This window comes from Lycium barbarum, chromosome 4 (genome assembly GCF_019175385.1).
Source record: "Lycium barbarum isolate Lr01 chromosome 4, ASM1917538v2, whole genome shotgun sequence".
Classification (NCBI taxonomy): Eukaryota; Viridiplantae; Streptophyta; class Magnoliopsida; order Solanales; family Solanaceae; genus Lycium; species Lycium barbarum.
The window spans coordinates 79,858,550-79,930,638 of record NC_083340.1 but is presented as its reverse complement, the minus strand read 5'-3'; the positions used below and the strand labels follow the sequence as shown (position 1 = coordinate 79,930,638).

General features: G+C 38.6%; 2 protein-coding genes across 5 annotated transcripts; one reads left to right on the top strand and one right to left on the bottom strand.

The window, feature by feature from the left end:
- Positions 1 to 28,511: 28,511 nt before the first annotated feature.
- On the top strand, positions 28,512 to 43,500 carry LOC132636102 (la-related protein 6B-like). The gene is made up of 10 exons (XM_060352805.1): positions 28,512 to 29,003; positions 40,218 to 40,299; positions 40,405 to 40,499; positions 40,652 to 40,723; positions 40,958 to 41,037; positions 41,138 to 41,237; positions 41,524 to 41,571; positions 41,782 to 41,850; positions 42,350 to 42,496; positions 42,679 to 43,500. Exons 1-10 carry the CDS (start codon positions 28,563 to 28,565, stop codon positions 43,015 to 43,017), a joined length of 1,473 nt encoding a protein of 490 aa, XP_060208788.1. The 5' UTR covers positions 28,512 to 28,562; the 3' UTR covers positions 43,018 to 43,500.
- Positions 43,501 to 46,154: 2,654 nt separating this feature from the next.
- LOC132636100 (probable uridine nucleosidase 2) lies at positions 46,155 to 68,650 on the bottom strand. Of its 4 annotated transcripts, XM_060352803.1 has the most exons (10): positions 67,678 to 67,721; positions 67,399 to 67,458; positions 62,593 to 66,991; positions 62,297 to 62,373; positions 61,626 to 61,811; positions 61,173 to 61,277; positions 60,981 to 61,077; positions 53,376 to 53,483; positions 53,152 to 53,302; positions 46,155 to 46,665 (listed from the first exon to the last, which is right to left on the bottom strand). In XM_060352803.1, the coding sequence occupies exons 4-10, from the start codon at positions 62,333 to 62,335 to the stop codon at positions 46,557 to 46,559; spliced, it is 795 nt and encodes a 264-aa protein (XP_060208786.1). In that variant the 5' UTR covers positions 62,336 to 62,373; positions 62,593 to 66,991; positions 67,399 to 67,458; positions 67,678 to 67,721; the 3' UTR covers positions 46,155 to 46,556. The 4 variants fall into 4 exon arrangements, with proteins under 4 accessions (XP_060208786.1, XP_060208783.1, XP_060208784.1 ...); XM_060352800.1 differs by lacking the exons at positions 62,297 to 62,373; positions 62,593 to 66,991 and adding an exon at positions 68,355 to 68,644 and having other exon boundaries at positions 67,678 to 67,793; XM_060352801.1 differs by lacking the exons at positions 62,297 to 62,373; positions 62,593 to 66,991 and adding an exon at positions 68,355 to 68,637 and having other exon boundaries at positions 53,152 to 53,287; positions 67,678 to 67,793.
- Between the last annotated feature and the right edge of the window lie 3,439 nt (positions 68,651 to 72,089).

Sequence of the window (72,089 nt, the reverse complement as noted above, 5' to 3'; positions counted from 1 at the left end):
TAAGCATATCAAAACCAGAAAGGTATGCTGGAGGTCATGGTGATTTACGATCGCAATTTACAGGCCGTATTTCAATTTACGGTCCGTATTCCAAGTCGTATTTAACCATTTGATCATTTGGCAGAAAGTTGAAGTTTTGTAAGTTGAAATACGACATGGCAGTTTACGGGCCGTATACCACTTTACGGTCCGTATTTCATTTTATGACCAACTGGCCAAAGTGCAAGTCTGCAACTTCCCACATTTTCAGAACCTATAGTTAGTCGTTATGAAGCATGACCTATCTCTTATTACAAATGCCCTTTGAAATCTTACTTAGGGTCGTCAAACGTCTTTCCCTCCTTATTAAAACATCGTATACGCTATGCCCTTTGTTAGCCTATCCACTGTACGTTCACGGGGAAATTTTCAAGGTGTAACATAATCAACTATTTAAATTATAGCCACTTTGAAGATAACTAATCATTTCTATTATAGCCGAATTTAAAAAAAGGATGACTTAACATATGACCATAATTGATACACAAGCAAATAATTTTATCTTTTCGATTATAGCCACAATTAAAGCGTAGAAATCAAATTGGTTATTTTCATAATAATCACAATTAACTCGTGCAATTAACAGAAAGATCAATTATAATCTTTTTGTTTTTGGAAACAATTGCGATTATAGCCCAATAAGTTATGAAATTGAGATGTAATTTATTATCTACTTAATTAATCAATTTTCTTGACTTAACAGAGGCAAATATTTATCAATTTGATATTTAATAGTTTAAAAAATTAGTTAAATAATTATTTTAAACCATTTCTGAATAATTTGACAAATACATTTGATATTTAATAAAAATATGCAAAATATTTAAAATGACAGACAGTATATATTTGAAACTATCTTGCCAAATGAAATGGCAAAATGTTAGCAGAATAATTTTGTAAAAATCATTTTAATTTATAAAATGCATATTTCACTCCGTTTGGGATTCAAGAACTCTGAGTAATTAAATAAAATTATTGGAGCGCAAAAATTATGTGTCAACGGCTATGGTGATGGCAACATAGATGAAGCTGCAACTAAAGGACAAAGTATTGCATTCATATGCAGGTCTATAATTACAGAAGCAGAAGGAATGAAGAGATATGATGCAAAGTAGACAAGATTCACTTACTACACAACAGCAGATATGAGATGCAAAGGTTACTTAAATAGGAATAAATCTTAGTTCTCTATATCAGAATGAGCAGCTGAGTAAACTCAAGTCACAACATGCACAAGTTCAAGTTTGAAGGACTCTTCTGTGGATTATGATTTCATAGCACCTGGTGAGAGCTTTGAGATTGCTTTGAGTGAAATCATACCAGAAACTTGGACAGTTTGCAGTTTGACTAGCTTTTATACTTTGGTTGTTTGTTTCATTTCACAGGCACTTTTGGCCTTATTTTGTTTTGTTTCTATGTACAAACTCTTTTTATTAATAAATTCATAACTAGTATCATGCTATTCAAGCAAAAAAATAAAAAGAAAAGAAAAGACGATGCTGCTTTGTGGTTGTAGTGGCTCACTCATGTACAAAATAAGGATCCACATAATAAAATGTTGGAATGTTCATTGGTTTCTTGTATCCTGTTGTTCTTACCTTATCCTTCACAAAATTGAAAAACAAGTAAAGCATATAGGTGATATAGAAATAATGTTATAGAAAAATATCCTCAAGCATTTCCAAATAAATTTTTGTTTTGCTAAAACACAAATGCGAGTATTGGTCTTACCCTGTCCCAAATGTTTTAGGAACAAATACAACTTCTACCTCCAGCTTTATCATAAGTCCAGTCCGCTCCAAGTGGACACAATTTCTTTTCAATTAAATTTCAATCGGATTTTAATGAAAGGTAGAGTTGCTTCATCTTCAAAAGTAGGAAGATTATAAAGTTTTCTAATCACATAAGGAGAGAAGTCTATGTTTTCCTTTGAACATTAGACAAGAAAGAGTTAAGATCCAAGTTTTGAAAAAAAATTCTTACCAAATCTAAATAACATGCTCCTTTAGGTTGAGAAAATAGATTCCATTTCTAGTATTAAATCACCCTTGCAATGTATGCTCAACAACCTCATCCTCTCTATTAAAGTAGATCCCTTTTTCATTAATGCTTTTAGTAATGTTGGACCAATCTTCAGCAGAAGAGGATGCCCTTTCTAATAGAACAATGAAAATTTACGACAAAAGAAATGTGAGTGAATTAAAGCGAACAAGCAGAGAAAGAAAGAGTGAAGAAAGTTGCCCGGAATATGGGATTTCTGTGGTGGGTATAGTGGGTTATATATATACAATATTGGATTCTATCTCTGCAATGGTAGGTAAAGAATTAGGGGGCTATATAAAATAAGAAGAATTTTAACTGTCTTTCATATGTGCAGTGGTAGCTTAAGAAGGTAGAGAGCTATGTAAAAGCTTTCCACCTTTATATAAATGTCTTTCGTTTCTGCAGTGATGGGACTTCTTTCACTCTTGTTATTTGATTTTTCTTTTTTTTTTTTCTTTTTTTTTTTTACTCAATCTTAATTTTTTTGGGGGGAAGGACAAAGTATGTCACAGATGGAACGCTTTTTAGGCTCACTATTTAAAGCTTCAAAAGATGAGATGATTTTTAATACACATATACTTTCTCCGTTTCAATTTATGTGAACTCATTTGACTGGACACGACATTTAACAAAGGGTGAAGACTTTTGAAACTTGTGATTCAAAATAAGTCTTGAATATTTGTGTGCATGTAAATCATTTTATAAAGTGAATTTGTTTCCAAATAAGGAAAGAGGTCATTCATTTTGGCACGGACTAAAAAGGAAATAAGTTCACATAAATTGAAACAGAGGGAGTAATATTTTACTTATATTCAAGTCTCACAAATCACAATGGCTTGAAAGGTTGAAAACCTTGGGGCTTTTATTTGATTTAATTTTAAGTTTGTTAGACAATTCATGTTTGATTTAAATTCTGATTTTTATTTAATTGTTTCAACTATGTCGACTACTTTCATGTTTAGGTCATTGAAAATATCCTCTCCCACCTTGGAGCAGTGAGAGATAAGATCATAGCGTCTATAATTGTCACGACCCGACTAGGGGCCACGACGGGTACCCGGGGCTAACCTGTTACACCTCAGAAATTTCTCCGTACTTGTATGATGAGTAGAATGATGAAAAGTTGAGTGAATGATGTTTTATTAAGTCGGGAATGGCTAATTAAGAATTTTTGAAAATAAGAAAGTCGTGGAAAAATTTTCAGCCAGTGGTCGTATATGGCACTATATGGCCCGTAAAGTGATTTACGGACCGTATAGTGCAATCGTCCTCCAGCCTGCCAAAAATCCCAACTTTCTGTAAATGTTGAATATGGTTAAATACGACCCAGTTTACGGCCCGTAAACTGGTTTACGGACCGTAAACCAGGTCGTAAACTACCATGTCCATCAGCCAAAACTTTCTGTCTTTGAAATGGTTAAATACGACTTGGAGGACGGCCCGTAAACTGGTTTACGGACCGTAAACCTCAGTCGTAAATTGCCATAATCCCCAGCCAAACTTTCTGTTTCTAGGATGATTAAAAACGACCATGGAGGACGGACCGTAAACCACAATACGGTCCGTAAACTGCAATTTACGACCACTGTTCATCCCGACAATTTTTCATTAAAGACCAGATTTTGAATTCTTAAAAGAGAACTTAAGCCTCAATTCACGTCATTTCCTTCCACACAACTCAAGAACATTCTAGAACTCTCCAAATATTTCCTCCACAAGAATTCAAGAGAATCAAAGGAGATATCAAGATTATCAACACCAAATTCATAAAAATAAGTGTAAGAACACATCAAAGGATCATCTAAGTCAAGAAATCCCACAAAGGGTGGAACTAGGGTTTTGGTTAATTGAAGTATTTCAACTTAAGGATTGTTCAACCATCATCCAAGGTAAGTTTCATGACTATTTCATGTTGTTTGAAGTATTGGAAAGCTTAGACACTTGAAAGGTAGAAGAACATAGAAATGGGTCATTATTGAGTGAATGGTGACATAAATGAATGATAGTGGAATTGAACTATGAATATTGAAGTGTCGTGAGTACAAATACGTTATAAATGATGTTTATATCATAAAACAAGCATTAAATGCATGAAAACGCAAAGACGAGTCATAAGGTTAAATATGGGGGAAATTGGAGGAAAATGGTGGATTTTGCTAAACGCACGTAAATGACGATTGTCGATTATGACATTGTGAATAATATTATGAATATCGGGAGTTGATATAGACCGTGAGAAAAGTAGTATGAACAAAGAAGACGCTGCCCAACTTCTCCTAGAATTTGCTACGCGTTCTTATAGTTAGTTTACTAATGTTGATACGAATTCTCTTATGAAGGTAACGACGTGATATCGATGGAGAACAAGTGAGCGATATCTTAGCTAAACGACCAAGGTATGTGAGGCTAGTCCTTCTTTCTAATGGCATGAATCTTTTAGCTTGAATCCCTATTCTTTCCATGAGTTCTTACATTCTAAGAAGTTAAAAGCTTATACCTATGAATGTCTATATGAGATAAGTTATACGATATGATGGCACTAGAATGATGATGATGTTATTCCTTGCCTACACTCACCTTATGTACTAGTCCTTCCAAGGTGAGGCGGAATGTCCATGATGGCTACATAATGTAATCGGGGGATTACGACCTTACGTCACCCCGATAGAGTAAAGTTGATCATGAGTCTTATATACGCATTATGATAAGTTAAGTATTTTATGATAAGCACATTACTATGAGCATTTACATTGAGCATGTCATGAGCATTTCACACCGGGCCTAGTTGGCCGGGGCAGACACCGCTTCGGCGGGCGGCGATACGGATACACCACTGTCACACCCCGACTTTACTAGGGTGTGATGGGCACCCGACCCCATGTTCGGAGCCGAGCGAACCCGCTGACTCTTAGTACATATGTAAACTCTCGAATCAATTAAAAATAAAATACATGGTAAGTTATCCAAAAAAAAATTCTTTTCTTTTCATAAGTAAAGTCTATCATCATATAGGACCCGTGACATGAAACATAATAACATATTGACGGTCGAAGCCGTCTACAAAGCTGACCCTCTGTACCCACGACTCAGTCTGCAAAGTCTCTAACATTGAACAAAACATCATGGCTCATATACTCTGACTCGGCAGCACTCCAGGACAAGTGGAGTCTACCAACTTCGCTGGAACATCTTCTATCAAACCGCACACCATCTGGGTGTACCTGCGCGGCATGAAACGCAGCCCCCGAAGAAGAGGGGTCAGTACGAGCAATGTACTGAGTATGTAAGGCAGGAATAGTAACATAGTAAGAAATGTGCGTATGAGTAATAACTGCATGGAAACATAGAACATGTCATAGGATAAAAGAGTAACATGTACATATGAGTGCCGCTGAGGGAGAATACCATGCATGCTTGTCTTTCCCTTTCAAAAACATTTCTTTTTCATAGACATAGAAAATAGAGCTTATTTCACATCGTATCATGTCATAGCATATCATAGTATATCATGTAATATCATAGCACCGAACAATGTCGGCTCGCCCACATTATGCCGAAATACATCGGCTCGCCCATATATCCCGCGTCCGGGATGATAAGCCAGCTGACCAGGTGGCAATGAAACATGTTTCCCTTCCCATCCCCATGTATCCCTTCCCCCCACCCCATATACATATTCATATTTCATATACATATGTCATATAAGCATGCAGGAGAGCCCAAAGAAAATCATGTAGTCATCGGAGTGACGTAAGGTCGGTGACCTCCGATTACGTTATGGAACAATCGTGATCGCTTTGTCTCACCTTGAAGGAACAAGTATTTTAAGGCGAGACTACCAACGGAGAATAGTGTTAAAAGAAACATAGAATGAAATCATGGATGTCATAGAAATCAATTCATCTGCTTTAGAACCTTTAGAGAATGGTATCCTAACCAAGGAATAGAATTAAAATCAAGAACTAATTTGATACTTTCATATCCATATTCATATTCATATTGGGTCCTTAGCTTAAGACTCTTAGTCATGGAATCATTCTTGTCATACTTATCATAGACGTATTCTCTTCCTTAGCATCATCGTTATCATGGTCATCATATACATATTTCCATTAGAATGGTACAGTACTTATCGTTTGATAATCGGAACAAGGATCAAAAGTTCCCTTTGGATTCTACTCCAAAATAGGTCAAACGGAGCAATAAGGAAAATCCGGGAACAATGGGCCCACCTCGGGCCGAATGAGGTAGCGTACACAATTTGCATATGTTACATGTCATGGCGTTACTTGTGAGGGTTTCAAGGTAGTCGGGTCCTATTTATGCAAGTTCTAGAGGTTTAGGAAGTTTTTCCAACATTTCACACAATTCCTACTTCAATTCTACTGAATGAAAAAGGGGAAACTTTAGGTACGGATTTCGGAGAATAGGGTTGTCCCCGAGGTTCATATCCAACCTAGTATGCCTACGACATGCCAAGAAAGAAAGGATAAGACCTTACATACCTCTTTCCGCTCCTTATGCTATTCCAAATTCACGTTGCAAATCCGCCAAAATCTACAAATTGGTCACGTTTACCAAGCATTGATTAGAGCATTTAGAAGTTGATTCTTTAGAGTAACACTTTGTCTGCCGAAATTTCGGCAGCATTTCCCCTGTAAATACACCATCCCCAACAATTCAACTTGGCAAATTTTAATCAACAATAATCCGGGAATTCAACCCGGCCAAACTATCAACACAATACCAACAAGTATTCTAGCAACACTTCAATTCAATTCGATTCAAATCAATTCATATGATATTCAAAACGTTTTAATCAACATACTACTTCGTCCAACACTTTCCAATTTAACAAGAACAATGGAAACTTACTTCCTTCTTTCAATTTAATCACCACAACCCAACTTACAACCTTCCAAACAAATGTCTTACTTTCAAGTTCATGCATTATGTTTATATCCTACACATTCTCACATATAAGAAACCATACCAATGTCACACTAACTTTCTCCATAATCCACAAACAACCACAACTTCACTAAAATCATCCAATTTTCATTATCAACATAACACCCACAACGAGAACAACCAAATACTAGATTAAATGATTAAATCATTATTCCTACACCTACACATACATGCACGGCCAAACACCACATATATGGCCACAACATACATCTCTATTTTCATGTTTTTCATTCACTTCTTGACATTACAACAACAAGCAACATTCTACACAAAATTAATTCAATCTTCACACAACATTACACACGGCCATCACCCTACACATTCGGCCACATCAAGAACTTCCATATTTTCATGGAATACATCCTTTTCTACATGCTACAATACTCACAACCATCCATAACACATATAAGGAATAAATTCTTACCTTCTTCCTTGATCTTTCACTTAGCTAAGACTTGTAGCTTGCTAGAATATGGATTTTTCTTGCTCCAAAGACCACTCCACCTTGCTAGGGGCCCTTCAATTGGTAGGAAATAATTTTTGAAGAAAATTTTTCCCAAGGTTGTTGTGGAAATTACTATGGCCGAATGGCCTATAGGCCTTTTCTCCTTCCTTTTTGTTCTTCCAAGTTCTTGAAGTTTCTAGGGAAATAATGAATATTAAGATGACTTAGTCATCTTTTATTCTTGGTCCATTAGACTTCTAAGTGGGCTAAGCCCACTCCAATTGGATGGCCCAAATGGCCCCTTTTCTCCCAAGCCCATATTTTTTGTGCACTTCATGAAAAATTATTTTTCCGCATTCCAAATTTGCCCTTCGTCTTCCCCCACATCTCCATGAGTCATATTGCAAATTTACCTTTTTGCCCCTAGTCTTTCTTAACATTTCCACTTGTACACCAAACAAGATCAAAATTATAGTCTTACTCTTAACCTCCCGCAATTGTCTTAAATTATCCGAATACGCAAAATGCGGGATATAACAACCACGACCTACGGGCGTGGGCTGCATGAGATGGTACCCCAGATGCGGGAGGCCTGGACGCGGGCTAATATTATTGATTATCACACCGTTCCGGCATGGACGGGCAGCTTGCATATGATGCATACATGTCATGATGATGAGTATGAGTAAGATAGCATGCATTACTTCATTTATGATTATCAGTCAGATCCAGATGTCTCATGTTGATGTTATCCTCATATTATTGATGTTTCCTTTCATTATGTATGCCTCTCATACTCGGTACAATATTCGTACTGACGTCCTTTCTTCGGACGTTGTGTTCATGCCCACAGGTAGACAGGGAGGAGAGCTTGGCCCAGGTCCTCAGTAGCTGTCAGCTGATAGATAGCACTCCATTGTTCGGAGGTGCTTATGGCTTTTCTTTTGATGTACATTCATATATGCATATTTTGGGCATGGCGGAGTCTTGTTCCGTCTATGTATTCATTATGTTAGTAGAAGCTCGTAGATACGCAGTGTGGATTAGATGGTCTCACAAGATGTTTTCATATGTATGTATATTATTTTGATGGCCAAGAGGAAAATGTATATAAAGTATTTATATTTGATTAAATATGATTTTCCTACAATTGGTATGTAAAATTGATAAAAGAGTATTAAATGAGCAAGATAAGTAGTAGAGTGAGCGGTGCTCGGTAACTAGCTCCGGGTACCCGTCGCGGCCCCTAGCTGGGTCGTGACAGAAGTGGTATCAGAGCAGTTCTCCCTAGGAAGTGTCTACGAGCCGTGTCTAGTAGAGTCTTGTTTATGGTGTGTTGCGCGCCACGCTAATAAACAAGAGGCTACAGGGCATTCAGGAAAATGACCATCTTTCTTCTCATGAGATCGTGCGATAGAGCCATGTCTAGGATTATATCATTCCTAAAAGTGCGTTATGGTTTCAGAAAAATGCCACCGAAAGGAAAAGCTACAGCTGCCTAGAAAGGCAAAGCTACGACAAAGAGGCAGGCGGAAAGAGAGCCTCCGGCAAATGTAGAGGAAAGTGAATCGCAAAGTGAGGTCGCGCCCAATGTAGAAGGGCAGGGAGGAGCCTCAGCTCCGATTCCTCCACCGGGTGCTTCGGGTCAACAAGTATCCGAGGCCATACATTTATTGACGCAGTTGGTTGTCACTCAGGCACAACAACAGAATGCGGGCCCAAGTGATCGTTCAGCTAGCACAAGAGCCCGTGATTTCCTTACTCTAAATCCTCCAGAATTTTTCGGGTCAAAGCCGGACGAGGACCCACAAGGTTTTATCGATGAGATGTTGCGGACGCTGAAACTTATGCATGCTTCTGAGACTGAATCTGTAGAGTTGGCCTCATATAGACTTCGCGACGTGGCGGTGCTATGGTATAAGAATTAGGTGATAACAAGAGGAGAGAATGCACCACCTCCCATGTGGCAAGAGTTTGCAGATGCCTTTATTCGTCACTATTTGCCACCTGAAGTCCGCCGAGCTAGAGCGGATAGGTTCTTGAATTTGAAACAGGGAAGCATGAGTGCCCATGAGTATAGTATGCAATTCAACTTATTGGCCCGGTATGCTCCGACTATGGTGGCTGACATGGGGGACCGAGTCTATAGATTTGTGAGTGGTTTAGGACCACACTTGTTTAGAGATTATCTGACAGCCTCTTTGCAAGACGGGATGGATATTTCCCGGATACAGGCCCATGCTCAAAATCTCGAGGAACGACAACGACAGCAGAGAAGTGATCGTGAGGGTGACAGAAGACAAGGTAAGAGGGCTAGATCTATGGGGGAGAACAGTGAGTACCGAGGGGGACCAAGACAGACGCATTCCTGGCACTCAGGTCAGTCAACGACCAGTGCACCTCCCAGATTCTCGGATAGGAGATTTTACCGTTCTTTTCAGTCATGCCAGGGGAAGAGTTCGAGGGCCTCAAATTCGCAGTCCAGGGGAGACTTTAGCCAGAGGAGACCTCCAGCACCGCGGTGTAGCCAGTGTGGCAAATTACATTCCGGACAGTGTCGTCAGGGTTCGGATGCTTGTTATGCTTGCGGGCAAGTCGGTCACATGATGAGAGATTTCCCCTTAGCGAGAGATAGAGCTGGGACTCAGCCCACAGGTTTAGCAGCGGGTTCTTCTTCAGCACGCCCGACAGCACAGACTCCTCAGACTACAGCAGGCAGAGGCAGAGGTAGAGGGGGAGCATCCACTTCAGGTGCTGTTCAGCCCCGTGTGTATGCTTTAGCTGGACGACAGGATCTTGAGTCTTCCCCAGATGTTGTCACAAGTACCCTGACTATATTTTCCCGTGATGTATATGCTCTGATTGATCCAGGTTCTACCTTCTCATATATTACTCCGTATATCGCTGATTGTATTGGGGTAAGACCTGAGCCAATTAAACCCTTCGAGGTATTCACTCCGGTTGGTGATCCTGTAATAGCGAGGCAAGTATATAAGGACTGTGTAGTCATTATATGTGATCGTCAGACAAGGGCTGATTTGATTGAACTTGAGATGATAGATTTTGACGTAATTATGGGTATGGACTGGTTGGCATCGTGCTATGCTAATGTTTGTTGCCGGACAAAAGTAGTTCGATTCCAATTTCCGGGAGAGCCCGTACTTGAGTGGAAGGGTAATACAGCTTCCCCAAAGGGTAGGTTTATTTCCTACCTTAAGGCGAGAAAGATGATAGCCAAGGGTTATATTTGTCATCTAGTTCGGGTTCATGACACGGAAGCGGAAGTGCCAACTTTCCAGTCTGTCCCGGTAGTGAATGAATTCCCAGATGTGTTTCCCGACGAGTTACCAAGCCTTCCTCCAGAAAGGGAGATTGATTTCTCCATTAATGTATTACCAGACACCGAGCCTATTTCTATTCCTCATTATCGAATGGCTCCAGCAGAACTGAAAGAGCTAAAGGCACAGCTAAAAGATTTGCTTGAGAAGGGGTTTATCAGGCCTAGTTCCTCGCCATGGGGAGCACCAGTCCTGTTCGTAAGGAAGAAAGATGGATCTCTACGAATGTGCATCGACTACAGGCAGTTGAACAAGGTGACAATAAAGAATAAATACCCTCTCCCCAGAATTGACGACTTGTTCGATCAATTGCAAAGTGCTAAGTGGTTTTCCAAGATAGACCTAAGATCGGGTTATCATCAAGTGAGGATCAGAGAAGAAGACATTCCCAAGACAGCCTTCAGAACGAGGTACGGCCATTATGAGTTCCGAGTGATGTCATTTGGGTTGACAAATGCCCCAGCAGTGTTTATGAATTTAATGAATAATGTGTTCAGGCCGTTCTTGGACCTTTTTGTAATAGTGTTTATCGACGATATCCTGGTATATTCTCGCACAGAATCAGAACATGAAGATCATCTAAGAATTGTTCTTGGCGTTCTTCGAGATCGGGAATTGTATGCAAAGTTTTCGAAGTGCGAGTTTTGGCTGAACTCAGTGGCATTTCTAGGCCATGTTATTTCAGATGATGGTATCCGAGTCGACACTCAGAAAATAGAAGATGTGAAGACTTGGCCAAGACCTACGACGCCTACAGAAGTTCGTAGTTTCCTTGGGTTAGCAGGATACTATAGAAGATTTGTAAAGGGCTTCTCATCTATTTCAGCCCCATTGACAAAGTTAACCCAGAAGTCAGCTAAATTCCAGTGGAGTGATGCCTGTGAGCGTAGCTTCCAAGAGTTGAAAAACAGGTTGACCTCAGCGCCAGTGCTAACACTTCCAGAAGGATCAGATGGCTATGTAGTATATTGTGACGCCTCCGGTGTGGGATTAGGATGTGTATTGATGCAGAATGGGAAAGTTATTGCATATGCTTCGAGGCAGTTGCGAAAACATGAACAGAATTATCCCACTCATGATCTTGAGCTAGTTACGGTCATTCATGCATTGAAAATGTGGAGACACTACTTATATGGTGTGCACGTGGACATCTATACGGATCACAAAAGCCTTCAATATATTTTCAAACAGAAGGAGTTGAACCTACGGCAAAGGCGATGGTTAGAATTACTGAAGGATTATGATGTGAACATTCTATATCATCCAGGGAAGGCGAATGTAGTAGCAGATGCACTTAGCCGCCGATCGATGGGTAGTTTATGCAGAGTTCCTTCGGAAAAGCGAGAAATGGTTCGTGAGGTCCATCGGGTAGCAAGTCTCGGCGTATGGCCAATTGATTCAGGAGATGCAAGTATTAGCATCAATGACCCCACAGTTTCATCATTGAATCTAGAAGTGAAGGAACGGCAATATGAAGATCCTCAGTTACGCCACTATCGAGATCTATCTCAGGAAAAGGAAAAGTCTCCATTCGAAGTTTCCATAGAAGGGGTTCTTAGATATCGAAGCCGGCTACGTGTACCGAATGTGGCAAACTTGCGCCAACGGATTTTAGAAGAAGCACATTATTCCCGGTATTCTATTCATCCAGGTGCAACCAAGATGTACCACGATCTCAAATTGATATATTGGTGGGATGGCATGAAGCGAGACATAGCAAAATTTGTAGCACAGTGTCCGAATTGCCAGCAAGTGAAAGCCGAGCATCAAAAGCCAGGAGGGTTATTGCAAGCAATGGAAATTCCTACGTGGAAATAGGAAGAAATTAACATGGATTTTGTGGTAGGATTACCCCGTACGCGAGGGAAGTATGATTCTATATGGGTGATCGTGGATAGACTCACGAAAGCAGCTCATTTTCTTCCCGTTAGAACCACATATTCAGCGGAAGATTATGCTAAATTGTATCTCAAGGAGATTGTACGACTTCACGGTATTCCTTTGGCCATTATCACAGACAGAGGGGCACAGTTCACAGCCAAGTTCTGGAAGTCCTTTCAAGAAGGTCTGGGTACTCAAGTTAAGCTCAGCACGGCGTTCCATCCGCAGACCGACGGACAAGCCGAGCGTACTATTCAGACCTTGGAAGATATGCTACAAGCATGTGTGCTGGACTTTGATGGCAGTTGGGATGAGCATTTGCCTCTTATTGAATTTGCCTATAATAACAGCTATCATTCCAGTATTCAAATGGCTCCATACGAGGCCTTATATGGAAGAAAATACAGATCTCCAATTGGATGGTTTGAAACCGGAGAAGTACAATTGATAGGCCCCGACTTGATCCAGCAAGCAGTTGAGAAGGTTAAAGTGATTCGAGACCGACTGTTAATAGCTCAAAGTCGCCAAAAGTCTTATGCAGATAATCGCCGACGAGACTTGGAATTTCAAGTGGGCGATTGAGTGTTCCTGAAGGTATCGACGATGAAGGGAGTGATGAGATTTGGCAAGAAGGGAAAGCTAAGTCCCAGATATATCGGACCCTACCAAATCATTCGCAAGGTGAGTCGAGTAGCCTACGAATTGGACTTGCCTTCAGAGCTCGAATCCGTGCATCCAGTATTCCATGTTTCGATGCTCCGCAAGTGTATTGGAGACCCAACAAGAATAGTTCTGATTGATGATGTGCAAGTAACAGAGAAGCTAACATACGAGGAAATGCCCATTGCCATTTTGGATAGACAAGTACGAAGGCTTCGGAATAAAGAGGTTGCTTCAGTCAAAGTTCTATGGCGAAACAATAATCGGGAAGAAATTGACTTGGGAAGCAGAGGATAAGATGAAATCTATGTACCCCCATTTGTTCCAATCCCCAGAAGAGACTCAAGATGAGACGTCGATGGTGTAAGGTATGTATGTTTTAGTTTTATGTTTTTGGTCGTGTGTGGCCATAAATGTGTTGATATAGTGATATAGCCCTGTAAGGCGGAGATATTGTGGGTTGTTGTAATGGAAAGGTAATATCCAAATTACAAAGGAAACTCTGGCAAAAAAAATTTCAGAATCCCCGAGTGTCGAACATTCGAGGACGAATGTTCCAAAAGGGGGGAAGAATGTTACACCTCGGAAATTTCTCCGTACTTATATGATGAGTGGAATGATGAAAAGATGAGTGAATGATGTTTTATTAAGTCGGGAATGGCTAATTAAGAATTTTTGGAAATAAGAAAGTCGCGGAAATTTTTTCAGCCAGTGGTCGTATATGGCACTATACGGCCCGTAAAGTGATTTACGGACCGTATAGTGCAATCGTCCTCCAGCCTGCCAAAAATCCCAACTTTCTGTAAATGTTGAATATGGTTAAATACGACCCAGTTTACGGCCCGTAAACAGGTTTACGGTAAACCAGGTCGTAAACTACCATGTCCATCAGCCAAAACTTTCTGTCTTTGAAATGGTTAAATACGACTTGGAGGACGGCCCGTAAACTGGTTTACGGACCGTAAACCTCAGTTGTAAATTGCCATAATCCCCAGCCAAACTTTCTGTTTCTGGGATGATTAAAAACGACCATGGAGGACGGACCGTAAACCACAATACGGTCCGTAAACTGCAATTTACGACCACTGTTCATCCCGACAATTTTTCATTAAAACCAGATTTTGAATTCTTAAAAGAAAACTTAAGCCTCAATTCACGTCATTTCCTTCCACACAACTCAAGAACATTCTAGAACTCTCCAAATATTTCCTCCATAAGAATTCAAGAGAATCAAAGGAGATATCAAGATTATCAACACCAAATTCATAAAAATAAGTGTAAGAACACATCAAAGGATCATCTAATTCAAGAAATCCCACAAAGGGTGGAACTAGGGTTTTGGTTAATTGAAGTATTTCAACTTAAGGATTGTTCAACCATCATCCAAGGTAAGTTTCATGACTATTCTATGTTGTTTGAAGTATTGGAAAGCTTAGACACTTGAAAGGTAGAAGAACATAGAAATGGGTCATTATTGAGTGAATAGTGACATAAATGAATGATAGTGGAATTGAACTATGAATATTGAAGTGTCGTGAGTACAAATACGTTATAAATGATGTTTATATCATAAAACAAGCATTAAATGCATGAAAACGCAAAGATGAGTCATAAGGTTAAATATGGGGGAAATTGGAGGAAAATGGTGGATTTTGCTAAACGCACGTAAATGGCGATTGTCGATTGATGTTTCCTTTCATTATGTATGCCTCTCATACTCGGAACAATATTCGTACTGACGTCCTTTCTTCAAACGTTGTGTTCATGCCCACAGGTAGACAGGGAGGAGAGCTTGGCCCAGGTCCTCAGTAGCTGTCAGCTGATAGATAGCACTCCATTGTTCGGAGGTGCTTATGGCTATTCTTTTGATGTACATTCATATATGCATATTTGGGTATGGCGGAGTCTTGTTCCGTCTATGTATTCATTATGTTAGTAGAGGCTCGTAGATACGCAGTGTGGGTTAGATGGTCTCACAAGATGTTTTCACATGTATGTATATTATTTTGATGGCCAAGAGGCAAATGTATATAAAGTATTTATATTTGATTAAATATGATTTTCCTACAATTGGTATGTAAAATTGATAAAAGAGTATTAAATGAGCAAGATAAGTAGTAGAGTGAGCGGTGCTCGGTAACTAGCTCCGGGTACCCGTCGCGGCCCCTAGCTGGGTCGTGACATAACCACCGAGCACCGCTCGTTCTAATACTCATCATACTCATCTAATGCTCTTTTATCAAATTTATACTCAAATCATAAGGAAATCATATTTCATTTGGGAACATAAATACTTTTATATACATTGGCCTTTCGGCTATCAAAACAATAACAACAAGCCTAGTATAATCCCACCATGTGGGGTCTGGGGAGGGTAGAGTGTACGCAGACGTAACCCCCACCTTGAAAGGTAGGGCGGCTATTTCCGAAAGACCCTCGGCTCAAGAGAGGAGAACAAGAGAGGAAAAACAAGACAAAAGGTCAGATAGGACCAAGCATATCGAAAACAATATGAAAACAAGCAATAATAAAAGCGAGAAAGTCATGGTAGAACAGTCCGGAAAGAAAGGAACATTAACTATTATAGATAAATAAGATGACCAAAGTACAACGGCCCAACAAATATAAGCAGAAATCAAATGGCAATAAACAAATGAGCGAAACTACAACTACTATGGTGAAAGGATAAGCCACTTAGCCTTCCAAATCTGAGTACTCCACAACCTCCTATATAAGGTCATATCCTCGGTGAGCTGAAACTGTGTCATATCCTGTCTAATCACCTCTCCCCAATACTTCTTCGGCCTCCCTTTGCCTCTCCTGAAACCGTCCATAGCCAACCTCTCACACCTCCGCACTGGGGCATCTGTGTCTCTCCTCTTCACATGCCCAAACCATCTCAGCCTCACTTCCCGCATCTTGTCCTCCACCGATGCTGTCACGACCCAGCTAGGGGCCGCGACGGGTACCCGGAGCTAGCCACCGAGCACCGCTTGATCTACTACTCATCTTACTCATTTACTGCCTTTTTATTAACTTTGTACACACATTGTAGAAAAATTATATTTTATATGAAAACATAAATGCTTTTTATACACTTGCCTCTCGGCCATCAAAATAATATATACATATAACAACATCTTGTGAGACCATCTAACCCACACTGCGTATCTACGAGCCTCTACTGACAGACTGAATACACATAGACGGAACAAGACTCCGTCGTGCCCAAAATATGCATATATACCAAAAGAATGAGCATAAGCACCTCCGGACAATGGAGTGCTCTCAATCAGCTGACAGCTACTATGGATCTGGATCTAGCTCACCTCCTTGTCTACCTGTGGGCATAAACACAGCGTCCAAAGAAAACGGACGTCAGTACGAATATTGTACTGAGTATGAGAGGCATACACAATGAAGAAAGACAACAATAACATAATGAGAATATCAGTACGAAACATCTGGATCTGAATGACAATCATAAGAGAAGTGATGCATGCTGTCTTACTCATACTCATCACCATATCATATATGCATAATATGTAAGCTGCCCGTCCATATCGAAACGGTGTGATAATCAATAACATAGCCCGCGTCCAGGCCTCCCGCGTCTGGGGTACCATCTCATGCCGCCCACTAGTGGTGTCTGCCCATGCCAAAAGGTCATGGTGTATCCGTATAGCTGCCCGCCTTAGCGGTGATTGCCCGGCCAACTAGGCCCGGTGTGATGAAATCATGACATGCTTATCATAAAATACTTATAATAATATGCTTATCAAAATATACTTGTCATCATACATGCATAAAGACTCTAGCACGACTGCATTCTATCGTGGTGACGTAAGGTCGTGAACCCTCGATTCCATTATGAACATACATAAGCATTCTGCCTCACCTTGAAGGAAATGATACATAAGGTGAGTGTGAGCAATAAGTAACATCATTAACAACATGGCATCATCATATCATATCTTTTTATCTTATATGGGCACTTATGGATGTAGGCTTTCAGCTTTCCGGAATATAGGAATTCATGAAGAGGAAAGGAATTCATGCTATAGGATTCATGCCATTATAAAGAAAGGACTAGCCTCACATACCTTGTCGCTTAGCTACACTATCAATCACTCGTCTTCCTTCGAGGTCACGTCGTTACCTTCACGAGAGAATTGTATTAAAATTAGTTAATCAACTTTAAAAACGCGTCGTTCTCTATAGAGAAAATTAGGCTGCATTTCCTTTGTTTCTACTACTTTTCCCCCGTTTTATTTCAACCCCCAAAAATTTACAACAACACTCATAATATTGCGAGCAACAGTCGTCATTTATATGTCTTAAGCAAAATCCACCATTTCTCTCCAATTTCCTTCTCATTTATGGTTATAGCTCGTTATCCCATTTCCTTGTATATAATACTTATTTCATGACCTAAACATCATTTACAACGTATTCATAATCATAGCATATCAACTTTCATGATTCCATTCAACCATCTTCCAATTGTGACACTATTCACTCATTCAAGACCCATTTTCTATGTTCTTCTATGTTTCAAGTGTCTCAGCTTCCCAATACTTTAAACAACATGGAATGGTCATGAAACTTACCTTGGTTGATGGTAGAACAAGCCTTAAGTTGAGTTTCTACCTTAGCACCAAAACCCTATCTCCTCTCCTTTGGTATTTATTGAAAGAGACAACTTCTACTTGAGTTTCATAAGCTTTGTTTCCTTGATTTGGTGTTGATGATCATTGATTTCCTTGATTCTCTTGAATTCCTATGGATGAAGTGTTTGGAGAGTTCTAGAGACTCCTTGAGTGGTGTAGATGAGAAAATGAAATAATATGAGCTCATGGTCCTTTTTTATCAACTCAAAAATCTGATTTTTAATGAACAGTCGTCGGGGTGAACAATGGTCGTAAACCACACTTTACGGGTCGTATACCAGTTTACGGACTGTATAGTGTGGTCGTATTTAAGCATATCAAAACAGAAAGGTTGGCTGAGGATCATGGCAGTTTACGATCGAGGTTTACGGTCCGTAAACCAGTTTACGGGCCGTATACCAAGTCGTATTTAACCATTTTAACATTGGACAGAAAGTTGAAATTTTTGAAAGGCTGGAGGACGATGGCAGTATACGGTCCGTAAATCACTTTACGGGCCGTATTCTGCTTTACGACCACTGGCTGAATTGAAATTCTACAACTTTCTAAATTCTAAAAATTCATAATTAGTCATTCCCTACTTAGTAAAACATCGCACACTCATACCCTTCATTGGTCTATTCATTGTAGGCTCACGGAAAATTTTCGAGGTGTAACAGATGCCACTCCCACCTTGTCTCGGATATCTTCATTCCTAATTCTATCCCTCCTAGTGTGCCCACACATCCACCGCAGCATTCGCATTTCCGCGACTTTCATCTTCTGAACGTGAAATTTCTTGACTGTCCAACACTCCGCCCCGTACAATAAAGTTGGTCTAACCACCACTTTGTAGAACTTGCCTTTAAGTTTTGGTGGCACTTTCTTATCACACAGCACTCCGGAGGCGAGCCTCCATTTCATCCACCCTGCACCAATACGATGTGAAACATCGTCGTCGATATCCCCATCTCCCTGTATAATAGACCCAAGATACTTGAAACTTCATTTCTTTTGAATGGCCTGGGTACCAAGCCTCACTTCCTCGGCAGCCTCACGCGGTAGGCCACCAAACCTGCACTCCAAGTATTCTGTCTTGGTCCTACTCAATTTAAATCCTTTAGACTCCAACGTCTGTCTCCAGCCCTCCAGCTTATCGTTAACTCTGTTGCGAGTCTCGTCAATCAGGACTATGTCATCCGCGAACAACATACACCAAGGCACTTCACCTTGTATTTGTCGCGTCAATTCATCCATCACCAGGGCGAATAGAAACGGGCTAAGAGCTGATCCCTGATGCAACCCCATCATAACAGGGAAGTGCTCCGAGTCTCCTCCTACCGTCCTTACCCTGGTCTTAGCTCCATCATACATGTCCTTTATCGCTCTAATGTACACCACAGGTACACCTTTAGCCTCCAAGCATCTCCATAGGACCTCTATTGGCACTTTGTCGTAGGCCTTTTCTAGGTCAATGAATACCATGTGCAAGTCCCTCTTCCGCTCCCTATACTTCTCCACCAATCTCCTTACAATATGAATGGATTCTGTAGTCGAGCGCCCCGGCATGAATCCAAACTGGTTCTCTGAAATAGACACACCTCTCATCACCCTCATTTCCACCACCCTTTCCCACACTTTCATAGTGTGACTTAGCAGCTTGATACCTCTATAGTTGTTGCAGCTTTGAATGTCTCCCTTGTTCTTGTACACGGGAATCATTGTACTCCACCTCCATTCTTCCGACATCTTCGCTGTCTTGAAAATGACATTAAATAACCCAGTCAGCCACTCTAAGCCTACCCTGCTTGCATTCTTCCCAAATTCCCCAGGAATCTCGTCAAGTCCGGTCGCTTTTCCCCTGCGCATCCTACGAACAGCTCCCTTAACCTCATCAACCTTTATACTCCTACAATATCCAAAGTTGCGACGCCTATCCGAGTGCTCCAAGTCTCCCAACACAATGTCTCTGTCCCCTCCTTCGTTCAAGAGTTCATGAAAGTATGACTGCCATCTCTGTCTAATGCGAGATTCCTGTACCAACACTTGGCCATCCTCGTCCTTGATGTACTTCACTTGATCCAAGTCGCGTGCCTTCCTCTCTCTCGCCTTAGCGAGCTTAAATAGCTTCTTATCCCCACCTCTGTCCTTTAGTTCTGCATAAAGGCGTTCAAAGGCTGCCATTTTAACCGCCGAAACTGCCAACTTCGCCTCCTTTCTCGCCATCTTATTGTCACGACCCGGCTAGGGGGCCGCGACGAGCACCTGGTGCTACCCCACCCGGGCACCCCTTATCGTACATGACATAACATCTAAGCGAACCGTAAATCAAATCAAGCATTGTGGTCATTAATCATGTTAGTCCCATTGGACGACCATCATCATTTAACATATCATTGGCATCTATGCCACGTCAAATGTACAAGGCCGACGAGGCCAACAAAAGATATACAAAACATAGGCCGACATGGCCAAACATCTCTACCCACATACACATGACTACGAGCCTCTAAGAATGTGACATATCATATGAGCGGGACAGGACCCCGCTATGCCCATAATTATTTACACAAAAGAATGAGTACCCAAAAGCTCTAGCTCCGAAGAAATGGAGCTCTGCTATGCAATCTCTGGACAAGCAGCTATGGATCAAGTCTGTCTCCCGGTGCACCTGCGGGCATGACGCAGCGTCCACAAACAAAAGGACGTCAGTAAGAAGAATGTACTGAGTATGTAAAGCGTGATCAACATCGATATAGAGGCATAATAAGCAACATATGAAATATCATAGGAAGGGAGGCATTATTATCGTCATCATGGTACATACTTGCTTTTCCATAGGGACTTCTCATTTCTAATACGTGTCGTATGCACATAGTCTTATCACATTCATATTCATATTGTATACATAGTCATATCATCTACATAGTGTTTACATATCATACCCGACCTCGTAGGATCGGTGTTTCATACATACTTGGCCAACAAGGCTCAAGATCATACATACCTGGCCCTACCAAGGCATCAGGGTCATCCGTACCATCTGCAGAGGTGTGCGCGCGTTTCGTAATCGTATACATACTTTATACATAGTCATATACATATATTCTTACCCGGCATCATAAGCTCGGGGTCTTATCATAGCCCTTCATAGGCACACATATACATATATAATAGCTCGTAAGCATCTCTAATCTCATTTTACTCTCATCATCATTACTATCATCATCGTTATCGTTACATCTACGTTATAGACTTACTCGTCATACGAGGAACATAGTATAATCATAGCACATATCAAGGGGCGTGAGCTTATGAGCTCGGAATGTCAACCATGTGAAGACAACATACTCATATAGAGGGATTAGGAATTTGGCCAAGAACCATGCCTTAGGAAAGAAGGGTTAGCCTCACATACCTCTTCGTCGAACTATTCTACACTTGCGCGTACTCCTTCGATGCTCAAGTTTCTACCTTCATTTAATATTATAACAATAACCATTAGTCATTCATATTATCCACATTCTTCATTTTACCCTCCATTGACCATTTTAGCATATACTTCTACCATCCAAGTATTTCAACTCCCCAATATGTTAACCAATATATAAATATCATGAATCTTACCTTAGATGATGTAGGAACAAGCTTTGGTTGATAATACTTCACTTTGAGCAAAACCCTAGTTTTTCTCCATTTGCACTTCTTGACTTGAATGGTATTTAATGGCTTGCTTACACTTGATTCACTTATTTATGTTGTTGGAGACTTATAATCCTTGAAAACTTATGAAATAAATGTAGAGAGATGATTCTAGAGAGAAGTGGTGTAATGTAGAAATGAAATAAATCAAGTCTTGGTCCTCATATTTAATGAATTGAAAATCTGTGCTGAGGTGAACAGTGGTCGTCCATGGAGGTTTACGGTCCGTATTCCAGTTTACGGACCGTCCCTCGTGGTCGTCTTTAACCTTAAGCAGAACCAGAAACTTTGGCTGCATGCATGGTGATTTACGACCATGGTTTACGGGCCGTAAATCACTTTACGGTCCGTCCTCCTGGTCGTATTTTACCACTTCTCAACTGGGCAGAAAGTTGAAACCTTGCATGCCAATTTACGACTGCCAGTTTACGGACCGTATTCCATTTTACGATCCGTATTTTGCACTTTACGACTACTGGGCAGTTTTGCCAACTTTCAACTTTTCACATTTCTCGACTTTTCATTCTAATCATTCTCGTCCATATACGCACATTGCTCATGAAAAATTATACACTCGCACACATCACTAGTTCGTTTACTTGCGTACCAACGGAAAATTTTCCGAGGTGTAACACTTATACTTTTCCCTGTTCGTCCGCATCTCTTCATCATCCTTGCTATCTATCAAATTCACATATGCCTGCTTCTTTGCTTCTAGCTTCCCTTGGACTTCTCCATTCCACCACCAATCCCTTCGGTGCCCGGCGGCCTCGTGAGACCCCCAATACCTCTCTAACTGCTTCCCTAAAGCAACTGGCCGTCCTATCCCACATACTGCTCGCATCCCCCCTACTATCCCACGCTCCCATAGCCATCAACTTCTCCCCCATATCTAGGGCACTAGACTGAGTCAAACTTCCCCACCTAATCCTCGGTCGGTCATCCACGACCCTCTTCTTCTTCTTCCTTCTTATCTCCAAATCCATCACCAATAACTTATGTTGGGTCGTAAGATTCTCACTCGGTATGACCTTGCAGTCCTTACAGAGGCCTTTATCATCTTTTCTAAGAAGCAAAAAGTCTATTTGCGTCGCAGCCACCGAGCTAGGGAAGGTTACCAAGTGCTCCTCCTTCTTCGGAAAACTCGAGTTGGCTACCACCAATGCAAAAGCTTATGCGAAATCCAGGAGTGAGACTCCTCCACCATTCCTGTCCCCAAAGCCAAATCCTCCATGCACCTCGTCATAACCCTTCAAAACAGACCCAATGTGCCCATTGAAATATCTTCCTATGAATAACTTCTCAGTAGGCGGTATACTTACCACCACTTCGTCTAAGTCCTCCCAAAAACGCCTTTTTACCTCATCGTCCAAACCCACTTGTGGCGCGTAGGCACTAATAATGTTCAAGGTGAACCCTCCAATGACTAACTTAATCGCCATCATCCTGTCATTGATCCTCCTAACCTCTACCACCTGATTTCTAAGCTCACTATCTACTAAGATCCCTACCCCATTCCTATACCTCGACTTGCCCGAGAACCAAAGCTTGTACCCGTCCACCTCCTTAGCTTTAGGTCCTACCCATTTAGTCTCTTGGACGCAAGCTATATTAATCCTCCTCTTCTTAAGAATCTTAGCTAACTCTATGGACTTTCCCGATAAAGTCCCAATATTCCAAGACCCTACTCTCAACCTAGAAGCTCCCTCAACCCCCTTAGCCCCCCCAACCCTGGCCCCCGATCCCAACCGAGAACATGACCCTAGTCTACCATCCCTCACCAAAGCCAGTAAAGCAAATATACGCTAGTGAAAGGTTAATCTAAGACAAACGAAGGATCAATACTAAAGCACAAGTTAGCAATAGTCTATAAGAAGTGAAATAGGCGGAGCAGGCAAAATTTATAAGGCTAACAGACAGGAAATGGGCTATTGGAGGTACCAACTCCAAGTAAATAAAACCTGTTCACCACCGAGAAATCTCTATTCGCCGCTGGAAATGCTATTCTCTGCTGGAAAATACTGTTCACTGGGCGGAATCACTGTTCACCGATCGGAATCACTGTTCACTGACCGGAATCACTGTTCACCGCCAGGAACTGCCGAAAAACTCGAGTACCTATGCAGAAACTGCCTGAAAACCTATTGGTGGAGGATTTCCGGTCGCAGGGTAGAAGAGAGAGGAAAAGAGGAAAAAAACAAAAAAAGGAAGAAGGAAAGAAAAGAGAGAACAAAGGAGAGAGAGAGAGAGATCTGGCCGGCTCGTCGTCGCCAGTGACCGTTTGGGGTGGCTTGGTTGGGGGGTGGGTGGGGTGGGGGTTGGGGGGAGGAGCAAACTTACCGTTGGTGAGAGAGAGATGAGAGTACTAGACATATCAAAAAAATATACATATACATATATACATAATAGCAACTTCGTGAGACCATATAACTCACACTACGTATCTACGAGCCTCTACTAGAGTACTAGACATGTGGATGGGACAAGACCCCGTCGTGCCCAAAATATGCATATATACATAAAAGAATGATCAAGCACCTCCGAAACAATGGAGTGCTCTCAAACAGCTAACAGCTCCTACGAGTCGGGATCAAGCTCACCTCCCTGTCTACCTGTGGGCATGAACACAGCGTCCAAAGAAAACAGACGTTAGTACGAACATTATACTGAGTATGTAAGACATGAATGAAATAAGCATAGTAGAAGGATCATAAACCATAGGAGAAGGATATAACCTGCATGAGTTCTATAGATGAGTACATTTCATACATATATCGTATATTTACATAATCATGGAATATGTATCATCATAGCACATATATCATCACATCATCATCATCATCGTTAACCCGCGTCCGGGTAACCATCATGTGTCGCCCACTAGTGGTGTCATGTCCGGCCCTCTAGGCACGGTGTAATCATAGCAGCCCGCATTAGCGGTGACATGCCCGGCCATTTAGGCACAGTGGAATCGTATCGTCATATAGCCATCATAACTCATCATTATTACACATCTCATGAACATATTATAATCTTATCATAGCTTAACATTGTCATACATAACATAGGAATATTATAAGCTTGCATTATTGATCATCTTATAGACATATCATGACTTAGCATCATTTCACATTTATCATTAAAGACATACACTAGAGTTGGAAGGCAACTATGGCTATGTCGGGGTGACATAAGGTCGTGAGCCCCCGATTCTATTATGGAGCATTTATAAGTATTCTGCCTCACCTTGAAGGAAATAGTATGTAAGGTGAGTGTATACAATAAATGACATCATTAACTGTATGGTACTCTGCCTCACCTTGAAGGAAATAACATATAAGGTGAGTGGATACAATGAATGACTTCATTAGCCTTATGGTATTCTGCCTCACCTTGAAAGAAATAATGTATGAGGTGAGTGTATACAACGTACGACATCATTAGCGTTATAATAATATCATATCATGAACTCTAGAATCTTTATGCTTAACTCATTATCATCCTCATCGAACTCATAACACATCTCTTATCTCATTTGGCTATTCATGATCATAGACTCTTGGCTTTCCGGGATATAGAGAATTCATAGAGAAGAAGGAAAATCATACCATAGGATTCATGCCATAGAAAGAAAGGACTAGCCTCACATACCTTTGTCGTTTAACTACTCTATTGCTTGCTCGTTCTCCTTTAATGCTCACGTCTTTACCTTCAAAAGAATTCGCATTAACATTAGCTAAGTGATTATAAGAACGTGCTTACTGAAGCTAAGGAAAATTGGGTAGCATTTCCTTTGTTTGTATGATTTCCTCCATATTCCATATCAACTCCCAAACATCCGTAACATCATTCATAATATCATAAATAACAATCATCATAAATCTACATTATCCACATTTCACAATTTCACTTCAATTTCCCCATAATCATGGTCATAATTCACTATTACGTTCTTTCACGTATAATGCTCATTCCATATTCTAAATGTCATTCATAATCTACTTACAATCACAACATACCCGTATTCATGATTCATTCCAAACTACTACTCAACAATAGCACTATTCCCACATTTATGACCCATTTTCTATATTCTTCCACAATCCAAGTGTTTCAACTTCTCAATATCTTAAACATCATGAAAATATCATAAAACTTACCTTAGATATTGTAGGAACAAGCCTTGAGTAGAAATACTCTTCTTTCACCAAAAACCCTAACTCACTTCCTTTGAAATTTCTTGGCTTAGATGACTTTAATGGGTTTCATACTCTTGATTCTTGCTGGTTTGATGAGGTTGATCATCAATTTCCTTTGAATTATTGTGAATGAAATGTATGGAGCCTTCTAGAGGTCTTGAGAGAGATGAAGGAATATGGGAAATGAATTTAATGAAGTGGGAACACATTTATATAATCAGAACTTATTCAACTCATCGGGACTTCCACGGACACTTTCACGGTCCGTGGAACATTGTACGGTTCGTGGAACTGGTCGTGGATCACCACCAGAAGACCATCATCTCTGCTGGGTATTCCACAGATCAGTATACGGTCCGCAGAAGGTTTCACGGTCCGTGAAACATGGCCGTGGAACTCACAGCTTTTCCTAAGTTGTTCTCGTCGTTTCGTTTGATCTCCAATCCTTATACAACCTTCTTAACACTTGTTTAATACTTCATTAATGATCTAAACATCCCTATAACTCATCCTCAAAACCTTACCAAACAATCCTTAACACAAATTTACGGAACCTTTCCTAAACCTCACTTATACTCCACTTATCTTTATCAATCCTTATTCCATCAATCCGTATAGCTTCAAGATCTTAACGTATGCATTCTAAGACCACTAATTATCCGTCTTATAAACTTAAGAACTTCCTATTATCCTTAAGCCCGCGTTGGTTCATTCACTATGCGACGACATGAAATTTCCAAGGTGTAACAATAATATGTAGAAAGTGGCGGAGTGAGTGATGACGGTAGAAATTCTGTTAGAAGAGAAGACGCGAACAAAGTAGTCTAACGATTAGGGCGCATTTTCTACTGATTTAGGTTGGAGTGACCATTTTTTCCGTCGAGTACTCATTGGAGAAGGGAAGGAGATAGACTTAAGTTAAGGGTTTATTTCACATAGAAAATGAAAATAAGCTTTCACGCACTCAAACTCGACTTTGAGACTCTTAAATTGCCACATAAACACTTGTGTTCGAGGGACATAGTTTTGTTAAGTTGATGTGTCTATTTATTCACTCGTTAAATTGGGTGTCTAACTTACAAATCGTGGCAAAGTTTGAGGGGCTATATAGCTATTTTGCATATACTTAGTAAAGTTTGAATGCTTTGAACATTTTAAATTCTTTTTCAAATTTGTATCCACATTCACTTTTTATTTGTTGTATTTAAATTTAACTTAGTAATTACACAAAAAACAAAATTCAACCCATATATGAGCCTACTTAAACCCACATATAATTCCGCTTAGCTTAATCCCCCAACCCACATCCTTAATGGGCTAAGGGCTAGGTTAGGCTCACCCTTTCGTAGAAAAGTTTGGCCTACTCTCGAAGGGAAGATCAACCTGACCACAAAGCCCCCAAGGCACCTTCGGTCTGACCCGATCCCACTTGTCACCCATGCAAATTATGTCAAGTTTAAGGAACTATCTAGGTATTTGGCCAAAGAATTTACTTCCTCCGTCCCAATTTGTTTAAAGGTTGACAGTTTGGGGAGTCAAATAGCTCTTTCTTTGACTACAATTTTCTCCAACTCTTTTCATATATTGTGAATTATTAATTATGCAGACTTATAGTACTTTTATGTAATTTTCAATTATGTAAATTTTATTATAAAATACTCGAAGAATCTATGTTTAAAACTAAGTCAAAGAAAAAGTTGTTTGACTTCCCAAACTGGTCAACCTTCAGACAAATTGGGACGGAGGGATTAAGAGTTTTAAGCCCACTCGATCCAAACTACTTGTTCCCCAACTCATATTTTGAAATTATTTCTCTTTTCTTTTCTTTTTTAATTGTATTTTGTTATGACTTCTTCACTTTCGTTATTTTTTTTTCGAACCACTTTGAATTGCTTTTTCCTTGAGCTGAGGGTCCATTAGAAACTACCTCTCTAACTTCCAAGATACGAGTAAGGTCTGCGTACACTCTACCCTCGCCAGACCCCACTTATGGGATTACACTAGACAGGTGTTTGACCATAAAAACTAAAATATTTTTCACCTTTTTTAGAAATTTGAAGTTGGAGTTGTGTTTGGTTATAATATTTTGCAAAGAATATTAGGTTGTTTGAATGTACTAAAAGTGAAAAAGGTGAAAATAGTGTTTGGCCATGAAAAATATTCACTTTTTTCCGGAATCTTTTTTCACTTTTTTTCAAAAATTAGTGTTTGGCCATGAAAATTTCAAATACAACTTGAAGTTGCATTTGAAATTTGAAAACAAGAAAAACTTATTTTTCACAACCTAAACCTTGTTGAAAAAGTACATTTCAACAAAAAAAATATTATTTACAAAAACTATGGCCAAACACAACTCTAACTTCAAAATTCTTAAAAAAAAAGTGAAAAAGTTTTTGACTTCTATGGCCAAACGCCTACAGAGTTTTAAATGTTTTCCAAATTTCAAATAAAGTGAAAAGAAAATTCTGAAAAAAAAAAAGAATAATTCTCATGGCCAAACGGGTACCAGGTACGTTGTTGTCGGTGTATTTATTTTTTTGCATAAAACAAACGACCCCTAAGATGAAAAAGCCGTGGAAGTCAATGATTGGTCTGAATGGGTAAAGCGGAAGTAGGAAAACGGCAGTAGATATAAATGAGTAAACGAGCAGGCAGACCACCGAAATATCCTCTTCACTGTCTCCTTTTCTTCTTCGAGCATAGCAGATTAAGAACAAAAACACACCACTTCCTAGTTCCTAGTCTTCAAAAAAGAAACCCTAGATCATTTTATATGGCTCTGGAAGAATCTTCAGCTTTGAATCAGGACCGTCCATTTGAATCCTCTTCTTCTTCTTCTAAGCTTAACGCTGAGGCACCTGCTTTCGTTCCTCGTATCTCAACAGGGCGCGTGTATCCCACACGCGCTCATGTCCCTGTACTAAAAAATCATCAGTTGGTTTACGCGCCTCAATTGCCAGTAGTACACTCGCCCTACTATGGCGGTGTTCGACCATTTGTTGATCAAGAGGTTGATGCCGATAATAAGAATATTGGAGGCTTACCTGGAGAAGCTGCTCAGAAAATCATTAATCAGGTATTCTAATCAACTCTCCATTTTTACTTGCTTCTAAAAGTATACTTATTGCATCGCCGAGGGTCTATGGGAAACAACCTCTCCAGACCCCACTCGTGGGATTACGCTGGGTATCTTGTTGTAATTAAATTTGTTAGAAAGGGGTTAAAGACAAGTGAATCGTATTCAATCACAAAACCCCTTTTTCTAGTAGTTAACACAGGAAAGATATGTCGGGAAAGATATGGTAGATGCAAGAATGTAAATAGCATAAAATAAAAGAGAAAATAGTATGGTGATAAGCTTGTGATGTTTTGAGAGCTCAACAATGGAGCTAGGGTTACAAGTGTGAAGAATGAGATCCGGTTCCTTCTCTTGGAAGGTATACTTATCTACACAAACCCTAGACTTTTCTACATGAAAGTACAAATGAAATGACTACTACAAATGTCCCATCAAACAATGTCACGAAGCTCGAGACAAGGGTTGTTGGGAGTGCAATCCAGCTGTAAAAGGAGTTGTGCCTGGGTGAATCGATCCCGTGACAACGGCTCTATTGCTTGCCCCTTCATGGAGCACCCCTTGCCTCCCCTAGGTGACATTGGTCCAAGACGTACTGAGGATGATGGTGTGAGGGCGCCTCCGGTTCATAGTTGCGAACTTCCTTAACAATCGCGACTAGGTTAAGTCAATGCTTCCATGTGTTTGCTTCTGATTGGATCTCTTGCCGAGCCCAGATTTCACCCCATACAGTACTCGCATTGATCGTAAAAGATATTAGCAAATTTACAAAACAATTAGCAGGCTAATAATGAATTTAGATGTTTTATGAGTAAAAAAACACTCATAAACACCATATATTTAATTTGGATTATTTAGAACATTCTTCCACGCAATCAAAAGAAGATGTCTTGAAATAATTCTGTCCTTATTGATATTAGGGTTAAATGTTAGAATTCATTTTTTCTTTAACCAAAACCTTAGCTCCAAGATCAATTTCAATTACTTTTGGAATAAAATAAAAGATCCCAAAATCCTAAACTAATCTGCACATAAGATATCACTAAGAATCGAGAGTAAAAAACTTACTTTAGTGACAAAACATTCAAGAAAAAATAATTATTTAATTCGAAGCACACATTCCAACACGTCCAGGCTAATAGTTTTTTTTTTTTTGAGTGTTGATAAATTCTATCGACCGAAATTTGGAGATTGGCATTTACAGATAAACTTAAAGAAGTCTCAAACAAACAATCGGATTCACTTTCTTACAAATTCAGCTTTTGATCCATAGATATTTAATACTCCCTCTGTCCCAAAAAGATTGTCCCCTTTTTATATTTAGAAACAATTTAACTTTATGAGATGATTTACAGCCACACAAATATCTAAGGCTTGTTTTGGACCACACATTTCAAAAGTCTTCGTTTATTTCTTAAACTTTGTGCCAAGTCAAAAGAGGACAATCTTTTTGGGACGGAGGGAGTATAAAAAAAGGAAATAATATATTAACAAAGAAGGAAAATTTGGAAAATTTCGGTATTAATATAGCGCACACGTTTCATTTTTCATGTCAATCTCATGTATGTCTTAGCAATTAGTTAATCTTCCATGTCTTAATTACTTATCCATGTTGACAACATTTTTCTCATGTCTCTCAATAAATTTACACGTGATCATGCTATGGAAATTTATTCAAGCACCATAATTTTCCTAAGTCAATTTGTTTTCTTCGAACTTTATACTTCACGAAGAGGTACACAAGCTTCATAAAGCTTACAATGCCAACTCATAAGATCAAAATGAAGAGAGAAACCTAATCTTCCTACTTTAATTTATTCTCACTGTTTACAGATCTATGCCATAGCTTGGATAGAAATCCACCAGAAAAATCATCAACATAACCATCACTTTTCACAAACAAGAAGATTCCATAAAACATATATAGAATGATGCATACCTTTACCATTTTTAGAAATATGAAAGTCGTTACGACAACTTGCAGATGATATTAGTACAAACATTTTGTAGCTATCATTACTATGTCGTTAAAAATAGTTACAACAAAAAACAACAACAACAGCAACATACCCAGTGTATAGTTTTTTGGATTTTGTTAGTTCCCTGTCTTTAGCTTAGCTTAGTACAATAGGCAGGATTCCTTTTGGCAGCCTCAGCAGCATCCCCAGGTTGACTGATCTTCTTCACACTACGAATTTTCTGAGCCATATTCTTTCTAGTTTCCTTCATTTGTTTCGTTGAATTCTTCATTCTCACAAGAAGCAACATCTAAATAGTAAATAGTGAATACCTCAACTGTTGAGGAGTTACAAAAGCCATTGAATGTATACCTATTTTGGATATTTAATGTAACGCTGTAGTCTTCTCAAATTACAATATAAAACCGTAAAAGAACACCAAATTGGAAAATTGAAGATAATAAAGCAAAAAAAAGGAGAAAAAGATAAATAGGATTCCTACTCATTGTGAGGTGCCACATCTTTTTACTATTGCCCTCCTTTATATTGCTAGTCTGGGCACGCGCGTTGCGCGTGTAGCCCTACCGGTATTAAAGAGCGTGTTTGAATTATAAATAAGCGGTGCACAAGAGCTGAAAGGTCTTGTTTCTTTTGATGTTAAATACAAGAGCAATGGGAATAGGTACAAGGGGAGAAGTATCATCCCTGTTTCCTAATGCAGTTCAAACTAGTAACATGGAATGTTAGGGGATTAAACAATAGGGACAAAAGGAGACTGGTGAGCAGTTTAGTTTTTGACTGGAGAGCAGATATCATCTGTTTTCAGGAAACTAAAATTGAGGGTGACATTACAGATCTGGTGAAACAAATCTGGGGGGGGAGATGGATTAATTTTGCTTGTTTGGAAGCTAGTGGAACAAGAGGGGGGATTCTGTTGATGTGGGATAAAAGAGTATGGAGGGGGGATATTCTTGAAATAGGTGCTTACACTCTAACCTGCAAGTTTGAAGCACAATTACAAAACTTCTCATGCCATATCACAGGAGTGTATGCTCCAAACTCTTATAAAGAAAGGAGACTGGTGTGGGAAGAATTAGGTTCTGTGAGGGGCTTAATGGAAGGGCCATGGGCTGTTTGTGGAGATTTTAATGTCACCAGGTTTATCTCAGAGAAGAAAAACTGTACTCAAAGAACCAGGGGGATGAAGGAATTTTCTGATTTCATTGAAGACATGAACCTAATTGACCTACAGCTTGAGGATGCTACTTATACTTGGTTCAAAGGTGACAATCTAGAGATAGCTTCTAGAATTGACAGGATACTAATCTCAAAAGAGTTTGATGATAGTTTCAACAATTTGAAACAGATTCCTCTTCAAAGACTGGTTTCAGACCATATTCCTGTTGCTTTACAAGGTGGTTCATGGAATAGGAGTAAGAGTTATTTTAAATTTGAAAACTGGTGGCTAGGCTCCGAGGGTTTTGTGGATAGAGTTAGGGGTTGGTGGAATTCTTTCAACTTCACAGGCAAACCAGACTACATACTTGCTTGTAAATTAAAAGCTCTAAAGTCTAATCTCAAGACTTGGAGCAGAAGTGAGGATGGAAACTTGGGCTCTAAAAGAAGAAGTTTGCTAGGACAGATGGCTGAAATGGATGTAGTGCTGGAAGAAAGAGCCCTAACAGAAGAGGAATCAATCAAGAAGGCAACTTTGCTTATGGAGTATGAGGAGTTGGTCAAGAATGAAGAAATATCTTGGAGACAGAAATCAAGATCACTCTGGTTAAAAGAAGGGGACAAGAACACTAAGTTCTTTCACAAAATGGCAAATGCTCACAGAAGATATAACAATATTGATCAGCTTGTGATTCAGGGAGAAACAATTGAGGAGCCAGCTAGAATTGAAGAAGAGATAATTGATTACTATCAAACGCTGTATTCTGAGACTACACAATGGAGGCCAGCCTGTAACTTCACAAATTGCCCTACTATATCAGAGGAGGAAAAGGAGTCTTTACAAGGCAGTTTTGAAGAAAATGAAGTATTGAGATGTCTAAAATTGTGTGCAGTTGACAAAGCTCCAGGCCCTGATGGATTCACCATGGGTTTCTTCATCAAATGTTGGGAAGTAGTGAAGCATGACATAATGAACACTTTTCACAACTTCCATGAGCAAGGAATTTTTGAGGAAAGTTTTAATGCAACTTTCATTACTCTCATTCCTAAGAAGAAAGGTGCTAAAGAACTAAGGGACTTCAGGCCTATCAGTTTGATAGGCAGTATTTATAAAATCTTTTCCAAAGTGTTGACTGAAAGAATGAAAGGGGTCATTGCAAAACTAGTGGACTCCCAGCAGATGGCCTTCATTAAGGGCAGACAAATTATGGATGTTGTGCTAATAGCTAATGAAGCAGTAGATTCCAGGTTTAAGCAGAAGAAACCTGGAATCCTTTGCAAGTTAGATATTGAAAAAGCATATGATCATGTAAACTGGAGGTACTTACTCCAGGTTTTGGAGATGATGGGTTTTGGACAGAAATGGATCCAATGGATCAAATTCTGCATATCAACTGCTAGTTTCTCAGTTCTGATTAATGGTTCCCCAGCAGGTTTTTTTAAAGCACAAAGAGGTCTCAGGCAAGGTGACCCCTTGTCACCTTTCCTATTTTTGATTGCAATGGAAGGTCTAAACAATATGATCAAGACAGCAAAGGTGAATAGGTGGATAAATGGTTTTGAGGTGGCTAGAGCTGGTAATGAAAGTCTGGAGGTGACACATCTCCAATATGCAGATGACACACTGATCTTTTGTGATGCTGAAGAGGAGCAACTAAGGTTTTTAAGGATGATACTAGTCTTATTTGAAGGAATCTCTGGGCTGCACATTAATTGGAGGAAGAGTTTTTTGTATCCTATCAATGAAGTCCCAAACATGAACTTGTTGGCTGCAAATCTAGGTGGTGAAGTAGGTACTTTGCCAACTATCTATCTGGGAATGCCTCTGGGAGCCAAATCTAATTCAACAGAGATTTGGAACAATGTGATTGAAAAATGTGAGAGGAAACTAGCCAGATGGAAAAGCCAATATTTGTCCTTGGGGGGTAGAGTGACACTCATCAACTCAGTCCTTGATGCTCTACCAACATATATGATGTCCCTGTTTCCAATTCCAACAGGGATTATCAAGAGGTTGGATAGCATTAGGAGGAAATTCCTGTGGCAAGGAAATAAAGAAAAAAAAGGATTTCACTTGGTGAAGTGGAAAGTAGTGATCACTGGCAAGAAGAGTGGGGGACTGGGAATAAAAGATATGAAAATGCAGAGCAAAGCACTCAGAATGAAGTGGCTATGGAAGTATGCCAATGAAAATCAACTTTTATGGAGGAAAGTTATCAATGCAAAATATGAAGAGGAAGATAGCTGGATGACAAAGGAGGTTACCACACCATATGGGGTTAGTCTGTGGAGATCCATAAGAGCCTTATGGAATGAAGTTAAGTGCAACTCCAAGATCAAAGTAGTGAATGGGGTCAAAACCAGATTCTGGAAGGATAATTGGCTTGAGGCTGGTCATCTGGAAACACTATTTCCAGATATATACAACATTGTCTTTGATCATCAAAGGACTGTGGCTGATTTGTGGACACCTCAAGGATGGAATTTCACTTTCAGAAGGCAAATCAATGATTGGGAGATACAAAGAGTGGCTGATTTTCTTAACATATTGCAACAATTTAAGGGACTTCAGCTAGGAGAGGATGTTTTTTGGTGGTTGGGGAATAAAAAAGGAGTGTTCAAAGTTAGTTCAGCCTACAGGATGATGAATCAATCAATTCAACAGATTACCAACTGGCCCTGGAAACACATTTGGAGATCCAAAATCCCACATAAAGTTAGCTGCTTTGTGTGGCTTTTAGCTAAAGAAGCAGTTCTTACACAGGATAATTTGATGAAAAGGGGGATAATTTTATGCTCTAGATGTTTCCTATGTGGAGAAACAGCAGAGACAGTTAACCATCTGTTTCTACACTGTAAGTTTACACAACAGCTTTGGAGAATATTTTTAAATCTCAAAGGTATAGCCTGGACTATGCCTAGCAAGGTTTCAGAGGCTCTAAAGAGTTGGGAAGAGGCAGGATTGCAGGCAAAGAACAGAAATAGATGGAGAATGGTCCCTGCCAGCATATGGTGGGCAATATGGAAGGAGAGAAACTCCAGATGTTTTGAGAGTATAGAGAATGGAGTGCAGAAGGTCAAGTTGAATTGTATTTTATTGCTTTGTTTTTGGTGTAATCAGGCCTACTCAGATGATACTATTTCCATTATTGATGTATTAGATTCAATATAGGATTAGAATAGTAGAGTCTTGGAGTACTTTTGTAGATATGGTTTCAGTACAACCTATGTACTGTTTTGTTCATATCGAATACAATCCAGTTACCAGTTTCAAAAAAAAAAAAATCCTAGTTAGTTAAGTCAATAAAGGAAGAAACCATTACCCCCAAAAAAGTTATCCGATGCCTACTGTAATTTCATAATATGGGTTATGTATTTGTTTTAGAAGCCCTGACATAGTAGCACAATGTGCTGACTTGTATTCACATTATTGAATGTTGTGAACTTACACATTTTCAAAAAGACTGAACAGTCTGCTGTGCACATAGACAAGTAGTACTGTCCATAGATAATCCATACAAGACCTTAATAGTATATGACAGTAAGGGTGAAAGAAAGAAAAATTAGATAATAAAGTGACCCGGTGAAAGTAGATAAAGAGATGACGGATATTCAATATCAATATATAAGAATCTTATACATATATTTTGCTATATAGTAAGTGACATGGATAGTTTTAACACTATCGTGTAATCAAAATACTCTCCAAAACTTTTATCTAAAATTTAAAAATGATACAGACTTTACTAATTTCTATCTTTGAATTGATTTTGATAATTGAATCTCTCAATTAAGAATGAGACACAGTAATTGTTTGATTATACAAGCCACTAAAAATTTATTTTCATATTCTGAAAAAGTACTTGTCAAACGTGAGTGTCTTTATCTCCGTAAAATACATAACTTAATTGTGTAAAAGTTAAAAGCATTCATGTGTATTCAGGGTATGCCACAATGAAACTGTTAAATCAATTGTATGTGATTGTAAATTACTAATGAAACATATTACCTCACTGATATTGTCTTATTTCAATGAGCACATACCGTTTTGTCTTAAATAAACCACAAAGGGTTTTGTATACTTTCCGTATAGGTTTATATACTTTCCGTATATAAGGAAAAGTCTCAATTAACTTAATATTTGAACAGAATATTTAATTAATCATTGATCAAATGGCTGTCCATTCTTCCCTGATTTCTTTTGTTTTGTTTGTTATAAACAATTAAAAACACACTATAAAGTACCGACAAATTCTCTTGGTCTAGTTGGTCGTCATCATTACAGAATGTTCATGGTAATCATGAACAAATGCACCAAATCAATCATTTAATTGGTTGGGAATATAGAAGGCAGATTACATGGATAGACACTTAAACTTGACTCCACTGTCAGTTTGACACTTCAACTTTCATAGTGACCATTTACACACCTTATGTTGGTTTAAGTGGGGCACATACACACCCCCGTCTAGAAGGTCAATGCGTGAGATACACTCTCCAATGATGCGTCAAAGGAGCAAATTAAAAAAATGAATTACATGTGTTAAATTTTATTGACATGTAATATAAAACAATAAGCTTAAATAAGCAAATTTCGTTAAAGTAATACTGTACAAGAAAATCCAAACCTACAAACAATTTCACTGACCCAAAAATTCTTTTCTTCATTAAACTTTTTGAAACGAAAAGAACTAAAAACCCAAGTAACTTTTATGAAGAAACTCAATACAATTCAACAATGAAAAATTATTGAGTTTTTTTTTTTTTTTTTTTTTTTTTTTTTTTTGTGTTGATACTCTATTTTTTAGAATTAAACAACCTCTAGCATTCCATAATTTCCTTCAAAGGTACTAACCTTACAAGAAAACCCAACACTAGAAGTAATTTCCACTCACCCAAAAACCACAATGACTTTTATAAAGGAAATTCAATGCAGTTGCATTGAATAACTAAAATGGCACAAAACATGAAATCACTTGTTTATTGAAATGCACTAAGGGCAACATTCAAGAACCGGGTAAATAATTGATCTTGTTAATGGGTAGAAAAAGCACAACGAATAATACCATTAAAAAAAAAAAAGCACAACGAATAATGGAGAGATAAATTTTGCAAGTGTGGAAATGTGGGCCACATAGAAAAGTTAGAGCCTGTTTGGATGGGCTTAAAAAAAGCAGCTATAAGCTAAGCCAAACGGGCCAACTTATTTTCTTGGGCTTATTTTACGCACAAAATGGCTTATAAGCTGGCCAGCCAAACACTCAAAAAAGCTGAAAGCTGTTTTCAGCAACTTATAAGCTAAGCCAAACGGGCTCTTAATTTAATTGTGGAAAAGAAATGGAAAAAACCATTATTGAGGGCTTAATTCCAAAAGAAAAGAAAAAGCATTATTGAGGGCTTTATTTGGAAAGAAAAGAAAAGAAAAAGCATTATTGAGCTTTGACCAGTGTGATTAAAAGCGAAAAGTGCAAAAAAGCTCTAATGTCAGCTGGGGCTTTAAGCGCAAATAAAGCGTGGGCTTTAATGAAAAAAGGTGCAATGGTGAAAAATACATATATATATATGTTTAGTCCAAGACTGCTAATAATAAGCATGAACAACAAATATATGGACAAAGAAATTGTAAAAACATTATGATAAAGTGAAATATCAATTATCTAGTGTCACCTTTTCAATAGAGGCTCATTGTCAAGGAAAAGTATGTCTTAGAGCCTTGTTGATGACACTGAAGCGCAAATAAAGCGAGGCGAAGCGCTCAACATGTTTTGAGCCTCGCTTCAGGGCTTAAAGTGTGCCTTTGACAACACTGGCTCTGGGGCTCTTAAATTTAATTGAAAGGCACACACTTTGCCATGTCACACACCTGTGTCTACAAGACACACTAGGGGTGAGTTGAGGTGTCTAGATTATCATTAAGTAAGTTGGAGTGTTCAACTGACAGTTGGAGCCAACTTTTAAGTGTCTGCTTATGTATTCTGCGAAGATAGAAATACCACAAGTTCTCAAATAATACCACAAACATTATATATAATTACATATGTATCATATACGTTTCCAACTGCTTTTTGGTGCCAGCAACAAGGTCCCAAGAAGTTTTAAATTATCCACATTTTCATGCTGATTCTTTAATTCTATTCCTAAGATCCATGACGTGTGGATTGAGGGAAGAAAACTCATATACTCATGTAGATGCCTCATCTTCACACCCTATTTATCTACTTGCAATCCTTTCCGTTTGTCAGATTTCTTTTTAATATGTCATTAAATTTATGAATGAAGAATGACCATTTATATACAATCAATGGTTCATATTGAACTACCTTTTCCAATACCTTAGATTCTTCGTATTCTGAACGTTGTGAATTATTGGTTAGTCAATGCAATGGTTTATGAAAGGATGATACATTTTTTAAGGGTATAAATGTACATCAACAGTATAAGGATATTGGTAAATTAACTTTTGACTTAAGGTGCTATCCCAGCGCGCGCTCATGTGCGTGCTGGGTGATTAACCAACCCCGCTCCGGAAAGCGCCAAGGAACACTATCCAAAAGAAAAAGAAAATTTTGAAGACAACTATACAAGTTGGGGGCAGAAAAGTTTTACTTTCATCTGTTTGATGCTGACATGCCTCCATCAATACATGATCTGTTCTGTCATGCATGCCCTTCGTTATTTTATTTTTATGTAATAAAACTTGAATTGAAATTGCCTGCCGAAAAAGGTATGCCGTGCGTAGAAGGCTTTGAATCTTTTGCACAATCAACTAGTTTTTTTTTTTTCTTGCTTTTCACTTGTAAGATCTACATCCGCAATTGATATGTCTTTATCTCACTTTTTTGGTAATGAAAATAAGTGGAGAGACATCTTTCAAGTAATTCTAGGATGGGTTGGCTGGACTTCTCTGTAACTGTTGCTGTTCGTTAGGACTTTTGGGCGAGTACATAAATAGGGATTCCAAAGTTTGAAGAATATTTATCTGAAAAATGATTTGTCAACATTCTCCTCTGAAAAATTTGAAGTGATAATGTGAGCTGGTTTGTAAGGGTTCAGATTCAACTTTTTGAAATAGCAACACTATTCAATATGGTATACTCTTATACAGTTCCGATTAATACGGCAACTGATGAAGACTCGCTAGTCCCAAACATGCAATGTCCATATACAACACACTTGTTTCCAGACCTTTCAGACTAGCACTAGTTCTTCTTCCTTCCCTGATCCACTCTGTGTATGTCAATATGATATACTCTTATGCAGTTCCTATTAATACGGCAACAGATGAAGACTCGCTAGTCCCAAACATGCAATTCTCAGAATTACGAAGACTTGTTACCTAAGGGGCTGCCAAGAGTTCTTTTTGGATTGCAAAGTTTAACCCTAACTTGTCAAGCCTGCCATGATCTTCCATGCAAGTTTCTTGTGAACCTTAATGATGTTCTCTTGCAAATTTTGTTCATGTAAGGCTCGTTTTGTAGAAACACATCTTTTGGAATTTTAAATTCCAATGCCAAGGCCTGTAGCTACCAGATCTCTTTAGTTTTTTTTTTTTTTTTAATAACCGTGGTGTCCGGGCTAACTTCCCAAACCCCACTTGTGGGATTACACTGGGTATGTTGTTGTTGTTGTCGTGTGTGGGCTAACTTGCACGCACCTCGACTAATTCTACGGGTAGCTGCTTCCTCCTACCAGCATGGGAAGTTGTGATGTTTGACAAGAACTCAAGAAGTGTTCACTGGAAAGAACAAAAACATGTCTTGATGAGCTTTCTAGAAGTTATACTCGAAGCTTTTCAATTTTATTAGGGATAAGCCACTTGAAACTTAAAAAATAAATGCTGTGAATTTTTAAGAATTTTCAAGTGCTTGTGAAAAGCTTGATCAGATGTGTGAGGAAGAAACTGATCATTTATTGGAGTATATACTTGCAGCTTTTCAAATTTGTTTGGGATAAGCCGCTGGAAGCATGAAATAATGCCATGAAATTTATCAAATTTTCCAACTTGTAAAATTCTATAAGCTATGAGGTTCTCTTTTCTTTGTTAACTCAGCTAATTCAGGTGCATTTTTATTCTCCATAGGTGGAGTTCTATTTCAGCGATCTAAATTTGGCAACGACTGAAAATTTGATAAGGCATATGATCAAGGATCCCGAGGGGTATGGTGAGTGTTCTTATTCCCTGCTTGACTAACCGTGTTTTGATTGATAATTTTGAAGTTTTTTTTTTTTCATGCTCTTGCTTGTTGATACTTTATTCTTTGCTTTAGTACCAATATCAGTGGTTGCATCATTCAAGAAGATTAAAGCTCTAATTGGTACTCATGCCCAGCTTGCTGAAGTTCTGCGCAGCTCAATAAATCTTGTGAGTTTTCTTCATCTCCTCATTGTCGTCATATCTCTCACTCCAACATTGAAGAAGAATCACTCTTTGTGCTTCCCCTGTGCAAAATAACCATTGTCATCTTGCAAATGTATTCTTTCTGATATTTTGTTATTTGACTTTTGTGCTTTTAGGTAGTTAGTGAAGATGGAAGGAAAGTCAAACGGCAAAATCCTCTGACTGAAGCTGCCCTGGAAGAGTTGCAAGTACGTTTAATTCCTATAGCAGTAGTGGTTTTTTTTTTTTTTTTTTTTTTTTTTTTTTTTTTTTTTTTTTGTGTTTGAGAAAGGTAATGTCGCAGTAGTGGTTTACAACTAGGACATTTTATGAGGGCGTGAAGCATTTCATATTTCCGTCTACTGGTTCATCTTTTCGGTTTGTAGGCTTTGTTTTTCTAGTATCTGGTTATCATTTTATCTGTCGCGTATTTTCATTTTTAGTCTCGCATAGTGGTTGCTGAGAATTTGCCTGAGGACCACTGCCACCAGAACCTCATGAAGATTTTCTCAGCAGTTGGAAGGTACACTGGTTTGCTGTAGTTGTATACAGAACAGTTTGAGAAAATTTGCTGACAAAAATGTTCCTGCCTTTTTAATACTCTGCATAATGAATTGTGCCAGGGTAAAAATGATACGCACCTGCCACCCTCAGCCATCAAATGGTGGGGCTTCTTCAGCATCTAGATCAGCAAAATCAGACAGCACGCTGTATAGTAACAAGGTACACATCAGACAATTTGATATGTCAATAACTAAATTATGCAGAAGTAGGACATTTTGAAATTGCTTTCAGAATTAGAATAAGAAACAATGGTAATGAGTTGTTGAAGTTCTGACTTGGGATCTAAATTTAGTTAAGGCTGCTAATGCAAAGTAACTTACTAAATCCACAAAAAGAAATGCAAAGTAACTTACTCAAGTAGAAAGTGGAAACAACATTTTCTGTCCATAGTGGTACTTTGTAATGCAGTTGTTCGTACTAGATCTGATTAAATAGCTCAATGCAGTTGCACGTATTTGTGGAGTACGACTCTGTTGAATTGGCTGAGAAGGCGGTAAGTGATTATTAATATATTTTTACAGTTACTTACCCGTGGTGCACTTGCGGGAAACTCCTTGCCGAGGGCCTGTGCACCCCCGGGATTAGTCGGGGCTCAAAGAGACCCGGACACCCGGTGCTTAATCAAAAAAAATATATTTTTACAGTTACACCTTGGTTATCTCTATCTCTGACATTTTTTTCACTATGCAACCTGATTTTACAGGTTCTTGAACTAAATGATGTGGATAACTGGAGAAATGGTCTAAAAGTCCGTCTGCTGCTTAGACCCGCGGTAAGTCCTGATTATTCTTTTACCGAGGTGATAAAATTTGAAACCATGTCCTAAAAGCGGCCTAGTTTCTAACTTGTCATTTAGTGAAAAGAAGAATGAACGTTAATAAATAATCAGAGTAGTTTCAACTTTTATATCAAAATTAGGGATATATCAAAGATCGTTCTATCGATATTCCTGGCGTTCGGGTTGCCCTAGCCCATTTTTCGAATTTCAAGTAAGCTTCAGTTCTCCATACTCTTGAGGTTATAGGGCTTGACTCCTCCATTCTGATGAGGTTACAGGGCTAGACTCCTCACTTTTCATGAGGGCACAAGATTTAGTTTCTGAATAGAAGCATTTAGGATAACCGAAGAGGTCCATGACTCCGGAAAGGATAGAACATCTAGCTCCACTTATAGGCAGGTTCAAATAGAGATTTTCCCTTAGCATAAAAGGGTGCTGGTATTCTGCAATTTTGATCTGCTAGGTACTTACGCATTTTGATTGAATTGTACAGGCCAAATCTGGTCAAGCGCGAGTGAAGAAGGCTGGTCATGAAAGTGAGCTGAACGTCAAAGAAGATGATGATTCTGCTTTAGAACTCAATGAGAAACATGATGGAGACTCGTCCCACCATGTTGACGTGCAGTCCAGTGACGTTGCAGTAAGTGATGTTGCCATGTTCTTGATTAACAAGGAGATATTTCCCTTTTTTCTTTTCTGGAAACTGCACCAGACAGATCCTACTGAGATGGGTCTTCTAAAAGATACAAACTCCTTTCAGGAAGTAGTGAATGATTCTTCAGTTTATTTCAGTATGGCTTCATTTAAATGTCATTTGGACAGGAGGAGCATGGCCGTATTGGGAAGAAGAAAGGGCACAATCGTGGTCGGGGAAAGGTACAGGGACCAGGACAAGGACAGACGCGGGGTCGAGGACGTGAACCTCCCCAGTTTCGACAAAGCAATCGTGGAGGGCGTACAGGGGCTTCCATAACGAAAGGGAATACTGGAAGTAGTGTGGCTAGTGCCCCTTCAAGTACAAGTGGTGTTAGTGTAGCTGGCCAACCTGCAGTAGTTTCTGACCAGTCAGCTGGCAAGCAATCTTTTGTGCCTCGCATGCCAGATGGCACTCGGGGATTCTCTATGGGTCGAGGAAAACCAGTTGGTGTCGGAACTGAGTGATGATGTTCTAGTTTTGTGAAAAGGGGTCTCTATTCATGCAAGCATTTCCCACGTACAGAAGGGGCAATGTTTCTTCTTTCTTTGCGGTATTGATGGCAGGGTTTTGAAGACTGCCGTCGATTCGGTGAAGATGATACATCGTTGATTTAGCAGCAAGAGTCAAGACTCGAAAGAAGTTTGCTGTTGTTTGTTGTTAAACCAAAGAGCCTGTGCTGTGATTTAGTTTGGAACACTGAACCTGAGAAATTAACATAAAGCAAATACAAAATTGGTAAAAGATTTACTCAATCGAGTGTTTCTCTCTCTAATGTCGGTGAGATAATGTAGTGTGAATAAACAAATGAAAGAGTTTTTATCCAGAAAATTAAGTTTCTAGGTAAAGTGGTTTTATAATTCTTCAATGTAATGCAACGGAGAATCGGGTATCTGCCCCCTTGGGAGCCCCTAAGCCTAAATCACTCCATTCCTTCTTGGGTGCCCCAATTTTGTGTCTGCCTTTAATTTATTTTTATCCCTCATAACAAATAATTTTTTCTTTCGTGGGCATAAGTTTATATTTTCGCATCGCAATAAGTGTCACGGGCTGACTCCTTCTAAGCGGCAGCGGCACACAAATAGCCCGTGCGGCGCCCGTAGTCCCACCTGACTACAAGCCAGCCTTTCCTTATCCCAGGTTTTCTTGGCACGACCCCATGCCTATGATGACGCTTGCCTCAGAGGCTTAGCGTTCCTTGTGCCGCCCGTTTGATGTCAAGGCTTCAGCCTTGTCTTGCTATCATACTCTTGTGGCGCATTTCTTATGCTGGGTCTCGTCTATGCGCACCCCTTGGGTTGGCTACGGACATGCACGTCCCTCGCCTGACACTGAGTGTCGCTCCTGCGCGCACAGTCCTATCCTCAAGCTTGACACTTGCCTTGTGTCGTGCCCGAGTAGGGCAACTTCCAATCCTTGGCCTTTGTCAGGTGCGGTCCTCTTTCATGTGCCTATGGTTGTCCCATGGCATTGGCGAATATAGCCCTCGCAACTTACTTCCATCCCTCGTGGTGCAGCGTCACCCCACGACTGCACGTCTAGGCCAACGGACCCTTGCTTGCAAGGCTGAACCCAAGCCAAGCTCACAAGTCAATACACGAGGCTCTTGAGTGGTGCCTCGAGTATTCAATCGACACGGAGGTCTTTAACATCCATAAAGATAGCCCGCGGGGCATAATCAGTTCCTACGTCAAGCCTCCGGCACAAGTTGTGCGCCCAACGCGGCCCGCAGGCACGACGCCGTCCATAGAGTCCCCTAACTCGTATGGATACCTAGGACACTCCTATGAGGTGCCTAGGCAGGCCCTTGAGGTCCTCCCTCAAGGTTGCTCACTTGGTGTGACTGGCCGACAGCACGCACGGGGGAGGCTGGCTGAGCTGTGACACCTCTGCCCCCCTTATATATGCTTTAAAAAGAAAAACCCAAGTTCTAGCACTGGACATCATTTTGCCAGAGAATCACAATGGGCCTTTCTCACTCTTCCGAACTCCAAATGAGGCGCCGTCTGTTCCTAACTCTTTCTCTTGACTTCCTTCACTCCTCCATGAAGTTTCGTCTCATCCCCATACTCGTGGAATGAGATATAGCCTTCGGGAGCTTAATCACTGACACTGCTCCTTGGCTAAGTCAAGCCCTTAGGTGAACGATCTTCAAATGACGCCAAAATTGGTAAGCACATTCCATAACATCCTAGGAAGGGTCCCCTCACCCTAAATCCCAAGATTCCATCCATAGCTCGGAAACGCACGGGACTGACACTCAGGCTCGCGCGTGGCCTCGTCCGCCGGCGGCCCATGGGCTCATCCCAGATCCTTGCTAAACTTCCTTGGCACTCTTATAATATGCCATAGAGCATCTCTAGATGCTTATTGACTCTCGTCCATCGGAGCCCCTTTTCAATGCACGTCGCCCGCGCACGGCTGACACTGCCTGCGCGGCCGACCCTGCCTGCGCGCACGGCTGACACTGCCTGCGCGGCCGACCCTGCCTGCGCGCACGGCCGACACTGCCTGCGCGCGGCTGACACTCATCTGCGCCCGTCTCCTACACGACTGACACTCGCTTGGCCCTCCTGGGCGCCAAGGCACAACGAAGGCAGCCCGTAACATAAGTTATGCTCTGGTTCCATTTTGAAGGGTAAAATTAAAGACCAGCCCATTTGAAGGGCAAACCATGCAATTTCTTCTTCCTTCTTAATCCGTAAACAATCCATTATTGTGACTTCGTAGCAATAATCGAAAGTCGTGCGTCTTAGAAACTGAGGAAATGGAGTCGTAAATTTACATTTACATGTCTTACTTTCAACACCTATACTGATTCGATTTAAAAAAAAAATCTGTTATTAGTTTAGGAGAGTTAATAGACATTGTTTTCTAAATTTACAGCTTATGACTAATTAGGATGTTCTTCAACTTTAAACCCCATCTGCATGACTCTTGAACAAGTTGTCGCGTTTTTGTTTTGATGATCAGAGCAACCAGGCTATTTAAAACTTGAACTCGTTCATGTTGGCCAAAATCTCTGTCAATTTCATTTGTTTATTCAGCCTATAATGTTAAACACTATAGGCTGAATAACACCCCCCGCAGAAATGCAGAGTAAAGTTACTAAATAATACTATATGCGATGTACTATGTAATCCTATTCTTTTCTTAATAATGAATCCGACATCTAAAATGCGACTTTTGAATTTGGGTCAAAGAGGGCCGAAATTAATTTAACAAGGTTAATTGTCTCAAACACCGTCACTTGCCAAAAAAAGAATTGATTTCCCATCCAGTGTATCCGCATTGGAACCTAACTAAATCCGAATTTGTGCTGGGTAATCCCACATTGGGGGTCAAAGCACTCCCTAATAATGGTGACTCCGTACCTAAGGGGGCTCGAACTCGAGACCTCTGGGTTAAGGATGAAATAGTACCGACCACTACACCACAACCCTTGTTGGTCACTTGCAAAAATTACTTTAAGGTTAACTGACTCAAACGCATCATTTCAAGAGGGTTTAAGTAAAATTCAATCCCATTCTACAAATAACAATTTTTCTCCATTTATTAGCATATATTTTTCTCCATTATTTTATATTTAAACTTGACCCCTTGATTGGTTGTAAAGAGAAAAATGTCACCATTTACCTCTGACCATTAAGCATACAAGTATATGAGACCCTTTGTCAGTTTAGAAGAGAAACTAAAATGATGACGATGTTGGCTTCTACAGATCACTTTATTCCACACTTTATTCCACACTTTATTCCACAGAACTCAGAAACAACAGATATTGTTACAACATTTGCAGAGATGCCATAGAAGCAATAAACAAAATGAAATTCTTCTTGGTGATCGACGTATGTTCCATAATCATAGTATGAAGGCAACCTTGCTATCATCTTCCTCTTCAAATCAAAACAAAGTTCTGAAAAATGTCTGAGTTGCAGACAAACAAAGAATCGAACGTGCAGTTGGAGATACGTCAAATAACTTCTCTTTCAGTAAACAGATTCTCCTAAGAATTGATGAGTCGTTCCATGACCAATTTGAGAACTTTAGGAGCATCAACAGTTACTGCCACTTTTACTGAGGGTTTATCAGACCATTCAGTGACTTCAGCAAACCTTGTTTGTTCAACAGTAAACATAATAAGTACTACTTATCAATCAAATATCCCTCAATTTTAAACATTTTATGTACAAAGATGGAAATTTCCTAGAGCATCAAACAGAGCCAAAAACACCTGCATAGAGAATTTTAGTCATTTGAAACACGGTTGTCTAGTCCAACTCATCAAAACAACAGATTCAAGTTCTTGAACTCAAGAGGCCTAAACTAAAAAAGACAGCAAAAGAGTCTAGTTTTCAGCAAAAAGATAGTTGCAAAAGAGATATTTGGGTTTCAAAACTTTATTCACTTTTCCACAAGTCCTTGCATTCCTATCCAGCCATCTTGTAACAATCCAACCCCTCTTTTTGAGCATTTGTTTTCCAAATCATGATTTGAAACCTTGTACAAGTCAATAATATCATTTGGACTTGTTGACACGGTTTGGATTAGGACCTGAGTGTTACACCTCGGAAAATTTTCCGTTGATGCACAGTGAATAGACTAACGAAGAGCACGAAGTATATGGTATTTCAATAAGTAAGGAATGACATTTGATGACCCTAATTAAGATTTCAAAGACATTCGAGGTAAGAGAAGAAAGTTTGCTAAGAGAAGGCAAGGCATACGATAGGTATCGAAAAGGAATTACGAGTAACAAGTTAATGATGCTTTGGAGAAGAGTTATAATGTCCCTTAGATTGTTAATGAGATGATAAATAAGTGTTAAGAAGGTGCCATAAGGATTGGAGATCAAACGAGTCGACCAGAATGAGTTCGGAGGAACTGGGCATTATACGGCCCAACATACTGGCCATATAAATTATACTGGCCGTATAATCAGCCCAGATGGCCAGCCTCTCCGGACCAAATCTATGGCCAGACATACGGTCAGTATAATTTATACGGACCGTATGTTGGTCCGTAGAAATGGGTCGGGACAGATTTGAGTATTATTAATAAGGGTCCAAGTCTTATTTCATTTCATTTCCCTTCACTCTCCTTCTCTCTAGAACATCTCTCTACACTTCTCCCACAAGAATTCAAGGGATATTAGTGATCAACAACATCAAACTAAGTGAATCAAGTGTAAGAAACGCATTAAAGTTCATCCAAGACAAGGAATCCAAGTGAAGGTGAAACTAGGGTTTTGCTCAAGTGAAGTGTTTTCACCCAAGGTTCATTCCTACAACATCTAAGGTAAGTTTTATGGTATTTTCATGTTGTTTAAAGTATTGAAAAGTTGTAACACTTGGATTGTAGAAGGATATAGAAAATGGGTCATGAATGTGGAATAGTGTCATTTTTGAGTAGTAGCTTGGATTGAGTCATGATTCTTGATGTGTTGCGATTATGGTTATGTTATAAATGATGTTAAGAACATCGGATAGACATTGTATATGAATGAATGTAATCGTGTGCTATGACCATGGATATGGATGATTGGAAGTGAATTGAGAAGTAAGGATAATGTAGGTGAATAAAGACTATTGTTATGATATTGTGAATGTTATTATTGATGTTTGGGAGTTGATATATGATATGGAGGAAGTCGTGTAAATAAAGGAGATGCTGTCCAATTTTCTCTAGCTTTAGTCATGTATGCTAAGCTATCGCTTTTCTAATGATAGTATAACTCTAATGAAGGTAGAAATGTGAGCATTGAAGGAGAACGTGCAAGTGATAGAATAGTTGAACGGAAAGGTATGTAAGGTTAATCCTTCTTTCATAAGGCATGGTTCTTTGGCCAAATATCTAATCTTCTATAAGCTTATGATGTCCTCCAAATGATGCTATCTTCAAAAGCTACTAAGCTCATGATTCTTGATATGTTACGATTGTACTCAATTCCTCATATGACGAGTAATCCTCTAAGGATAGATGTAATGAACGACGATAGTAATGATGCTAAAGATGCTTATGAGCTTTTATGTATATATGTCTATGTATGACTATTATGAAACCCCGAGCTTATATGGCCGGGTAGAATATATATGTATTGCGCGCGCACCATTGCAGTTGGGTACGGATAACCCTGAGCCTTGGTAGGGCCAGGTATGTATAACCCTGAGCCTTGGTAGGGCCAGGTATGTATGATCACCGAGCCTAGCCATGGTCGGGTATGCGAAACACCGAACCTTCGTGGTCGGGTATGCTATGTAAATGATATGTATATGAAGATGAATATGATTACGGATACGAAATGTAAATGAGTACGGATATGAATACGGATACGGATATGGATGTATGTACACAATCACGCATTAGAAATGGAAAGTCCCTATGAAAAGCAAGTAAGTGGTTGTGACGACGATACTACTATCTCCCATCCTATGCTATTTCTTATGCTTTCATAATGATGTTGATCATGCTTTACATACTCAGTACATTCTTCGTACTGACGTCCTTTTGTTTGTGGACGCTGCGTCATGCCCGCAGGTGGCCAGGGAGACAGACTTGATCCATAGCTTTATTACTCAGGGACTACATAGCGGAGCTCCATTTCATTCGGAGCTATAGCTTTTGGTACTTATTCTTTTGTGTACATATTTATGGGCATAGCGGGGTCCTGTCCCGCCTATATGATATGACATACTCTCCTTAGAGGCTCGTAGACATGTGTATATGGTTAGATGTATTTGGCCTTGTCGGCCTATATTTTGGATATCATTTTGTTAGCCTCGTCGGTTTATGTACATTGATATGGGCATTGTTATTGATGGTGATATATATATAAATGTATTGTTGCCCAATGGGATTTGTATGATTGATGGATAGAAAGTAGGATTTAGCTATGTGGCTCACCTAGATGTAAATGTGAAAGTATGGTAAGAGGTGCCCAGGTGGGTTAGCACCGGGTGCCCGTCGTGGCCCTCCGGTTGGGTCGTGACACCGAGGGGCTCAGATGAATTTCGGTACCATTACACCACATTCGCAATTGCAAATTTTGCTGATGCAAGATTGTGATTCGCGAACGTGAGGATTTGCCAGGATCCTGAAGAGGAGGAAAGCTGGTCACCACGAACGCAGGCTGGGCTCGAAGTAGGGGGCATCTGTCAGGTGGGCCTAGTTTCCCTTCAACACGAACGCGACCACAAGGGCTGCGAATGCCTGCCAAGTTATCCCAACGCGATCATGAAGAAGGCCCGATCAGTATATATACAGCAGTGACAAAAAATAACAATACTTTTGAGACGTTTTGAGAAAGAAGCTTCTCAGATTTGGGATTAAAAAAAGTGGAATTCAACCTACAAATAAAGGTAATGATTCCCTACACTAGTCTTGATATTATCCTTGGTTTTGGCATGATTTGAACCATGAAATCTCGGGTTTTCATAGTCTAAACTGGATAATTTAGACCTAGGTTTGAAAAGGGAAAATTGAGCTACTAGACTAGCAAACTAAGTCAAAATTGGATTTTGATTATAGATTTGGAATCCGTAGCTAATGAGTAACTTGATTATGAAACTTGTTCCCGAATTTGGACAGTTGAGCCCAGGGTTGACTTTTGTTGACTTTGATTTTGCAGCGTCCTAAAAATATGAACCCAACTTTAAAATTAATATCAGATTTCAGAAATGTGTATATTGCGTAGATAGGAGTCGTGGAGCAAGGAAAAGCAAGAAAAGTGAAGGAGCGACTTAGGCCAAGTTCGACCGCGATGTAAGTGAGATTTTAGTTTCTTGTTTTGCTTGCTTTCAATAAAAACATACTATTTGAGTTGCTTAATGCACTTAAAATTATCTAGTTCATGTGCGGGAAAAGTATGAGCTAGATAGCTATTTCTAAGTATCTGGTATTGGCCACAAGGGCCTTATATATATTTATACTGTTCTGTGATACTTTCAGCAGCTATTGGTATCCACCTTGTTTATTTAGCTGCTCTTAGTAGTTGATGATATTGAGCATGTCTATTATCTATTTTTGATTCTAGGCATGCCTATAGCTGTATAGATATTTGAAATATCTAGATTAGTAGTTGTAATACTTGTCTATTATTTAAGCTGTATTACTTGTGGGTAAGACGTTACTCCTTTCCTTTTACTAGATATGCCACTTATCAGATAGTGACTCGGCAATACTGAACGCTTGTCGGGTAAGACGGGTAGTCAATGTACCGCGCAAGGTGGGTTAGACATACAGCTAATGCTACAAAGAAGGGGTAAGATGTGAGTTACTCCATTTCCCGTAACTCGTAAGTAGTTTATGATCAGCAGCAGCATATAGTCAGCAGTGTTTAGGGGTAAGACGTGGATCAGCTACCCATGTCTGTAAGCAGTTCATATTCAGCAGCGGGATCAGCTACCCCTATATTTATGATACATCTTCATTGTAATTGCTATCTTATTCATTCCATCGTTATTAATATGTTTAGATTATAGGGTTCGCCTGACAGGGGTCGGGGCTTGCGGGTGCCCTGTCACGGCCTAGATGCCAGATTTGGGTCGTGACACATATATTACAATAGGCAGATAGGCGTACAAAAATCATTTCAGCCAATTTCCTCCAAGAATACACGAGTCAGCTAAGCAAGAACATTCACAGAATATATGGGCATAGTCCATGAGATTACAAAAGAAAGAACTATACAAATCCATATTGAGTTAAGTCATTTCACCCAGAAACGATGGTTCAGGTTCTTCCTTTTTGAAATGATACCTAAAAGTAGAGGCAGATCTTGGATTTAGATTAGATGGGTTTGACCTTAGGGTTTTAGCATTAAATTCATTGTGTTTCTGAAATTATGGGTTTAGATTTAATATTCATTTAAAATTTAGTGGATTTTCACATATATATTTAAATTGCGTGTCAGAAATATTGGGTTCGGTTGAACCCGCAGCTCAAAGGCTGCATTGCCACTGCCTCAAAGTGAAATAGATATTCCTCTTTCTGAAAGGAAAAGAAAATGTTGCTTAATAATATGTGCTAATTTAGTTTCATCACACGTGAATAAAATTATTGGTGTCTTATTTTACATACATTCGGGAAGGATCTTTTTTCTTTCTTTTCATTGTTAAAAGCATTGTATTAATCTCAGCAACAAGTGCTGTAAAATATGAAGGGAGGATCTTTGTTGATGAAGGGAGGATCTTGCCATGTTATCTCTATCACAACCAGGATAGACCATCGCAATTGAGTTAAAAAAAAAAGATGTAGTGAAAGTAGGACAACATCTCTGAATTGACCGGGCCACACTCAAGAGAGTTAATGGAGGTTGAAAACAAAAATATATAGTTACCCTCTGTTTGGATGGTTGTTTCCCGTGGTTCATTAATATACAGTATGGTATGGTACAGTATGGTGTTGTATTATATCGTACTGTATTAATGAACACAATGTTTGGATAGACTGTATCGTTTGTTGTGGTTTAATAACATTTGTATTGTTTGGTTTGACTGTATGGTACTGTATAATAACTTGTAAGTTTACTAAAATACCCTTAGCTCTTAATTAGAAATTAGTTTATATATATTAATAAAACTCACGTAAAGAATAAAATAGGAACTTTAAAAAATAAGTAGGTAGTGAGTGGGGGTGGTGGAGGGGTGGGTGGTGTGAGGTGGGATGAGGATGGGGGTAGTGGGTGGTAGGATGGGGTTGGGTGGTGGTGAGGGGTAGTGGGTGAGGAGAATATTCAGGGTAGATCTAAGATATAGAGTTGGGACATTTGGAGTTCTAACTCAACTCATCCTCTCCTTTTTCAACTCTAGGATTGTCAGTTTTCTCTCCCTCACTACTCTCTTTCTTTTGTCCATCATCCTCACTTTTCTTTTCACTTTGATCCTCAAAGATGACTTCACTTGACCCTCCTTTAGAATGAAAAATGACAAAGAAGATTTAGGTTCACACAAAAGTTGGTTTGCTCTCTTGACCACAACATAATTATCCCACTCCTAACCATACGGATGAACATGAGCATGCAACTGTAGGGTATATCACAAGAAGCCTCCCTATGAGAATCTCCTTTGGGTTCATGGAACTAAAGTGGGCTTGAGGAGATGATTCTTGGAGGGCCAAAAATGGGAAGGATTGAGGAGATTTTCCTTTCCTGCTATCCCTTTACTGAAGGAAGTTGAAACCTCAAAGTACTGTCCTATAGTGTTATTCAAATTTGGCAAGTACCTAGGACCAGCCCCTATGAGAATCTCCTTTGGGTTCATGGAACTAAAGTGGGCTTGAGGAGATGATTCTTGGAGGGCCAAAAATGGGAAGGATTGAGGACATTTTCCTTTCCTGCTATCCCTTTACTGAAGGAAGTTGAAACCTCAAAGTACTGTCCTATAGTGTTATTCAAATTTGGCAAGTACCTAGGACCAGCTGGAATTGTCAGTCAAAGATAGAACCATATAATACTGATGGTGATAGCAATCTAGAGAATAGGAAATGTGCTCAATCACTCTTTTGTTGTGCATCATCAGGCAGTGCTGGGAAGAGCCGTCTTTGAGAACACAAAAAGTGGAGGAGGATACACTCAATCTTCTGAAAAAATGCAACAGTTATACCTCTTTTGTTTGTTATAAAATAGAGTCAGACCCCTTGTGATGCCAGTTGTTTGGACACGAACCACACCTTCTGTATAGGTGATTAGCGAGGGATCAACAGCAGCAAGCAGGGCAGTTGGATCATGAAGGTAGACACCTATGTGGAGTCCCACTTGCCATAAAATCAGAACAATGAGCATGGACCAAATAATATACTAAGAAATCTAGTTTGGCAAGAGACAGACCTTTTGTGCTGTATGCATCATGGTGATAGCCAAAATAGACACCCAAAATCTTGTCAAGGTACTTGGCAAACTTTCCGTTACACTTCGCCAACTCGTCTCGATCAGAATCTGACAAAAGTAAATAAATATAAATAAGAAGGATAATTCTGCGGGAAGCTAAATAAAATGGTCCAAATTGTAGCATCTACGTTAAGGAGGGAAGAAAAAGTAAAAAGTACAAAACACATCTCGATCTAGTAGTACAAAACTTTCCTCTACATATTGTTACTGTATGTGGTAAAAGTTAGTTATATGTGCCCCAGTTCACCAAGTAATAATTTCACCATTAAGTGAGATACTGTATTATTTCCTGAAATTTGTTGGCCTATATCACAAATTGATTTCTTTTCCCAAAGAATGATTAACAAGACAATATAAAACATTTGAGTTTCTTACAAGTTGAACACTGTAAATACCAGTCTGCTAGTGAAATCTGCTACGGCAAGAATAAAAGAGAAAAGCAAGGGTTTTAATCTCCAGTTTTTTTGTTTTTTATATTAAACCATCACCATTAGGTTGTGAACCTATGGTGTGGGGGGTTTGGCTTGACCCCTACCATGTATTATATAAGTAAAGATAATTTACAATGACTAGAGGGGGACATGGAACCTTGCTACTAGTCTACAAAAGAGATTGTAAAAACAATCTAAAAGGGAGGAGATAGCGAAATGAACAGAAGCCTCCCTAGCTATCAAGATATTCTAGCTTACAAAGAAGTTACATTTTTCAAATCTTCTTCTAAAAGTAGGAAGTTGTTGCTTATCAAGTTGAATTAGCCCCTTGACTTCTCTTGGTAAATCCCTTTGAGAAAGATATAAGGTCCTCCTTCTACTTGTTGAAGCCATTTTAGCAAGGAAATCAGCCACCATGTTAGCCTCTCTGTAACAGTGAGAAATTTGCACAGTCGCATCTTTAAGAAAGCCATTTGTGGTGTTGATGATCTGCTTGAGCTTCAAGATGTCTGTATCTTTGTTGAGCAACATCTTGACTATGAGTTGGGAGTCTAGCTCAATTTGCACATTATCAAAGCCATGATTCATGCACCATCTAATGCCATGCTCAGCAGCCAATGCTTCTGCAATATTGTGACTCTCACAATCCACAGAGATAGAAAAAGCCATTATTAGATCCCCTTCCTCATTTCTTAGAATGCCACCTATACCGGCACTGTGAGTAATATCCACAAAACTGCCATCAATGTTAAGTTTAAACCATCCCATCTCTGGTTTTCTCCAACATACAGGGATGCATTTTACCACAGGGCTAAGTTTTTCAATCATGTCACAACAGTTACACCAGTTGCCTTCTACATTGATGTTGGGATATGCAGCAGTTATTGCAGCTTTCATGTTCCAGGTGATTTGCATTTCCATCTTGTATAAATCAAACTTCTTTTGTTCTCCAAATCTGCAAGAACTCCAAGCTTTCCATATCTCCCACAATATCATCATTGGAGCAATCTGCATAGTAAATTTGTGGACCTTGTTTTTGGCTTTTCTATTCCACCATTCTTCAAGTAAACCTCTGAACGGAATATTGTGATGTGTAAAGCCCAAAGGGGCACCAATTTTGTTCCACAGATGATGAGCAACCTTTCCTTCAATAAAAGCATGTTGAGGTGTTTCATCATGTGGTGAGATGCAACATATACAGTCTTTGAAGCCTTGTTTACCGAATTTAGCCACAGCATCTTTGAAAGGTAATTTGTTGTGTAACAATCTCCAACTAAGGAAAGAGATCTTGAAGGGAACTGCATTGTGCCAGATTTTAGTAATCAAAGGTGCTTTTTGTCTAAGACTTCTAATAATGGTTCAAGCAGATTTATTTGAATATCGACCATTATCAGTAGCCTTCCACACTGCATAATCCATGTCATTCACATCCCCAATACCAACAGAACTAATGAAAAGAGCAATGTGACCTGGCATGGTGTTGTAGAGCTTCTGGATATTCCACCTATTATTGTTCATAAAATCTCTCACCTTGATCCTTTGTCCATTACCAATCATGAAGTCAGGACATATTTGAGCTAAAGGGCCCATTCCTGTCCAGGCATCCCACCAAAAATTACAATCTCTAGAGTTGATTTTCCAGTTAATGCACTTTTCACTTTTGTCTCTTGCCCCATAGCAAATGTTTCCATGCTTGAGAGTCACCAGGAACCCATTTCTTAGCAACATGATGTTTTCTAATGCAATATTTTGCCTTTAGAAAATCAGCCCACAGTGAATTCATTGATCTAAATCTCCACCATCTCTTAACAGCAAGAGTATTTGAGATATCCATCATATTCCTGATGCCAATACCAGATTCATCTTTGGGGAAACAAAGCTTATCCCAATCACACCAATGGTACTTGTTTTTACCATTATCAGTCCCCCAAAAAAAGTTACACATATGTTTTTCAATAAGTTCCAAAGTTCTTTTTGGAGGATTAATGGCACTGAGAATATAAGTAGGAAGAGCTTGGATCACACTTTTGATTAGAATCTGTCTACCCCCACAAGATAGCATGTTTCCTTGCCAACCATTTAGCCTTTTAAAACTTTAGTCACCGTACTATCAAAGTAACTAATTTTCTTCTTTCCAATGTATATGGGGCACCCAAGGTAAGTAAAAGGGAATTCTTTGTCCATGAAACCAGTACACTTTCTTAATCTGTTGATTCTATAAGCACAAGTTTTTGGACAAGTTAGAAAACAAGACCCTCTCATACTTAACAATTTGCTTCATGACCAGTTTGACAGATTTGTTGTTCCCACTACTGAATATAACAATGTCATCAGCATCAGCAAGGTGAGTAATTTGGGGTCCATTTATGTTCATGGTGAAGGGGATGAAATTAGGATTCAAAAGTAGATTATTGAGTGATCTTGACAAAACTTCAGCAGCTAGCACAAACAGTGAAGGGGAAATAGGGTCTCCCTGTTTTAAACCATGAGAAGAAGTAAAGAAACCATGCCTAGAACCATTTACTATAATGGAATACCACACATTAGAAATACTCCTCCAGATAAGATCAATCCATATATTATTGAAGCCAAATTTTTTTAAAACATCTTTCAAAAAAGTCCAAGACAGCCTATCATAGGCTTTAGCCATATCAAGCTTAATAACAGCATTCCCCCCTTGTTATTCTTTGAAATATTGTGCACAATTTCTTGTGTCAACATCACATTATCTGTGATAAGTCTACCAGAAATGAAACCACTTTGATTCTCAGAAATAAGAGCAGGAAGTAAGGGATTTAATCTATTGGCTAAAATTTTGGAAATGATTTTGTTGGAGAAGTTGCTCAAACTTATAGGCCTGAGATCAGAAAAGCTATTAGGCGAGTCTATCTTAGGGATCAGAGCCAAACAAGTATGAGTATAAAATTTGGTGAGGTTCTTTCCCAAGAAAAATTCATTGACAAAAGCATAAATATCATCCTCTATAATGTCCCAACATACCTGAAAGAACTTGCCATTGAAACCATCAGGACCTGCTGAACTCTCACTGCTCATGCCAAAAACCGCATTTTTAATTTCCTCTTTGCAAGGTATCCTAGTTAGTCTAGCATTGTGTTCCTCAGTGATGATGTGAGGGATACAATCCAGCACACTATTGGTTCTCTGTTGATGATTAAGGTTGAATTGCTTCTTAAAATGTCTGATAGCAGCTTTAGCAATCGTTTCTTCCCCTTGTATCCATCTGCCCTTGTGATTTTTTATCCTCTGAATCTGAAGCCTTCTTCTTTTGTTCCTTAGCACACTGTGGAAGTACTTGGTGTTTTTATCACCATCTTTGAACCATGTGAGTCGAGTTTTCTGTTTTAAGAGATTATCCTGCAGGTTCAACCACCTTATGTACTCAGCATATCCTTTATTTAGCTTCTCCCTACTATGATCAGTATTTTGCAAGATGTCACAGTTTTCCAGAAGTTCCATTTTAGCCTCCCAAGTGCTAACATTTTCATGAATGTCCCCGATACTATTTCCTGACCAGCAGCTGAGTTGTCTGCTCAGATTCTTGAGTTTACACTGAAGTCTCCACATAGCATTGCCCTTAACTATAATATTCCAGGATTCCTTGACAACTTCCATGAAATCATCTTGACCGGCCCAACAATTCAGGAACTTAAAGTACTTGATATTGTTGTGTTGGTCACTGTTGCATTTAAAAACCAAAGGTCTGTGATCAGAACCTGTCCTGGGAAGATGTTTTGGAACTTGATAGCCCGTTCATCATTGATTAGAAATCTATCCAACCTTTTCCACACTCGTTTGCTTGGCCTCCAATTATTGCACCAGGTATACCTTGGACCTGTAAATCCCACATCACTAAGACCACAAGATTCCATGCAGTTTATGAACTCAATACTCTTGTAAGTTCTGTGTGGATTTCCTCCCAACTTCTCATCTTGATCCATGATAACATTGAAGTCACCTCCTATACACCATGGACCATTTATATTGTTAGTCATGTTAGTGATGCTCTCCCAAAGATCAATCATTTCCAAAGCAGTGCACTTAGCATAAACAGAAGTAATGTGTGTTCCAGTGTCACCTGGATTCTCTTTAAAGTTGATGGTAATTTGCTGGTCATTATTCTCCACAACCTGAAAATTGTCACAATGTTTCCAGAAACACCAGATTTGGCCATTGGTGTTAGTAACACAGTGATGGAAGCCCAAAAATCTTTTGTACCCCTCAATTTTGCTTTTGTGAGAAAAAGGTTCGGAAATTGCCACAAAAGTGGCTTTGTTGATTCTAATATGCAGTTTCAATCTATGAATTGCCTTTCTACTCCTTACTCCCCTAATATTCCAAAATATTGTACTAATCATGAATAAATTTAGGGGGGGGGGGGGGGGGGGGGGGGAGCACTTTCTCTGTGGGACTCTCTATTTTTTTTTTATTCCAGTTTTGGACTTCTTTCTATTTGTCTTACTTCTGCTTCTACTTCTTCCCCTAGAATCAGTGGAAAGAAACTTTCCTTGACTCTGATTTGTATCTTTTATGTCCTTGGTAGTAGTTCTTGATTCCTCTGAGACAGTTTGAAGTCTACCTGATCTGGAGTGACTTCTTTTCATTGTGGACTGGTTGGGAACATTGTTGTCAATACTATGCTTGTTGTGATTTCCTTTTCCATTGTTTTTCTTGCTTCCTTTAAAACTTCCTGGAGCACTTTGTTGACTACTGATACTGTTGTTGTTATCGCTTTTGCCTTCAACCACATCTTTCATCTCAAGTTTACAATTAGGATCAACGTATGGGAGGCTTGATGTAGAGTTTTCATCAATTGGAGATAAAATTTCTCCTTCTTCAATATCTTGATCCTTTTGTTTCTTCCTGTTGATAAAATCTTTTAGTGTTTCATGTTCAGACTGACCGTCTTCAGTGTCACTAACATGTGTTTGATCAGTCGGGGACCCCAAATTCAGCTCTTTATTGTCTTTTTCTCTATTATCAGTGCCATGGTCTTGACTTTTCCCCTTGGTACTTTCAATATCATTCACCAACGCATTCTGTAATGGTAAGTTCAAGGGGAATTAAGAAGTTTTATGCTTCTTGTTCCTCTTGCTAGTTTCCAGTAATGATACAGTTTTAAAGAGAACTTTGTTTTTCTTTTTTGGCATTTTCTTGTGTTTCTCTTTCTTCTTCTTCTTCTTCTTCTTTTTGATCCTTCTAACAGTAGAATCTTGTTGAAACTCCTTTGAAAAGTCCTTTTGCATATCACTCTTAACACCATCAGATTGCATTTCCTTACCAGCATCTTCAACATTTTGTGACTCAACCACTTCTTTTTTCCCTCCCTCCTGATCTTTTGGATTAACCACACTATCATCCGTCTTCAAATCCTTGTTTTTATCCTCTACAATCACCCTGGAGGGTCCTCCTTACCCAACACCATTCTTAGCCATTTCCCCTTCAATTTCTTCTCGAGAACTCTACAATCCTCCATGTTATGACCGAACTTTCTACAATGTTTACAATATTTTGGCACCCCTTCATATTCAATTTTCTGGTAGAATCCTCTTAGAGGTGCATTAGTATCTTCTAACCCAACCCAAATACTGTCATGTCTATGTTTTAGCAAATCAAGTTCAATTCTGACCTTAGCCATACTAGGCCTTGTACGACCAGAGGTAGCAGCATCTAGAGTAAGAGGTGTACCAATAGAGCACACCAGTTGTTTGATGTAATGCCAAGAATGTAAATGAAATGGCAAACCTGGTAAGAGCACCCAAGCTAGAGCCAAAGGTAAATCTTCTTCAGGCTTGAAATCCGGTGTCCATTTTTTAAGCCACATTTGCATTCCATCAATTTCAATCACCCTTCGGTACCAAACATTTTTGAAGTCAGCTTCATTTTTAAGATCAATGAAAACATTAAAATTGTCAAAAGCCCCAATTTGGGAAGATCCCTTTAGAGTAACCATTTCCTTAAAACTTGACCTAATTCGATCAATTTGAGGTCTGGCTTTGAGAAATCGACCCACTAAAGTGTAGCGACATTCATCTGCTACTACACCATAGTATTCTGAAACTTTGAATATAACAACGGGAACTCCATTATGTATTGATTGACGTGCATCGGCTTTGTCCTTTTCTCTGCCAAGAGGAAGTTGATTTGAGCTAGATGGAGCTGTAATTGCATTTGCAAAGGTAAATTTTGCATAATTTCCAGGGTTGCCATCAAGAGGAGGATTCACAGTTGGAACTGCCGGAAGGGAGCCTCCCGGCGGCTCCATACCAGTGGAGCGTGAAGTCCACTTGCCAAAATAGAGCCGTTATTAGCTGTTAATTGAGGAGAGAGAAGAGAGAGCAAAGCTACTCTGGTTATACTAATTTTTCATTTGTTTTCTATCTCCAGTTAGATTTGGGTTATCCGAGGAACTCCAGGACAAGAACCCGGATTTGATAATTTTTCGTCGCCCAAGCATAGGGGAAGGTGGAGAGATGGCTTTGGAGATCAGATCATGCCCACTGGATTGGGTGCATAAAAGAGTTTCTTCTAAAGCACATGCAGTTGTACTTCATGAAAGATCCACCAATATGTATTTACTTATTATTATTCAGATAATGCTCAAGAATATTTCAAGAGACTATGTTGTTCTTTAATTTCTCTATGTTGTTCTTTAATTCCTAATCCTCCTATGTTACTATCTTCTATTACCAGATATTTTAAATAGCTATCAAATATCTTATTATATGTATCCGCATTTTTTATTTGCTGAATGCTGACACTTAGTGATGTTACACGAGACGTGAAAAGTAATTTATTTAAAGTTATTTCTCAATCTTCTCTTTTCCTTTCTTAATTCACCGTCCTCCAACTGTGCTACAGTTACCAAATATCTTAAATAGTTTAAGAAGGTATGAAAAATCAGAACTTCTAGTTGGCTTTGCAGAATATTTAGGAACTGACATGAGGATGGTCCAAAATGCATAACCCATTCTTTTAATAGTCAAAATGACCACTGCTGTAGATGCAACAATTTGAATGCAGGAAATGAAGACGAACAGAATATTTGAAGTACCATACTAACAGGTTATTCTAACTTAAGCAATCAAGAAAGTACCAGTAAGGATAACTTGATGTGTAACATTTATTCCAACTGCTAGAACATCAGCACCGCTAGTAAATACAATATCAGCAGCATCTGGGTCTCCAAAGATCTTGTGCAGATGAGCAACAAAACAGGCATGAAAATAACTTAGAGAATACACCTGAAAAACTAAAGCATGCTTTTGGATGTATCTTAGTAACTTACATTCGCCTCAGCAGCTGGATTCACATTTCCGTTTACAGAAAAGGCACCACCAAGAACAACAATTTGTCCAATGTTTTTAACAAAAGCAGGATCTGATTGGATGGCCTGTTTCAATATGCAATTTCAGTGAACAGTTTTATTAGGTTATTATCTACTCCTCCCGTTTCAATTTATGTGGCATAGTTTGAATGAACATGAAGTTTAAGAAAGAGGAAAGTTTTGGTATTAAACGTGCCATAACATTTATGTGGCTACTAGACTTTTAAAACATGTTGTCTTAAACATGCCATAACATTTGTGAAGGCTTGTCGTTAAGGGAAAAATGAAAAGTTTAAGTAAAATTGTTTCCAAATTTAGAAACTGTCAGTCTTTTCGGAACGGACTAAAAAGGAAATGCTGCCACATAAACTGCAACGGATAGAGTAATACTTAATTGGAAGATTACATACTTACTAGTGCTATGTTTGTTAGGGGACCCAAAGCTACAACAGTAACCTTTCCAGGGTATAGACTGGCTTGTTGAACGAGATATTCAGCAGCATTCTGTTCACTACACTTTCCATTTGGTGCAGGAAAGTTTTGGTTCCCAAGTCCATCCGTTCCATGAACAAAATCAGCAATTCGAAGTTTTGTACCTTTCTTTACATGAATTAAACAAAGTAAGCAGAAACACATTCATAAGGAAAAAGCATTTCTAAGTCTGCTGCCCATTCTGACTATTACCTTTTCTCAAAAAAAGTTTGCTGCCTATTATGCTAAATGAACATTTAATCAGAAGAAAAGCACAATAAAATTTAGAAGAAGGAAATGTTATTGGTAAACCATATCAGAATTCAGCACCAATCATCACTGCCAGGGCAGAAAATGCAAGAAATTAAAATAAGAAGCTCCAGATACACGTCACCAGTTCTTTTTATCATATCTCCTACCTATGCCTTAAACTGCGGATATATTCGCTGCTAAGTCAGGTAATGTAGGTTAGAAAACAAAAGTCTAATCCTATTTCAGAAAGCAGTTTGTTCTAAGCGACTGAGCCACAACCTTCTGGGTCTTCCTAAGAGAGCATCTTCATTTCCACTTGTTAAAATTGCTATCGGTACATGGAGAAAGCTCTTGAAACTTACCTCATAAACTTGGAGTATCGAAGAAGCATCGTGAAGCATTACTCACAAGCTCGCTAAAACAAAGTTCTTAATACGATCTAAGATAGAAACAGCATCGGAATATTAGTAACAATAATTGAAAGCTAACTAATGATAGAATTTAATTAAAATAATAGAAGATAATCTGAATAGTAAAACAAAGAAGAAATGTAGAACCTCCGGATGAGTGTTTCAGGCAACAATCGATATAAGAGTCGATCGTTTCCAAAGAAAGAAAAAATAGAACTCAAGATATAAAGAAACAAGAAGAAGATTACCCTCGAAAATCTCAATTCTTGAGATCCAATCATATCTCAAATGGAGTTCTCCAATCTCAACATATGCAAAAATATTCTGATTCACCCACTAAGGACGAGCTTAGAGCTTTATACAGGTTGGGGTATGGCTAGAAATCTCAAAATTAGCCCCAAAAATAATAATAATCGGATCATAGTCACATGACTGTGGTTAGATAGTGTCACATAGCGCAACATGTTGGAGCTCCTACACAGTCAAGCTAATCAAGCTCAAATAGCACAATATGCTGGATCTCCTACATGGTCAAGCTGACCATGCTCAGATAGGCTCATATAAGGAGCTTCTTCCTTTGCCCTTCTCATTTTCTTTGCCACAGAACTTGTTTGATCCCTGAATTGATCATTTCTCTTTAAACATTTCAACTATAGAAATATCATCTACCATGTCTCCTACACCAAAAATATAAATTCTGAAGACATCTATTCTTTACAAAAGACATATCACGTTTCTGATTTTCAAAAACATCTCTTATTCCTTTCTAATCAGATTGTCCAAAAAATGCAAACAGGGACGGTATGCCAGATTTTCTTCAAGTTTTGCTTCCTTTCTGACTCTGCCAACATTTCAGCAAGCCTCTCACACTATATGGCATCACCCCACAAAGGTTATGGAAGAGGTCCCCAATTTCTTTTGTGGCTACAGTGGAGGAGACCAAAAAGCAAAGAACAAAAAGTAGTGATCCTTTGATTAAGGAAACTGCAAGTATAGCAAGAGAATGAAATACAACGCATCCTTTTAACGGTTTCTGCTAACAGCATGGAAGAAACGTTTTGTCACGCCCCAAATGACACCAAAAGTGCTTCATACATTTTCATTGTTCATCCGTCTCGCCCATTCTCTTTATTTATCTTGACTATATTTAAATTCCTAACTACCAAGGTTTCTAACACCTAAAACTTTAAGATTGCCAAACACTATCTGAAAGAGTTGGTTTGGGTTTAGTCAACTTTTTCATGCCAATTGAAAGAGTTGGTGTGAAAAGAAAGAATGAGAAAGAAAAGGAAACGTCAAAGAAATACAAACGGCCGCAAGCATGAGAAAGAAAACATCTAGCAAATGCTCTGCAAATGTTTTCTATGGCTGCTGATTTGTTTGGTAAAACAAAGATACCAAATTTGACTTTGGGTTCTCTTTCTTGTCACCAATGACATCAAGGGGACATCAACATTCCTCCTCTTGTAGAATTATCCAAAAATTATAAAATTCTTGTAAGAGTAAATAGTTGAGAGAGCAATTCTCTTAAGGGTAATTGGAGTTCTCCCCTTTTTTTGTTAATAAAATAAAAGCAAGTGTTTTCTGGTGGATGTAGGATATGATCCGAACCACGTTAAATCTCGTGATCTTTCTTGTACGTTTCCGCTAACAAGAGAAGAAGGTCGGACCAGAGAATAGTTGTCTTTAATTCTGCCAAACTCAATTCTGCCACCAAACCTTTCAACCAAATAGCTTTTTTCACTGCCTCAGCTGCTGCCATGTATTCTACTTCTACTGTGGACAAAGCGAAAATTGACTGCAGAGTCAACTTCCAACTACGGCCACTGCCAACAAGAGTAAAGATGTATCCAGTTGTCGATCTTATTTTGTCAAGGGATTTGTCAAGATCCCTTGCATAGTCAGAATCCACGTAACCGAGAATTGAAACACCATCAACACTTTTCGAAAGGTCAAACCAACATTAGAAGCTCCCTTGAGATATCCACTTGACAGCTTCCCAATGTCTCTTTCCTGGGTTGGACATATATCTGCTTACCATACTTATTGAGCAATATCTGAATGTGTACACACCATAGCATACATAATGCTACCAACTACGCTGGCATAAGGAACCTTTGACATATGCTCCATGTCATCCTTGGACTGAGGCATCTGCAACTCTGAAAGTTTGAAATGAGGAGCTAACGGTGTACTTACAGGCTTGCACTTATGCATATTGAATCTCTCAAGAACCCTTTCAAGAGAAGACGGTGTTATGCATAAAACTATTTGCTTTTATATGCTTAAAAAATACCACAGTTAAAGCTCAACTAAACTCAACTACATAAAGCTTCAGACAGATTGGCAATTAGCAAATCCAACTAATTCATTAGTAGTTGAATACGTATCGAACAACTAGCTAGAAAAACATCGGTGAACGAATTGAGATTTTATATCAATTAATCAAACAACTGCACCTTAATCCAATAATATACATCAATTTCAGTATTAATAAGTTGCTTGTTTATACCATGCTTTAAAAGAGAGAATTATTAGCTACCTGAGTTTTAGATAAAGAGTCGATGAGTGCGTTAGCAAGAGCACCAAAAGGATTAGAAGAAGAAGAAGTTTAGCCACAACTCGGAGCACCGGTTACCAAGTCTCTCATCACCATCACTTTCTTCTAATTATTTTCTTCCCTCTTTTTTTCCTGTATTATTAATTATTATACGATAATTGTAGTCAATTGAAGGAAGACAAAAACAAAGAAGAGGTGTAAAGTTGTTGGGTAGTGATTGTGTTGTGTCTGTCTAAGGAAGGGCTCGACAAGAAATCTGGCATGCCAATCTCGAGCTCTTGGAATCAGTCATATCTATCTCTGCTTCTTCGCATAGCTTTCTTTTGTGACTGGGCCTTCTTATTGTCGAGCCTTTTGCGCTCCCCAATAGCAGCCCTTTTGTATAGAGAAAGGAGATTGGTCATTCCAGAAAACTACAAGTTTTTAGTTTGCATAAGATACACGTAATTGGTATGTAACAAGTGCATAACATACAGGCAATTGGTTTGAGACGCTTACATTTTTTTTATTTTTTTTTCAAGGTGCTCTTCAGATGGAGGTGCCAAACTAATCTCTTCGGAATGTCATATGTAGAGTACAAGAGAGTAACACATATTTGTTGCCATAACCTTCATTATTGCATAATGTTGAAAGTACATATTCATTATTAGAATCATTTATCTGCCAACCTGTGGATGCACTCGCCATTTCCTTGGGACTTTGACATTAGGCAATCTTGTTCAAAGTGCCCCTTCTTGCCGCAACCCCCACACTGAACATTCTTCTTGTTCACACGAGACTTTGATCTATGCTTTGATTTGCTACTTCCCGATTGACTAGTCCGGCCTCTCACAAAGAGCCCAATTGCCTAATCATCTCTGTCTCCTTCGAAATGCCTCCGCACATCACTAAAGTTAAGTGTCTGCCGTACTTGCTCAAGGGTGATAGACTCCTTGCTTTACATCATTGAATTTTCGATATCACGATATCCTGAAGTCAATAAAATAGCAAAGCACATGCAAGCATCTCCTCATCCTTTTTAATTCCCGCAGTCTGTAAGTTCATGACAAGTTTACTGAATGCGTCTAAATGATCTAGTAGCAAAGTACCTGACCCCATCTTAATTGTAACAACATCCTTGTTGTCACCGATCGGTGCAAGGGACAGTCGGATTACACTCAATGCATCCCCTTCAATCTTCTCCTGTCAGAATCTAATGGACAATTCGAATTTTCTGTTAATAACATCAATTGAACCTTCCCTCCGCAATAATGCCATCATCTAGACCTTCCAAATATTAATATTGTTGTGCGCACTAAATCTATTGATTTCAAACTTCATGGAACACATCTTTGCTTGTTCTTCCTCCCTAGATCTTTAAAGACCCCTAACGCTCTAATACCAATTGTTAGCAGAAACGTAAAAGAAAGAACCCAAGATTTAACGTGGTTCAAATCAAAGTGATCTTACGTCCACAAAAGAACAACTACCTTTATATTATTAACAAAGAAAGGGGAGATATCCCAATTACACTTAAGACAATTGCTCTGTCAACTCCCTACTCTTACAAGGATTTTATGATTTTGGGATAATTGAAATTTGGCATCCTTGTTTTACCAAACAAATCAGCAGCATTACAAAATATTTGCAAAACGTTTTCTTTCTCATGCTTGCAGGCATTTGTATTTCTTTGACTTTTTCTATTTTTCTCATTCTTTCTTCTCACACCAACTCTTTCAATTGGCATGAGATGTTGACTAAACCCAACCAACTCTTTCACTATCTACTAAAATTCACTCCAACATTCCAGGAAAGGTTGCTCTACAGAACCATAAGGAAGTAAAGATATTCAGTAAGAGGGTAACCAAATTCCACCTTGACTTGTTCCTTCTTTGAGGTTTGGTCCTAGATCTGAAACACTCGAAAGGACCAATCACTATGTTTTTTCTTTTCTTCTCAAAACCACATTCTTGTCTCGGATCCCATGATAAACAAGCTCAATGTCTTTGCATTTGACCTTTTTTCTTTTCTGGGGAGAGGTAATACTTATTATTCTTCCTCTTATTCGTTTTCTCTTAACAGTTTCACCAACTCAAAGAAAGTTTCACCTGGGAAGCAAAAGAAAAGGGGGAGAGAAATAAAGAGACAGAATATGTACCAAGGCAAGTCTTTCTAGTGTGGATCATCATAACAACAACAATGTCATAGCCAGTGTGGTGTACACTGCACGTATCTAGGGAGACGGGTGTACACTGTACGTAGAACTTACCCCTACCTTTGTGAGGTAGAGAGACTGTTTTGGATAGACCCTCGGCTCAAGAAAACTGTTTTCAGAAAAGGTTTGATGAAAAATGCAAGGGTAAAAGAAGTGTGATGAAAATATTTAAGACAAAAAAGACTTGAGTCCCCTTTAACGAGTAAATTTAGAGTGACAACAATAACTAAAAAGCTTGGAATATATAACAGTTAAGCAAGTTAAAATGAGCAACTGAACCTAGAGTTGAGGATCACATACAGTGATTGTGACATGAGAGCCTTCAGCCACTGGAATATCTGTCCTCCCAGCTATCTCCAACTGAATCATTAACACCTCAAATCAATAACTATGAGTATACCTGAAGTTTAGAAATATGGATATACCGCTACAATAGCCAAATTAAGGAGCAAAGCTGACCCAATAATCTTTTACCTTTTAAAATTTACACTTACAACGTAAAATAAGGCAGAAAAATTTAGCAATTATCAAAGGATGGTAAATGCAAAATCATACTAAGCGAGAAAATGAGAAGTTTACCAGATGTAAAGCATTTCTGGTTGCTAGAGTTGTGTAGACATTTCCATATATCGTTGTAAGCCCGATCACCTCAACTTCAGGAGATTGCAATGCCACAAATATCGCCATTGCATCATCTGAACATATTCATAAGGGATGATTACAGCCCAATACCTTTGCGTGATCTTCTTTACAAAATAGCCAACAAAGTATAGCTTTTGAATATTTATACTTAAATATACATATCAGAGGTTCTATATATTTGGACCACTGTGGGTAATAAACCAAAGAATCCCTATTCATAATAGCTCAATTAACTCAACAATACAATTTCCAAATTAATCTTGGAAAGCTTAATTCAGCTGAAAAGATAGAGGTGATTTCTCATATGGTCAACTCAACTAATACTTATTACCTCACAAAAAATAACTTTCTTTGTTGAAAGACATTAAAATGAAGAATAAAGGTAACTTTTTGACATAATAACCGTTAATTTAGCGATCATTTGAGAAAAAGACAGTACTAATAGTTTTTAGAGTAGTGGTAATTTCCAATCCTAATGCAAAATCTAGATAAAAAGAAAACCCAGATAAATCTTGAAAAAAGATTGGGATTTTGTGAGGTATATTAGAATATTTTTAAAGTGTGTTGAGAAAATACAAGTACGTCTTTGAATAATAAAGGAAATGGGAAGATACCAATGCCAGGATCAGTGTCAATGATGATTTTCTTGGGTTGTGTAGCCATTTTGTGATGACAATTGAATCTCAATTGGAATTTGAGTCTTGGATTGGAGTGATGAAAGTGGAGATTGATATGCCACCGCAATTCACACAAATGAATTATAACTACACTACTTAGTTTTAAAATAAGTTATTAGTAATATAGTTGTCATCTTATGACCTGATCCCCTTTCCCTTCTCTTTATTTGTTGCTTTAATTTTGTAATGTCGGGTTTCCGACTTGTTGAACTTTTCTTTATTAGTGTTTGATTTGATTAATAAATTATCCACTAAGCTTGTTTAGTGGTATTTAACTTAAAAAAACAAAATTGTCAGAGTGTGATTAAAAACTAAGGCTGTTGGAAAGAGTTGGCAGGTTTCGGTTTCGTATAAAGTCAGGAAATAAGCCAATTTTGCATTCAGGTGGTTCCTTCCGTGAATAATTTTTGCTCTTTTGTCGATAAAAAAGTTGCTTCTGGTGTGACAACTTTATAGAGTCATGGACCAACCCCTAATGTTTTGTGCACCGGATTTCTTTCTTTTGTTGATATGTTTTCTTTCCTTGACTAGCTACCATTCTATAATAAATATATAAATTTTCTTTCGTATCAGTAGTATTAGCATTATTCTCGTAGTTTTTTGTTCTTTAATTTCTGTTACTACCTATTGTTTCTTGTATTTCATTTGTCGCATTATTTTGCTATTGCTAATGTCCCTTTTTCTGAATATTATGTAATGTTTTCCTTATTATTTGTTATGTCTTCTTTACTACTGCATTTTTTTTAAACTGCTTTGATATGCCTTACTTGAGCCGAAGGTCTATCAGAAACAGTCTTTCTACCTCCACGAGATAGGGATAAGGTCTGTGTACACTCTACCCTCCTCAATCTCATTTGTGGGATAATACTGCTATGTTGTTATTTTGTTGATTACTCCCTCTATCCCAATTTATGTGATACACTTTCCTTTTTAGTCTGTCCCAAAAAAATGATACATTTACATATTTAGAAATAATTTAACTTAAAACTTTCCCTTCATACATATTTAATATATATTGCTATATATCTTATGTATTTTGGCATATCCCTACAAATATATATCAGGAATATTTGCTAAATAAAATGCATAAATAAACACGGACACATATACATTAGATGATTATTATACCGTTTGCATAAAAAAATATTTCTAATTAAAAAAATTATATAGTAGAATTATTTTATAAATATTTAATGTATATTGCTATATACCTTATGTATTATTTGCCTATTCTAAAAAAAATGTACCAAGCATCTTTGCTAAATAAAATGCTTAATAAACAAGACGCATATACATTATACAATTATTATACTGTTATACACATATAGTATCAAAACATGCATTAAATTTTCAATATGCAGGATTGTACTCTTTTAAGTTTTTAAGAAAAAAGTAATCCAAGTACTTCGACTCTACAATATAGACACTAATGTTGGATGTAATACGGTATATGGAAGAGGAAGAAAGTCTTTAGTTATGGGAGCTAATATTGGCTAAAAAATAAGAAGAAAGTGTTTTGAGTTATTATTATACAGGTTCTAGACCAGTTGGATACCTGTGATGGGAAGGATTCTATTGTGGAATACATATATAGCTGCCATATTTTGTTGATTAAGTAATGGGGGAAATAACGTTTTTGGTCCCTTGAGTTATTGCTGTATTTCGATTTTGATCCTTGTGTATTTGTCTAAGCACATGAAATCTTCAATTAAGTTAAATGTGTGTTGCTCCTTTAAGCTAACTGATGTTAAATAGTTAATTTAAACAGTGTTTAAAAATTATAATTAAAGAAAAATTATTTTAATAAATAAATAAGAGAGACCTAAATTTATTTTCTTTCCGCCTCTGCTTCACCATGCCCCATGGTTGGTCGTTGGGAAGCATAAACCCAAAAAATTCCAATCCCTTTGCCTTCCTTTGTAGTTATTTGACTCGTAAGAAATCTCTAATCCTTTGAATGGATTATCAAACTCCGCCTTTTTTTTTTGTTTGGCTATAAAAATATTTATTATGTTAATTATTAACAACAAGGTTAAGGTTTTGGAAATTTTACATAGTATAAAGAACATATAAGAGATATTTATATTTTGTAACTACATTTTATTTTAATTACATCTAGAACTAAATGTTGTATTTGAATTACCTCATAGCTATATTATATATTTAAAGTAGAATACTCTATTTTTATTATTTTTATTCTTGACTGAGAATCTTAGAGCTAACTTTGATATGCTTCTTCTCCCTCTGCCGCCGCCGGCCACCACAAAATTGCCGCCAGAGCTCTGGCGAAACCCACTGCTCTCAGATCTGGCGCCGTTCTCCTCTCCATTGACATCACCGCCGGAGCTCTGGTGAAACCCACTGCTCCCTCTTCTCAGATCTGGCATCGTTCTCCTCGCCATTGACATCGCCACCGGAGCTCCTTCTCCAATCGGCACCACAACCACCGTAGACGGTGGAGTGTATTTCTCAGATTCGAGTATTTATCATTGTTGTTGCTTAAGATGTATTTGTTTTTGTGTTGAATACATAGAAAGACCTGGTTGGATCGAACTACGGCGCAGTTGCCGGCGGTGGAAAAATCTCTAGCAGTGTATTTAAGATCTGAGTGTATTTTATTTCTTGTATCTCAAATTTGAGTGTATTTTATTTCTTGTATTTGAAATCTGAGTGTATTTTTTTTCTTGTATCTCAGATCTGAGTGTATTTCAGTGTATTCCTTATTTTTTAGTGTAAAATACAATATTTCTTTATGTATTTTTTACCTGTATTTCGAAGGAGATTTTTTTGTATACAAATAAATACAGTGAATTTGAATACGACTGAATATCCCTATATTTTTTTCACTTATGTTGTTTGAATACTACCAAATTTAAAATACCATAAGTTGAATACAGTGTAAAAGTAGTTACGAATGAATACATCCGAATTGAATACAACGAAATACAGCCGAATGGGAATATAACCAAATTTGAATACATGTTACTGTAGCTACTAAATGTAACTAGCCAAAATGTAACTATGCCTAAAAAAAAACCCTCAAAGTGTAGTCATTTGTGTAAGTTGCCGGTAGGTTTTATAAGAAAAGGAGTTGTTCTCATTCTTCATTTTTCTTTTCGTGCTTCAGCGAAAGAGCACAAGAGAGATGAACTATTCCACTTGCCAATGCAACTATTTCTTGAAATCATGTGCTGTAATTCTTTTTTCTGGATTTCTGCTTCTGAAAGTTAGCCATGATGGTGACGAGAAAATTGAATGATTCGGCTTCTTCTTCTCCTTCCTCCTCTTTTTATACTTTTTTTTAAAAACAAAAAAAAATAGTAGTAGTACATTTTTTAAACACTATTTCCGTTAACTATTTAATACTAGTTAACTTAAAGGAACAAAATCACACATTTAACTTAATTGAAAGTTTAATGTGCTTAGTCAAATATCACAAGGATCAAAATCGAAAAAGGTAATGACTCAGGGACCAAAAATGCTATTTACCCTTAAGTATTTTTCTAAACTTTTGTAAATATTATTCAGATTAGGCTTTCCCCAATTCTAAATGGGACATATGTAAGCTACTGAAGGCCCAATTGGGAGAAATGAAGGAATTGACCACTGGAGAGGAGCCGACTCCTACAGATTCGTCATTCAGTCCATTTTATTCCCGAAAATGACGCCTGA

Excerpts from the sequence above, each read along its gene's own strand:
- LOC132636102 (XM_060352805.1), top strand. The coding sequence starts at position 28,563 with ATGAGTAAACGAGCAGGCAGACCACCGAAATATCCTCTTCACTGTCTC. Across the intron at positions 29,004-40,217 it reads CTCAGAAAATCATTAATCAG|GTGGAGTTCTATTTCAGCGA; the intron begins GTATTCTAATCA and ends TATTCTCCATAG. Across the intron at positions 42,497-42,678 it reads TGCAGTCCAGTGACGTTGCA|GAGGAGCATGGCCGTATTGG; the intron begins GTAAGTGATGTT and ends TCATTTGGACAG.
- LOC132636100 (XM_060352800.1), bottom strand. The coding sequence starts at position 68,403 with ATGGCTACACAACCCAAGAAAATCATCATTGACACTGATCCTGGCATT. Across the intron at positions 61,278-61,625 it reads CCCTAACAAACATAGCACTA|GCCATCCAATCAGATCCTGC; the intron begins GTAAGTATGTAA and ends ATATTGAAACAG. Across the intron at positions 53,303-53,375 it reads TGATGCATACAGCACAAAAG|TGGGACTCCACATAGGTGTC; the intron begins GTCTGTCTCTTG and ends TTTTATGGCAAG.